Below are 71127 nucleotides of genomic sequence, written 5' to 3'. Positions count from 1 at the left end.
GTCTGTGGGGCTCACGTCTGTGGGGCTGGCCGGGCCGGAAGGCAACTCCAGCGGAGTCCGGGCCGCCGGGCCGAGTCCGAAGCTGCCGGGGCCAGAATCCTTGTCGGGGGCTCGGCTTTTATTCTTCCAGCTGACTGGATGAGGTCCAGCCTCAGACTGCAGGGTCGTCGGCTTTACTCAGTGTCTAAACGTTCATTACATCTGAAAAACACCTTCGTGACAACCTCTAGACGGGGCTGTGACCCCGCAGCGGGGCCCCAGAGCTCGGCCAGGTGGACACGCACAATTAACCACCACAGCACTGAAAAGCGAAGGCCAGTGCCCCCCTAAGGTGGGGATGTCGAGGAGTGGGGGCCACCCACTTACGTAGCGTTTTGCAGCCCCCCGCCCCCCAGTGCCGCACAAGGGCGTGCTGTGCTGGTAAAGCTGACATTTGAAGAGGCTGCGGTTTCATCTCTAACTGGCTGGCCCTGCGTCACCCTGCCCGACGGTGCTGGCTGCCACCCAGGCTGTGCAGGGAGCGTGGGGGGCCCGGGGCGGCAAGTGCGCCTCGTCTCAAATGTCACCATGATTTATAGACTGTATTTCCCAGGAAAAGTGCAAAGATTTATTTCCAGGAGACAGGCTGTTTGTAAACACACGGCTGTGTGTGTGGGCGAGTCCTCGGGGCTCATGCCTCCTGCCAGGAAGAGGGACATCAGGGACCTCAGGCCGCAGCAAACTGGGTGCGGCCTGCCCACCGCCGGACTCATGCGACGGTGGCTCCCGTCTCCAGCAGCCCAGTGGACCGGACCCGCTGTGCCTTATGCCACCTGCCTGGAGGAACCGTGAGCGGACGGCAGGAAGTGCTTCTACCAAGGAGACATAAACATTATAAATCTATATGCCCATAATAACTAGCTTAAAAATGTATAAAAGCAATTACTGGCACAAAACAAGAAGAAACCAAAAATTCTACAGTCTGGGAAACGATACCACCCCTCTGCCCGTTGGTGACAGCGGGCCGGAGGATCACCCCACGTGAAGCCAGGACTCGGGAGGGAAGGGGGAGCTGTGGGGCTGCAGCTCTCTCTCTGCTCTGCCAAGTCCATCCTCCAAGTCACCCTGGTCGCACTCCTGCCCCAGGCAGCAAACGAGGGCCACAGGGCAGCGGGCTGGCAGCTCCTCCACCCCAGAGGCATCCCCGGGAGCCCGCCCTTCCCACGACACCCCGCGTCCCCAGCAGCCACCTCCGGGAAGGGAGCCAGCGAGTGCTCACCTCGGGCTGCTGGAAGTTGCCTCCGCTGCCGAGGCAGAGGGAAGCGTGGGTTTGGGGCACGCGGCTGACACCTGCTGCCCGCCACAAGGCCCCGTGGGGTGAGGAGTCCACTCCGTGACCCCTGTCCCCAGGGCTTCTCACCTCTGCGCACCTGGCCGCCTGAATCCAGAGCCTCGGAGTTCGGACCCCACCCCCACACCTCGCAGGCTTTGGCCCAGCCTGCCTCCTTGTCCTTCCTGCTGGGGGACAGGCTCAGGCTATGAGTGTCCCCACAATGGAGAGGACCTTCACGTGGGTCTGAGGCTCCCGCAGGTCAGAGGGAGAGGACACAGCGAGACAGAGGGAGGTGGGGGGCCCGGAACAGCCCTGGGGGTGGGGACAGGGAAGCCGTGTGCCTGGGGCCCGGGGACGCAGCTCTGAGTTGAGCAGGGGACGTCGCGAGCCCTCCCCTCAGTGCCGCTTTGCGTCTGCTGGCTCCAGGCTCCGGGACACCTGCGAAGGTGTCGTCTGGACTTCACCAGGTGGGACGCTGCCCAGCAGGGTGTTCCCGCCCCAGGCCGTGTGCGCCAGCCCAGCAGGCAGCCGACGCTCCTCAGTCAGGGGGGGTGTGGGCTCTCCCGACCTTGGCGCACGAGCACAGACACACGCACACACGAACCACCTGTGCATGCACACGCAGCTCACACGACTGTGCATGGCTGCCCGCGCTCACACACACTCACGCACACTCATACATGCTCACACACGCAGGCTCCCCCACATGCTTGCACATGCACACACACTCACACACCAAGGCAAACACATGGGTTCACACACAGGCTTGTACACACACAGGCTCACACAGACCAGGGCACACTCCATGTTAGCACACACACAGATCCCCTCACATACACGCACACGCACACTCATACATGCTCACACATGCTTGCACACACATGCTCACGCACAGCCTTGCGCACAGGCTCACACCCACCCCGGGGCGCGCCTCCCGCTGCGCACGCGCCTGCCAGCCCCACGGCTCCGTCCGGTTCCTCCGGGCTTTCCCCGGTTCGGCTGCTCAGAGAGATTTTGTGAAGCCGGCTCGTCAGCCCGGCTCGGTTCCCACAGCAGTGACAGGCCGCGTCCTTGCGGCGGCCCCGACGTCTCTGCCAGGAAGAATTACGTGCCCTGCCCCTCCCTCGCGGGTCGGGCGGATCGCCACCCCCCCTCCAGAGCGAGGGCGTCATCTTTGATTTATGGGTCACATACCCCGGCCCCGAATGTGCCCAGAAGCTGGGGGATGTGATGAGTCACCGTATTTGGCAGCTCCCACATATATATTTTCCAGAACATTCCTGCTCATGCCCGTTATAATTGGAAGCTGTGTAATCGGTGCATTCAGCTGCCAGAAGACAGTGCGCCGCCCACGCTGACTGCCCACGCTGACCGCCCAGACTGGAAAGAGAGGTCTGGCCCGCGTTCCCGCAGCAGAGGGGGGCCGGGGGCGTGAGGGGGTGGGGAGGGGGTGTCAAAGGTCAGGGAGGGGTGTGGGTCGGGGAGGGCAGAGATTGGAACACAGACCCATTGTTCTGCCCACCACATGTGACTCTGATGCAGTCTCCAGGTGACTCTGATGCAGCGTCAGTGCCAGACGCAAGTGCTCTAAACTGCCAGCTCATCCAGAGGCACCCTGTCGCGTTTGAATACACAGGTGGCTCCAGCGTCCATCCCTGTGCCGTCAAGAGACAGAATGTTAACACACGAATGGGTTCACTGTGAATGAATGAATGAATGAATGAATGAGCTGATGATGAGCCTGCCAGGTCCCGTCTGGAGGCTGCGGGCTCGAGCTGCCCAGCTCACAGGAGCTAGCCTGCCCCGTGACCCCGCGTTCTGGACCGCTCGGGGTCAGCGCTGGAATGCTGGGCTGCTCAGAACGGCCCGGACCAGACTCGCCGGTCCCTGGGTCCTCAGCACGGAGCTCAGGGGGGCAGGGAGGCGTCACAAGGTCTGAGGGCAACACCGAGCCACCAGCTGCCCTTACGGAGTCTAGGAACAGGAACCCCAAAATGCTGGTGGTGATTCTCGATTTCATCTTCGGAGACATAAATGGAAGAGAAGATACATACGAGAGAAGGCACTTAACGGCGCGAGCCGCTTCCGGAAGGAGAAGCGCGCACGCGCCGCGGGGTTCGGGGGCCTCTTCTCCTGGAGCCTTATCATCCTTTGAGCTCCCCCCAAATGTGTTTCACGCCGGGTAACGGTTTTTCGTCATCTTCTCAGCCCATTGATGAGTCGCCTTCCCGGGGTTTGAGATGTTGGCTAACATGAGGGACAAAGTGATTCAGCACTGGGAGGACATTTCAAAGGAGGTGTGTTCGCGGCGTCCCCGTCACTGCGAGGCCTGGCTCAGGCACTCGGGCCGGAGCCCACACAGGAGGAGCCTGCCGTCGTTCATGCTGATGCTGGCTCTTTGGTCCTGCCTGCCTGTTTTTGGTATGGGGAATGGTGTGACGACCATTCAGCCACAGTGACAGCGTGGGGACAGGCTGGAGGGCGGGGGAGCCTGGAGGGGGCGGGGAGCCACGCCCGCGTGTCCTGGCTGAGGCTGGGGAGCGCTGAATCGCCGCTAGACTCCTAGGTCCCCGGACTTGTGCCCAGACCCTCTCCCTGCAAGGGGGGGAGAGTGATCCATCTCGTGCCAGTGAAGTGACAGGCTCGAGCTCTGCAGAATGGTCCGGAGAGTTCCGGAAGAGCAGTCCGGTCCTTGGCAGTGAGGCATCGAGGCTAGAGCCCTGGGGAATGGTCTAGAAGGCTCTGGAAGGGCAGATGGGTCCACAAAGCGCAACACTGCGTGGCCGCCGTGACTCAGATCGGGAGGGCCTGGCTGGGCCATGAGGACGCCTGGCGGGGCCTGGGCCACCGGTGAGAGGAGCGGTGTCGGGGCCGGCCTGGCTCCAGGGCCTTCCCCCAGGCGTGGGCAGGTGTGTCAGGGCTCACCTGCCGCTCAGACCAGCTCGCGCACGGGGGACGGCACGGGCAGCGAGCTTGCCACAGCGCTCTCTCCCAATCAACACGCAAACGAGTGGTTTGTGGCTAATGACCAAACAAAAAACAGGTCGACTTTCCGAAAGACCCTCTGCGGCAGCCCACAAAGCCCGGCCTCAGCCGGGGGTCCAAGACTCAGAACCAACACGTCAAGGTGAAGTTTGGCTTTGCGCTAGATTCTCGAGGACACTAAGCATGCACGCGTGTGCATTTTTAAGTTGTACAATGTCCAGCCGACCCCTTCTGGGCGAGAGCAAGGATGCAGTCATTTCCCTGGAGACATCCTGGCCGGGGGTCCCGTCCGCCGCCTTCAGGAGTTCGTGGAATCCGGGGGAACACCACCCATCAGCTCACCGAATTAAGACGAAGGGGCGGCTGTTAACAGGCTCAGACTTAAGGAGGAAAATGTGCGGTGGCACCGCGGGCAGCGACCTCCTGGGCTTCCACCTCTCCTCGGTCAAGGGCACTTGGGAGGAGTGTCGGGCGCAGGATCCGGTGTCCCAGAACGCGGGCCGAGCGAAGCAGCAGCACGCTGGCCTCTGGGCGCCACGGTTGGGGGGGCGCGGGGAGGAGCTGCAGCGGCTGCGTGGGGGGCCCTGGGGGGAGGGGTCTGGGGAGGGGCCCCGGGGGGCCCCTGGGGCGAAGCCGCCGCCCCTGCCGCTCGGACAGGGCACCAGGGCCCCGCAGGCGTCCGGAGCCGGCCCCCCAGGAATCCCTGGAGGTGCAGGGCGGCGCCGCCTCCCAAGCGTGCGGTTGCGTCTGGCTTCCCTGGCGGCTGCCCGCCGCCGGGCTTCTGGCGGAACAGATTGTGTTTGTGTTGCAGAGAAGAGACCGGGCTTCGGGCGGTCGCTGCCGCTCGGTAGGTTGAATCCCGCCCCCAGCCCCATCTGCCCAAGCAGGGGGCCTCGCATCCCCGGGTGCCGGCAGCCTGCAAGCTCACAGGCAGCTGGCCGAGCCACGGGGGGCGAAGGGAAATGGGGGGGGGAGGAGCCCCACCAGGGCACGGGAAAGTGCGAGGGTGGACAACACCGCAGGGGGGAACCGCGCGCTGAACACGGGCTCATCTCATCCTCACGTCCAGGGCGCGAGGGGGGAGGGGCCGCCGGGAACCGAGGGGCCTGGGCCCCGCCGCAGGGGCTGCGCTCCCGAGACGACCGGCCCGTGTGACTGCGGCAGCCCCCCCACCCCCGATTGTGAACCCCCTTTTCCCCTCGGGTTCCGTGGGCTGCCTCCTCCGGGGTGTCCTCTCATTTCTAGGGGTTTTCCTTCCGGGGTCCGTTCGACGCCTCCTCTTCCCCCGCCAAACCCTCAGCGTCCACGGTGTGCTGCAGTAAACGTCGCTTGGCCTCCATCTGGGTTCCTGGCGCAGAATCCCCGAGCCCCTCGGAATTCCCCGAGTCACCGGGCGTCTTCCGTCATTCGCGAGGGGCCCCTTCGGATCGCACCTGAGTTTATGCCAATCAGGGGGTGCAGGTGGGGTCCTGCTGGAGAGGCAGCTCCTAACCGGGTGCCCGTCAGAGTCCCCAGAGTGAGTTTCCTGACATGTCCCCGCTGCAAACCCCCTTGGCCACAGTCCCAAAGCGGGGGGCCGATGGCCCCCAGCTGTCCTCAGTAGCCCCCGTCCCCTGGTGACAAAGCACAAACCCAGGGACACTCACGAATGGCGAACTGTCCTCTGCCCCATCTCCAGAGGAACATATCGAGGGCTCAGACCGATTGCTGTAAACACCGTTTGAAACAAAACAAAACCAAAAACCATTAGGAGGCCCACGCGACCCTCATGGCGACCAGACAAAGGCATTACGAGAGAAGGAACGTGCAGACAGCACCTCTCAAGGACGCAGGTGCAAACGGCCTCAACAAAATATTGGCAAATCAAACCCAAGAAAGCGCAAAAGGAAGTACGCGACGGCCACGTGGGATCTGTCTCGGGTACACAAGGCTGCTTCAACATTTGAAAATCAATTCATCCCTTACATCTATGGACTAAGAAAGAAAAATCACATGATCAAGCCAAAAGATGCAGGAACAGCATTCGACAAAATCCAACGCCCGCTCCGTGATAAAAACTCTCAGTAAACTGAGAATAAGAGGAACCTTCTCTCCTGGATAAAGACTATCTCTAAGCGCCGTGCAGCACACACCACACCTAGCAGTGAGAAACTCGATGCTTTCCCACCAAGCCCAGGTGCGAGGCGGGAATGTCCACTCTCGCCACGCCTTTTCGACGCCATATCGGAAGTCCTCAGCAATGCGATCAGGCAAGAAAAACATAAAAGCTACACGGACCAGGACCGAATACATAAAACCCCCTTTGTCCACAGGTGACATTACTGTTTTTGTAGAAAATCAGAGAATTGACAAAAGAGTTCCTGGAACTAACGAGTGATTACAGCAGGGTTGTGAGATGCAAGGTCACTATGCAAAAAAGTTCATGGCTTCCCCCCATGCCAACAACGAACAAGTAGAATTTGACATCAAAAACATAATGCCATATGTACGAGCGCCTCTCAAAAAACAGATAGAACTCTAGCAAAATGCGTATGGAAAAAAATGCAACGGATAGGAAGACCCAATATCGACAAGATTTTAGTATTTCTCAACTTGACCTACAGATTCAATGCAATCTTAGTAAGAATTCCAGAAAGTTATTTTATGAATATCAACGAACTGATTCTAAAGTTTATATGGAGAAGGAAAAAGGAGACGCAGAAGAGCCAACGTAAGGCTGGAGGGGAACAAAGCCGTGGGCCGACCGCACCGAGCCATGAGGCCCGCCGCGAGGCTGCAGGGACCGAGGCGGTGTGGCGTGGATCAGACAGACACGCAGGTCCGCGAGCCAGAGCTGAGGGCCCGGAAGCGAAGCCGCGCGGTGCAGTCGGCTGACCTCTGGCAAAGATCAAGGGCGACGCGACGGCCGAGGCAGTCAGTCCCCTGGGCCCGCGCGCAAAGTAACAGTAACGGTAATGATACAGACACACGCCTTACCTCCTTCGCGAAAATCAACTCGAAATGAAGCTCAGAACTAAATGCAAAGTGCGAAATTTTGAAACTTCTAAAAGACGACATAGGAGAAAAATCTAGGTGATATTGGGTATGGTGATGCCTTTGCAGATAGCACTCCAAAGACGTGATTCATGAAGGAAATAACAGATATGTTGAGCTTCGGTGAAATTTAAAACTTCTCTGTGAAAGACAGAGTAACACTGAGAGCGTTAGAAGATAAGCCACAGACTCGGAGGAAATATTTGCAAAAGATGCGTTTGATAAAAGACCGTTATCCGAAATATACAGCAAAGGCTTCAAAAGCAGCCATAAGAAAACAAACACCTCAATTTTAAAATGGGCCAAAAGCCTTAACAGACTCCTCACCGAAGAAGATACACGGCTCGTAAAGAATCCTGTGAAAAGCTGCTCCACGTCGCACGTCATCAGGGAAATGTCAAGCGAAACAACAATGAGATACTGCTACCCACCTATAGGCGCGGGCAAAGTGCAGAGCCCTAGGGACACCGAATGCTGGCGAGACCTGGGGATGCTCACGCGCCGCTGGCGGGAAGGCGAATGCGGCGGCCACTCTGGAGGACGGCCGCTGGCCTTTTACGGGACTGCACGTGCTCTCACCATGCGGTCTGGCACCCCGGTCCTTGGTGTTTGCCTAGAGGAGCTGGACCCGTGTCTGCCCAGAAACCTGCACGCAAATGTTTACAACAGCTTTACCCACGAGCATCGAATCCTGGAAGCCACCAAGGTGTCCCTCAGTCGCGGAAGGATCACCTGGTGCATCCGGACAGTGAGATGGCATTCAGCATGGAAAAAGAAATGGGCTGTCAAGCCGTGCAACGCACGGAGGAACCCTGGGTGCCCGTGACTGAGCGAGAGGGCCAGCCCCGGAAGGCTGTGCGACGCCGCCTCCCCTGCGTCCCGGAAGGGATGACGCCGGAGACAGTCCGAGGCTCCACGGTGGCCGCAGGGCCAGGGGAGGGAGGAGCGGGTGGGGCACGGAGGACTCTGAGGGCGGGCGACTCCTCCGTGTGTCTCTGTCACCGTGGACACGTGCCGTTACGCATCTGTCCAAACCCACAGGACGTCCAGCACCAAGCGTGACCCTAATGGAAGCTGAGAACTCTGGGTGACAATGACGTGCCGACATAGGTTCATCGGTATGACAAGTGGCCCTCTCTGGTGGGGGGTGCTGGCGGCGGGGACAGCCGAGGGTGTGGGGGGAGGAGAGTGTGTCAGAAATCTCTGCATCTTCCTCTCGAGTTTCTTGTGAACTCAAAACTGTGCTAAAAAGTAGTTTGAAATGACACAAAAATTTTTTAAACCAAGCAGCTTCTGTGTGTGAGACATTGAGGGGCGGGCCGGAAGGGCGGTGGTGACCGGGACAGAGCACCCTGGCCGAGCACCGTGAGGGATGCTGTGACGAGCCATGCCCCGTGTCCGCCCGGTTCCCACCTGGTCTCGGGGGACCCTGCTGATTCTCCACATCACGGTTTGAGAGCCACCGCCCAAGCCGGGAGCCAGTGCCCCTCCCGACCCCTTTCCTGGGCACGGCATCGTCCCCCACACCCCCAACCTCAGCACGTTGGCCGCCCTGGGTCTCATCCTGCCGCTGCGGCAACCATCGTGTGATGGACAGCACTCCGTGGGTCCTGCCCCCGGCAAAGCGCTGGGCCTGGCCACAGGTGACGGAGGTGACGTGACCGTCACATGCATCTTGCAGGTCGACCCCCATGGCCCAGCGGGAGGCGTCCTCTTTCGTGGCACCTCAGTGGCGAGATGCGCCCTGGAGAGGGGTCAGCGCTGTGGGTCTCCCCCAGATGGCTTCCCGAAGGCGAGTCATCGGAAAGCAGCGTGTTTCCCCTACACCATGACGCGTTCTCTCGGAAACGCAGGCTGGCAGCGGACGTGTCCATATGCTCGCGCTCGCGGGGGCCAGGGCACCCTCCATCTGCGTGACGGCAGACGCAGCGAGGCTTCCCCACGACGGGGCTCGCGGAGGGCGGTTTCTCTGTCCTCGCTGCACGCAGCACCCAAGCCTTCTGCACGTCCGCTAACCAGGACGAGGGGGCCCGGTCAGTGCTGAGCTTGCGGCCCACGCCGTCCGGCTCCCGGCGGGAGTTTGCAGCACCGCGGGCTCCGGGCCTCCGTGAGGCTGCCCGCCGCGGACGGGCGCCGCCGGCAGCTCCAGGCGAGCAGCTCAGGGCCCGCCGGCAAGGAGCCCTGGCTGTGCGGCGGAGCGGACTGAATGCGGTTCTCGTGGGCCGCTGACTTATTTCAGCACCACTCTGAGGTTTAAAAAGGTCTGATAAATACTTAAAGTCAAAATGGTCCTGCGCATCCCCACGGAACCCTGGGTTTTGGGCAGCCTCCGCCGTGTCTGGGGGGCCCGGGAGAGGAGCCCTGAAGCCATGCACAAGCCAGGGGCCGCGCCCTCCCCTCCGGGACACCTGCCGCCACGTCTCCCGCTTTGTTACCTCGTGGGGAATAGAACAAATAATTTCGTGAAAGGCAATAAAATCGGACTGGGGGCCGTGAAACGGGACTGGCTCCAGGGGCCTGGTGGAATGTCAAAAGGACCCTCTCCCCAGTTGAGTACGACCGGGGGACCGGGCAGCTGGCCTGTCTTTACGAATGAGCCCCGCCCCACAGGGGAGCGCCCGGCAGGCCTGTAGGGGTCCCTCACTGCCCAGCAGTCCCCAGAGGCCACAGGGGATCCCCCTGAGGTCTGGGGCGTTTGCCCTCATCGCTCACGTTGGGGCGCAGCAAGGCCTAGAGTGCCAGCAGGCCTCGGGGCCTGTCTGCTCCCGGCCTGCTCCCTCTTGTCCAGCATCCAGCATGTGCTGCTCGGTCACCTCTTGTGTGTGTGACACATGCTGTTCAGGGTGGCCGGGGCTCTGAGTTATCATCAGTGTAGACACGACTCCCAAAGAAATGTCCTCGAGGTGCCGTACAGGCCGCGGGGCCCCAACACCGAAATCCAGGTCCTTGGACCCCTCAGCGGGCTGCGGAGGGGCCCAGGTGGGACCCTCTTTGTCCAGCGGGTGTTTGGTGAGGGCGTTTGGAGGGCCGAGCACTATTTCGGGTGCTGCTGAGGGAGCAGCAGGAAGCAAGGCAGACAGGCGCCCTGCCCTCGTGGGGCTGGCCGCCTGGAGGCGGACAGGCAGCGGAGTCGCGGCAGGTGAGTTAGAGAGCGCGCAGAGGCCGCCTGCACCGTTCAGACGTTACAGAAAAGCATCAGAGGGAGACCGCTGTGCACGAGCAGCGGAAACGATTTCTCGCACTTCCGGAGGCTGACGGTCTGCCATCAGGGCGCCAGCGTGCTCGGGCCTGGGGACAGCCATCTGCCCGGACGCAGTCAGCTGCTCGCCACGTCCCCACGTGGCAGAGAGATGGTCCCTGTGTGAGGACGCCGGTCCCCTTCACGAGGGTGCCACCGCTGTGGCCTGACCGTGTCCGACCACCGCCCCGCCTCCCAACACTGGCGCATTTGGATGCCGGTGACAGGAAGTGGGGTGGGGGGAGCAAACCGTCCGTTGCAAAGCTGTGTGTGGAAAGATGAAGCCTGACGAATTAGGAGGACCGAGGGGACGCCTCGCGGAGAAGGTGGCACCGTCGAAGGACTCGAAGGGCGAGAGGGGCCCCCGGGTGAGCGTCGGGCCAGTGCAAAGGCCCCGGGGGAGACGCGCCAGGAGTGCCCAAGGGAGGGCTGGCGAGGCTGCGTGAGGGCGGAGGTCGGGGGGGTGGGGAACGGACGTCGGGACTGGAGGGGCCTTGTACCTCTGTCCCACTCTGCCTTCCTGCCTGATCCAGACGGAGACGCCCAGGAGGGTTTGTGCCGGAGGTGGCATGTGACTTAGGACGGCTGCGGCTTTGAAGGGTCATGCTGGTGGCCGCGTTGAGATCGGATGACGGGACCAAGCAGGAGACTAGTCAGGGTCAGGACGCTATCTTGAGGGTCCGAGGGGCAGTGGTGGTCCCTGCGGCAGAGGCCGTCGGTGTTCCCACGCAGCCTGACCAGACTCGTCAGAGAGGGGCGCTGAGATGAGTTGGGGGTCGGGGCCAAGGGACCGGGAAGGGGGCCACTGGGAAACTGCCTCAGCAGACAAGCCGAGAGGCGCCACCCAGGGTCCCGTAGGACACTGCGGTGGCAACCTCGGGGGACAGTCGGAGACCTCAGGACACGTGAAGTCAAGAGTCACCAGCAGAGAGATGGCTTCGAAGCCCCGGGACCATGGGGGGCACGGCCCACGGCGAGGTCCAGGGTGCTCCGGGAAGGGGGCAGGGTGCTCAGAGCCCACATGCAGTGCCCGCTCGGGTCAGGCACAGGCTACGCGTCGTGGGCAGCAGCCCAAGAGGGGGACCCACCTTTACATCTCCGCCTCTCAGGACCGAGCACCACAGGGCGCCCGCCTTCCCGCCAACAGGCAGCGGGGCCAGGTGCCGGGTGGAGTGCGTCAGCCCCAGCAGCAAGAAGTGCCCGGGGACCAGCACGGGGCATTCATGGGGACAGTGCGAGGGCAGTCACTGGCCTGGACATTGACCAATAGACGTAGGTTTGATAATAATAATAATAACTATTGTTATTGTTCTCAGAGCATAAATAGTTCCCATCCCCAATAAAGGCCACGGTCCTTCTTTAGCTCCTCCATAAATCTCCAGTCTCAGCTCCCACTGCTGCCTTTGACCTTGATCCTCTCCCGGTGACTAAGTGTTAACGCCTCGCTGAGCAGAGCGCGCTGTCCCGTAGCTCCTGTCAACTGCAGTATTCCAGTCGGGCTGCAGAGCGGCTGGGGCGCGGCCCCCCACGCGCGCGCCCACCTGCCGGACGTGCGCGTGCTACCCGAACCCTTGGAAGCGACCGAGACGCCCACTGAGCGAGGAAGGACAGACTCCGTGGGCCACGGCCTCCGCTCGAGGTCCCGTTAGGAGGCGACAGGCCTGGGCCGCGGCCACCGCTGCAAAGCAGTTTCCTCGAGAACGACGCAGCATTAGACCACAGTGTGGCGGCCGCTGCCGCCACCACACTGCGGGTCCCCGGGCAACGGATGCGGCCTGACACCGCCGTGCGACAGAACCGCGGCGGCCGCTGCTGCAGAGGAGGTTCCGTCGCGAGAGGCGCGGTTTTATACCCACGATGCGGCAAAAGTGTGGAAGCTGCTGTCGCTGTCGCAAAGCAACTGCCCCAGAAACGGGCGCCACCTCGTGCCTGCAAGGTGACAGAGTGCTACGGCCAACTCGGCTGCCGAAAAGCAAGGTCCCTAAGAACAGACACGACCCGACATCCGAAATGGGGCAAAAGTAAGGCAACAGCAGTTTTGTGTAGCAATTTACATAAAAGAACAGGCTGCCCGTCACCCACAGTGCGACGAAATCGCAACCGCAGCTGCCGTAAAGCAAGTTCCCTAACGACAGACGCAATCTGACACCTGCGGCGCAGTAAAACTGCGACGGCCGCTGCTGTCGACCAAGTCATTTAACAAGGAATGTGGCCTGGCACCCACAGTGTGACAGAAGTACCACGGTCGCTCCATGAAGCAACATCTTTTACGGCAGACGCGACCCGATATTCGTGGTGCAGCAATAGTGCGACCGCTGCTGCCGTAAAGCAAGTTCCCTAGCAACACCACAATGCGGCTGCCGTAGAGCAAGTTTCCTAGCAACCGGCATCCCGTGAAGCCAGGAGCACACGCCCGCTGTCAACAGAGGGGGCATCACGCGGCGACGTGCCGCAAGGACCCCCGCAGCGCTGGATGCTGGTCGCAGTGGACATGCTTCCACCGTGACAGACTTCGAGCTTCCCACATGACCTCGGCGAGCTCGCAAAATTCCCGAAAATGTGCTGCTGTCTCTCCCCGGCCAGTACGGGCCAGCTCCAGGCCACCATGGGCTGGACGAAGGGCCTGGAGACATCGCGAGGCCGCCTGGTTAAGTGCAAAAACCAAGGCTGGGAGCTGGTCGCTCGACATGGTCCCCTCTGTGGACAGGCCCTTGGTGTCAATGAGCGTGTTCGCCTCGGCGACGTAGCTTGTTAGGGCAGCTCGGGACCCACGCTCAGGAGCACCTCCAGCAGCCATGACTTGCACCCGTCCTCCCTCCCAGCGGCCCTGAGGTTCCCGAGGGCGAGTGTGGGCAGGGCGGGCTGTTCCTGCCTGGGCGCCCTGAGCCGACCCCAGGCATGGCTCCAGGGCCTTCAGTGAGAGCCCAATGGGTCGAGCATGGAGTTCACCTGTCAAGCGCCCACCCGCCACAGATCCCATGGCTTCCCATTCGTGGGAACCCGGCCAGATCGCCCTGCACTGACCCAGCGTGGACAGGCACTCAGCTAGGCCACTTGGGTCACCCTGTCTGCACAGGGAGATGGCCCCACGAGGAAATTAGCAACAGGCTGGCTCCCTGACAGCCAGTAGGAAAGCTGTCCTGCCTCTCTCAGTGACCACCGCCCAGACAGCAGAAGTCCCAGAGGCCCACGCTGCCCGGAGTCTCTCGGAAGCTGTCCGGAGAACCCCAGTCCACAGAGACCCGGCCTCTCTCCTTGCTGGCTGCATGCTGAGGGGACGTGGGGCGGACAGGGGCAGAGGACACATCGATGGAAACATGACCTTCGCAGCTCGTACCCTGGGCCACTCCACTTTGTCATGTCCCTTCTGGACATTAAATCCAAAGAGTTCTGTCAACTAAAAGCGAAGCTTAGAACTGGGCAGAAAGCAGAGCAGGAGAGAGACTGCCGAGGACCAGAGCGGGATGCCGGTCCTCACGGCCGCAGAGCAAGGAAGAACCGTGACGGGGTCCTCAGTTTCTCCCTGGCCAGCGGGCTGTGGCGCTGGTGACAGTCTCCGCATTTCACAGCGTAGGGAGCCGGCGTCGGCGACCTGGGGCGACACAGCCTGATGCAGGATGAGGATGGGAACGGTGGTCTCGGGCTTTACATTTCATGCCCATTGCGATCATTTCCGTTTCATTCTCGCCCCGGCACCCAGCGCGGGGTTGGGGGAGAATCATGGTTTTAAAATGCCGGAAGATTTGAACTTTTTGGTTGGCTGTAGGTCAAGGCCCTAGGATGGCAATCAAGTAATCGGTGAGGATGCGCGTCCTCTCTGTCCTGACCCACTTCGCAGGAAGCGTCCAGCGACACTTGCTCCCACCCGCGACGCCAGACGCCAGCCCGTGCTGCGCGGTTGGCCCCCGCGTTCCGCGGCTCAGGCGTCCCAGCCGCAGGCGCGAGCACGCGGGGCGCAGAGGCGGAGACGCGTGGGCACGTGTCTGAATGCGCGCATGCGCTCCCGCCCAGGGCAGAGGCAAGCGCCCTCCTCTCGGAGCCACTGACCCATCAATCAGCGACACCCCAGAGGCCAGCTGCCGCTGGTTCCTGCAAACAGCCATCCTTCCTTCTAAGAACTGTTAGCATTATCCCGTGTCATGATTATTTTGACAGGGTAATTTGAAAGATAATTTACTGAATGCTTAGTCATATTTGTCAAGTAAACAATTGAAAACGGTCTGTTTCCTCTCGGTCACTGGGCGCGCGCGCCTGCAGCTTTCCGAACTCACGGCACACGGGGCGCGGTCGTGGTGTCGCTGGAACCCACGCTCGCGGGCGAAGAGGACCGCGAGGCCAGTGCTCAGCATCTCGCGCGAGCCTTGGAGAGAAGCCGAGGCCACCTCCCGTGGCGACGGCGACAAGGCGCGATGCGCGCGCCGCAGGGATGCGGCGACATAGACCAGGGCGGAGAGCGGGGCCTGCGTCCTCGCCAGGGAGCCCTGGCCGCCGCTGCGCACTGGCCGCACTGGCCGGCAGGAGGCGGGCGGCGGGTTATCCGCACTGGCTCCTCCCGCCCTCCGCGCTCCTCCCTCCCGACCCCGCCCGGGTCCGGCCGTTGTCCCATCAGCTCCAGGGACAGTGCCCCGCGACCTCCACGTCGCAGATGGGTGGCCACTTCTTGGCAGCACTTCTTGGCGGGTCCGCCCACGGGCCGTGCGATGTTCTCGCCTGGTTCCTGGGACTTCGCTCTCCCGTTTCTCACGCCCGTTCCCGGCGCGTCTCCCTTGGTCCCCTGTTCTCACGCAGATGCTAGGTCAGGGCACGCGTGGCCCGGCTCCTCCTCCTCTGTCCACACGTGCCCCCTCCACTGTCTCCCCAGCCCCGGCCCTAAGTGCCACCACTTGTTGACAACGTCCCATTGCCCCTCCCCCAGACTGGAGGCTCACGCACCCAACTCCCTACCTCCCACCCACGCGGACGTCCAGTGGGCGTCCACAAGCACAGCCCCAGACTGGCTCTGCCGCTCGGTGTCCCAGCCCCGTGCCCCAAGCCCTGCCTGTCCCGGGAGGGGGCCGCTCCATCAGCCCCGGTCAGAATCAGGTCCTCCGCCGGCGGCCCAGCCACAGGTTCCGAGGCTTCTGCCTTCGATGCTGGGGCAGAGGGAGAGCCCTGGCCCTCGCCTGGCTTCCGCAAAACTTCCAGCTAGACTCCTCCCCCACCCCAGCCCGTTCCCCACCCGCCTCTAGCCTGTTCTCAGCAGTGACGCCAAGGCCACCCGTTAAAACGCAGGTGGGTGAGCCTCTCCTCCGCTCAGAGCTCCCCCGCGCCTGCCTGTCACGTGGAGACAGCTGGTCCCCACGCCGCCCCCACCTCCCCCTGACCGGACACCTTGCCTTCGCTGGCCTCCTCACCTGCTCTCCTCCAGAAAACCTCTGCGCACACTGTCAACTTGGGGTTCTTGCAGTCGTTGCTCCCCAAGCCTGGAGCAGCCCCCCAGACACCCCACACCTGGAGCAGACCCCCAGATTCCTCACACCTGGAGCAGACCCCCAGATACCCCACAGCCCCCTCCGCTCCGTCCATCCTTTAAGTCTGTGCTCAGTGCCCCCTCAGGGGAGTCTTCTGTGACCCCCTCTTTAAAACCGCCATCCCCCTCAGCCCAGAGCTCCCCACCCCGGATGCTTAGTCTTCTCCATAGTCTTCTCCACTGTCCAGCAGAACACGTTCCATTTCCGGCTGCTCTTGTGTCTCAGCTACCCTCCCCCCCCAGATGCCAGCCCCGTGGGGACAGGATTCGACTTCCTGTTGCCCTCGGGGTCCCCTGTCTTGGCGCTGCCCGGCACACTGTGGGTGCCGCACACCTGTTTGCTGAGTGGCTGGTGAATGCAACAGGTGTTTGAAGCAAATGGCATTTTCGGAGAAGCCCTCGTGGCCAAGGTGGCTGAAGCAAAGGGCACTTCGGGGGGTCAACAGGGGGCGAGGAGAGAACCCGCTTGTGCCCGGAGCGGCCGGAGCGGTACCCCTACACCCCAGGGGGCCACGGGGCCCCCAAACGAGGGGCGCGGCGGGGTCGGACGGGTGCTGTAGGCGCCGCTGCGCACACCAAAGGTCAGAGACGCCCCGCCGCGGGGTCACGGGGAATGGGACGGAGGGGAGGGCGCCCCGCCCACACGAAGCCGGACTTCGCGCCCACTGGCCCACGCCCCCCTTCGCCTGTCCACTGCTCCCCGTTCTCCACTTCAGCTCTCGTCACGTTCAATCCTTGGGGACCCGCTGTCACTCTAATTCCCGTTCCTCGGGGTAAAAAGAGCTCTGCTCCGCAGAGATTTTATGTCCTCGCTTCCTGCAGCGACCGATGCCCCCCCACCCGGCCCCCACGGAGGACCGTTTCCCCCCGTCCTCCCCCGTCGGCTTCCCAGAGCGCGCTGGACCAACCTCGGCCCCGACGCAAGGGCGACCCGCTGCTGACTTCTGTCTCCTTGGCGGCCATGAGCTCGGCGGGGGCTTGGGGACGGCATCCCATTCGCCCCTCCCCCAGCGCCTCGCTCGGGCCCTGGCCCACGGGAGGGGACCAGTGGGTGTGTGCCGAGTTGCTGGCGTGGGTGGTCCCGGCATTACCCCAGTCGGCAGAGGTTTTACGTGTCTGCAATTTCCAGACGCGCCGCCCCAAGAGCAAAGGGTGGCATGGCCGTCCCCGGCCTCACGGGGGAGGCCGCTGCGCCCGCGGCGATGTATTCCAAGGGAAAGGGGAATGTGGGTTGCCCGGAAAATAAATGAAACGTATGCGAGAAATTAATGATATGAAAAATGGCTTATGAAAACAGCAAATAACTTCTATTGACCATATGCTGAGCAATTCTCTGCCTCCTAAATCATAATAAAGCATCGCTTGAAGCCTCGCCTCCCCCGCAGCCGGGGCCGGGGCCGGTGTTACGTGCCTGCTGCCCTGGTTCCGCCTTCCGCCAGCAGCACTTAGCTCCCCGGGGCCCAGGTCCGTCCCGCAGAGGGCGGGTAATGGCCACTCCTGCGCCGGGCTCAAGGGTTATTCTTCAGATGAGTCGAGCGGCACCTTCAATACGTTAAGTCGCCGTAGAGCTGCAAATTACAGTTTCGGACTCCACTGGTTCGGTATTTCAGAATTCAGAAGCAGAGCTACAACTCACTTAGCGGATGTTTGACAAAACTGACCCAAAAGCATAGACTCTGGGACGATTGTCGGGGCCCTCCTTCATCCAGCCACAAAAAAAAAAAAAAAATCGATTCCAAATCTTTGAAAGCAATCGTTTTGATGCAATGGGCTAATGACACGTGAGCCAAACCTAGAGAGCTCTCGTCGCCTTAGAGAACTGTCGATTTGCAATATCATACCTCATACCAACAAAGTTCTTACCTTAAAAAGTGACATTCTGGGCTCGTCCTGGATCCTGACCAGCCCCTCCAGACACAGGTCACCCACAGTTCTCCCAGCCCCGGGGGTCATGCTGCTGGTAGGGTCCCACGAGTCCAGAGCCTTCGCCCCCCAACGGCCCCCAGCCCCAGCCCCAGCCAGACCCACAGCTCCGAAGTCCGGCCCTCTGCTCTTCTGCTCCCTCATGGTGACCCACGACCCAACAGTGACTCACGACTGGACACCGCAGAACTGGCGGGCGAGTCGGGGGAGGGGCGGTTTGGGGCACGGGGGCGGGGGAGGGGGCTGCAAACAGTGTTGAGCGTGGCTCTGCCTTCCGCTGGGTGCCCGGGGGGCCCACGGGTGAGGTGGCACCTGCCTTACCTGCAGGTGACGCTGACTCTGCAAGACGAACGGGTCTCAGGGGAGGATCCCATTCTGTGCTGACGTTCACCCTCTCTCTCTCCTCGTCTCGGCCACTCCTGGCCCCGCGTGGCCCATCCCTCACCGGTAACTCTGGCGGCCTTCACGGCCACCGTGGTGGGTGTCTCCAGCCTGTTCCCGCTGAGAGACAACGACCTCACTCCCTGCGGGAAACCTCCAACCCCCACCTCACCCCCCAGCGGGAAGAGCTCAAGGCTCATAGCCTGACATCTGATTACCCGCCCCCCCATTTCTGCCTACCTGGCCGCACCTGTGGCCTCCTCTCCCTCCCCTCCCCCTGTGCCCCAAGCAGCGGCAAACGCACTGTGGGGGGCTGTCCCCAAGCTCTACCACAACCCGCCCCTAACATCTTCACACCATTTCCTCTCCCTGAAAGGCTCTTTCCCACTTCCTTCACTGGGCTAATTCGAACCCAACCCTAAAATATTCGGTTCAAACGTCACTTCCTTCGGGGAGACTTTTCCCATGTTTTCCCAGCAGCTTCGTTTGTTAAACGCTTCCGTTCACAAGCGCACGGGCAGGGTCGTCGCGTTGCCGTCTGTGACGGGAAGGAAACTGACCCCGGCGCCATCATTCGAGGACCGAGCAGGAAAGATCCTGGGGCTGCGCGGGGCGGACCGGCACGCAGCCGCTACAAAGACCGAGGCAGAGCGTTTCCCATCCTCACAAAGCCGCTCAGACAACACACAGCCACGGTCCAAATCGAGAAGAAAAGGAAACGCAGGATGCAATTCTGCCAGATGGGGTCTGGACCACAGAGAGAGAGGTTGTGCCAACGAATTTAAAACGTGGGTATTAGTGTGTGTGTGTGTGTGTCTCTCTCTTATATCTGTATTTATATTTGTATTTATTTCTATTTATATATGTAGGAGAAGTGCTCGTCACCACTTAGATTAATCACCATTATTCAACCAATAGTCGTCAATGGATGCTAAAACTAACGGACGGAAGTTTGAGAAGGAACAGCGTATTTACACGAACTCGAAGCATCTCTCCGCGAGATGCTCAGTGCACAGGGGAGGAGGAAGCGAGGGACGTCGCCCTGGCCGTGGTCCCGGCACGCCTCACGGGGCAGGTCCACGCCCTGTGCCTCCCAGTCGGAGGACACAACGTCCCCATCATCTATTTCTGCCCAAACTGCGCAACCTGAATTGAATCTTGAGGGAACGTCAGACAAATCGAAAACTGAGGGGCGCCACGAACACCGCGATCCACAAGTGCACGTCGTGGAAGATGCGGGCGCTCAGGGCGCGGCTCCCCGTCAGAGGGGCCTGCGGAGGGCGGCCGGGACCTGGGGGGCATTTTGCTGCGAAGACCGAGTTGGGACACTCGGGGACATCCGAGGAGAGTCCGCAGAGACGCTGCCCACGTGTTTCCGCCCTAAGTTCCTCACTTTTGCAGCCGCGGCCGCGAAAGCGGATCCCGCCGCTTCAAGGAAACGGGCGCAGAAGCGGTCGAGGGCACAGGGCTAGCGATCCACAACCGACGCCCAGGTATTTCGAGAACAGCACAAAGTGTCCGAAAGCCACGGTAACTACACCGCAGGAAAGAATTCTGAAATTTTCAAAATACGTGAAAATCTCCAGGACGAACAATAGATAAAACGCAAGAGAAAAGCGGCAGGGACAGCGCGGATCAGGAGGAACGAAGGGACGCCCCACGAAGGCGGGGCGCGAACTCGGCTCTGCTCACAGCGCGAGGAGACCGCAAAGTAAAAGTATCAACGTGAGCGGAAACGTGAACAGTGGCCGTTTTGCCATCTTGAGGAATTACTGTCGAACGCCCCAGATGTAATAATCGCACCAAACCTCTTAAAGACAGATTCTCAGGTACTTATGAAAGGAACGTGACGGAGCCGGGGCGCCCTTCACAGCCGCCCCCTAGGCCAGAGAGGGGCCGACTACTGGCGTCGGGTGATGGGCACGTGGAGGCTCCTTACGGGCCTTGTCCTGTTATGTGGCTTTGGGGATTCCCATAATGCGACACCCAAAAACGAATGCGGGCCGATGTGGACAGTGTGTGCAGCGCAGCCGTGACGGAGAGAGCGAAAACCACGCGCAAAGGGACTCCTTTTCTGTGGATGGACAGCTGGGTAGGTAAGTAGGTAGACAGACAGAGATAGATAGATAGAGAGAGAGATAGATAGAGAGAGAGAGAGAGAGATAGATAGAGAGATATATGGGTAGATAGATAGAGAGAGAGAGAGAGAGAGAGAGAGAGAGATATGGGTAGATAGATAGAGAGATAGATGGGTAGATAGATAGAGAGATAGATAGACAGAGAGAGAGAGAGAGAGAGAGAGATATGGGTAGATAGATAGAGAGATAGATGGGTAGATAGATAGAGAGATAGATAGATAGATAGAGAGATAGATAGACAGAGAGAGAGAGAGAGAGATAGATAGAGAGATATATGGGTAGATAGAGAGAGAGATAGATAGATAGATGATAGATAGATAGAGAGAGAGATAGATAGATAGATGATAGATAGATATAGATAGATGATAGATAGATAGATAGATACATAGATAGATAGATACATAGAGAGAGAGAGAGAGAGAGAGAGAGAGAGATAGGTAGATAGATAGAGAGAGAGAGAGACATGATAGATAGATGATAGGTAGGTAGGTAGGTAGGTAGGTAGGTAGGTAGATAGAGAGATAGATAGATAGATAGATAGATAGATAGATAGATAGATAGATAGAGAGATAGATGATAGATAGAAGTGGAGAGCTGAATGGATGGATGTGGATGTGTACTGTAAATCTTGAACTTGAATTATGCAGACTAAGTGGTGTCTAAATAGAGGCCTGCATGCTTGTGAGTGCACGGGAAGTTCCTGGAAGAGGATTTCTAGAGACCAGAGATGAGGGGAAAGGCGGTTTTGGGGGGCATGTCCTTCTGCACTATTGGTACTTTTGCCATGACAGGTGATAATTTAACAATTTTAAACCAATTTACATTTCAAAATAATGATAATATGTTTTAAACTGGAAAAGCTCGACTATGTCATCACGGTGCACTGATTAAATACATTAAATGGAAGCAGACAGCCGACCTCTCAGACTCAGCCATGCGAAGAATGATGCGAGTCTAGTTTAATTGTCACAGAGACGTGAAGCGAACAGAATGACGTGCTGCGAAGCGGCATGGATAACGAGGTCGCCAGATGAGCGCACACCTGGGCCCGCGCCTCCGAAGCGGCTGTTTGCAGGTCGGGGCTTAGGAACGGTCCCTCCTTTCTCTTCCCCTGCCTGTCATATCACCATGTTCCTCGGTGACCACAAACAAATCCCGAAATGAAAAACGAAAGCTCAGCACGATCTGCTGATGTATTATGCGCCCCCACCCCGGGCCCCCGGCCTCATCCCCTCTGAGAACAAGAATTATGTCCAAATGCCCCACACGGGGCACTGCGCCCAGCAGGAGAGGGCTTGGTGGCCGTTAGCCAATCGGTGCTGAACTGGTTCGTCCAGATCAGTGGAGTTTGGACACGTACGCGGGGTGACAGGCGTGTGCCACGTTCCTGATGAGCCGAGCCATCTGCCGCTTGGAGAACGCGCGCAGGCGTGCGGGTGGCTGTGCCGAGTTGGCGAGGTCAACGTGGCGGAGGCAGAGGCCGGCGGCGGCGGGGCGCAGGCTCGCGGAGAGGCACACGCCACGGAAACAGCTAGAACGGGAGGCGAGCGCCGGGTGGGAGGAGCCCGCGAGGCCGACTCTCCCTGCGACAGCTTGCGTGCCATTGGAGGTCATTAGCTAGCCAGCCGCGTGCACTGAGAAGCGACGGGATGCGCGCCCGGGCGCAGGCGCGGTGCCCACCGAGGCTGCGTCGTGCCGTCGGCTCTGTGACCGCCGCTCAAGTCACAGCGCACAGGCGGCTCGACACCGTTCTCCTCGGTTCGGGAGGCCAGCGTGCGCCACCGAGCTGTCCCCCCGCCGAGTTCCTCCTGCAGGCTCCGCGGAGGGGCCCTGGCTGGGGAGCGCAACGGCGCCCGCGTACACACGCGCAAAAGGATGCGTGCGAGCGGCTGGAGGAAACGCCCAGGTGCCACGGGGGAGAGACCGGGGGGCCGCGCTGGGGTCGGGGTCCCGGCCGAACCCAGCACCCAGCGTGGGTGACGGCTTCCCGGGGAGGCGGACGCGTGCGGGCAGCGGCGGGGGGAAGGGGAAGGCACCTGACCTCACATTTAAAAGGTAGGTTTTTATTTCTACAAAGAACAGACTTTAGGGAGAAAGACAGAGCTCGAGTGGACAGGAAATCCATTCGTTTATTAATTGCAAAATCGTATTCACGCTAGATATTAAAGCACGTGACAAAGCTGCAGTAATTAAGAGTGTGGCGTCGGCATCGGGACGGGAAAAAATAAAAACCGAGCAGAGACAGAAAAGGTGAGCGTGGACATGACGGTGAAGGCGGCGCTTCAAAACCGAGGAGGGGGACGGCTTCTTTCCATCAGTGCTGTTAGAATAATGAGCCATTGGGAGACCACCGAGTCGCAGCTCTCCCCGGCTCGGGTCAAAGTAGGTCCCAGCTGAATCTAAGATCTAAAATGTTTTTAAGAGCTTAATCTGGGAAGTGACGTTTGCTTTTGTAATCTGAGAAGCGATTCTAGTTTCATGATCGCTGGTGAGGGAAACAGATCAGTAATTCGACTCTGTGACAGTGAAACCGCCTGAGGACAACAAAGACCCTTAAGAAGGTTAAAAGGCAAACGAATTGGCAAAGTGTTGCTTTCTTAGTATTTCAAGAGCTCCAATGACCGATCATGACGAAGGAATCGCCCACAGAAAAGAGAGGGCCACAGATTTCAATACATGAAAATATACTGAGGCCACTGGACGTGGGACGATCATGGGGTGAAGCGAACAGGACAGGGCACGGGCATGGGACTCCTCGGGGTTCTAAGGCCCCCAGGTCCTGCAGCAGCACAGGTGTGGGCACAGGTGGGGGCACAGGTGCGCGCACTCTGGCGCCAGTTGTCACAAGGGGCTGGGGGTGCTCCCGCCCAGATTTCCGTGCTGAGCCCTGACCCCCAGGACCTCAGATGGGACCCAGTTTGGAGACAGGGTCGGTGCTGATGGAATTAGGTCCTAGTGGAATGCACGGGCCCAACCTTACACGACCGCGACCTCATGAAAAGGAGACATTTGAGCACAGAGGAACGCATACGGGGAGACAGCGGGGGCGGGGCGAGTGGAGGCGGAGACCCCAGGGTAGCGGGTAAAGGTCGCCAGCAGACACCCAGAGCCCGGCTGGGAAAGCCCTGCTCCGCCCCTCCTTGACCTGGACTGTGGCCTCCGGACCCTGAACGAGCAGAGTCTGTTGCTTAAGCCCCCGGCTTCGTTGCGCAGCCGGGAAGAGGCGCTAGGGGAGGGGGCTCAGTGCCCAGGTCGCGGGTGCAGCGTCCCTGGATTGGACAGCTTCCACGTCGCAGGCGCAGAGGGCCCCGCGGGCAGTCGGCGGGCTTCCGCAGGCCCCAGCGGTCTGGGGTCACCGGCCTGCCCGCTGCCCCTGGCCTCGGGTCCAGGAGGATCTCAGGAGGGCGCGGCTGCAGGGACCATCGCACGCACCGCAGAAACCCGGGGCGGGCCTCGACCCCATCCCCCGGCACTGGCCGCAGGGGTGGGGGCGCCGTCCTTCCCACGGCGGGCCCTGAGCTCCCTGCCAGCGCCCTGTCTCGGCGTCCCCACGGGAGTCGTGGAGGGCGCCCGGCGACCTCGGGCACTCGGTCCTACACCTCAGCACAGCCCCACCTGTCTCGCCCAGGCCCAGGCTCCGCCTCCGAGGGGGCTCCTCGTGGACGTGTGGCACCCTGGCCACCCTGCGGCCACTCCGCGATGAGCCCGCATCGGTGCTGTGTGAGGAGCCCGGTGGCACCCGCCCCAGCCGTCCCTGTCACCCGGGTGAGGGCCCAAACGCTGAGGACAGGGATAACCCCACCCATGAGTGCCGACCGAGCGCCCGGCCCACAGGCCCCCGCGCGTCCTGATTGCCGTCTGTGCCACCAGGTTTTGGAGCAGGTGGTTAGGCAGCCGTTGTCCCCGGGACAGCCGGTGGCCCGCCCCCGGCCCTCCCCTGGTTCATTGTAAAGACGCAATATTTACCCACATTTCACCTTCCAGAACAAAATCCAGGACCCTGGCTGTAACCGACATCCGTGTGGCCCACGCAGCTCGGCCCCGGGCCCGTCCCCGACCGAGGGCACCAGCTTCCTGACCCCGGGGCGTCATGCCCTGTCCCCCTCTATCAACTGTCTTTAGGTCTGTTACTGTTCACCGTGAGCTGCATTTACACCTATAAAAATAGACTGTGCTTTTTGAAATAGTTTAGGCTTTTTTCATTTCTCTTACATCGTGATGGTCACCCACGCCGTCGTGAGTCTTTGTTCATCTGTGTGGCTGCGGCGAGTCACAGCTTACTGCCCATCTTTCTTACGGATCGAAGTTTGGGCTGTTTCCAGGTTTTTCCTGTCAAGAGAACTACACTTGTCTCTCATTAAACCACGTAAAGTTTCTCTTACATCATATCTGAAAGTCAAATGTCTGGGTCAGATGGTCTATGAATATTCAAGCTATACATATACTTTCCTTATACACGTGGATTTCATACTACGATGCATACGTTTTATGAAATGATACTGTTTATAAATTTTGTATATTAAAGCTATCTCCCAATTCATAAATTACCTTTTCACTTTTTTAATGGCTTTTTGGATAGTCGAAGTCTTCAATCTCGATCTAGTCAAACTGATCAATCTTTTCTTTTGGAATCAAACATTTTTTAATTGAACAAGAAATCACTTTACCGCGAGTTGTAGAAAGTATTAGATTTATGTTTTGCAGGAAGGTTTAAGGTTTCATTTTCAAACTCTAAGTACTTAATCCGACTGGATTTGAATTTTCCGTAACGTCTTACGCGGAGACACGATTTTGCCTCCTTCCGTGTGGTTTAAGTGAATCCTTCTCGTGGCCCTGAGCTGACGCACCTTCGCTCGGTGCCCTCTATGTCCCCTGGCTGTGTGCTCGGTCCTCCAGGCCCCGGCAAGTCCGCTGCAAGACAGCGGCCGAGGGACAGCTGCAGCACGGTCACCTAACAAACAAGTCCTCGCTGTCCCGGCCGTTTCTGTTCTACAGAGTGTTTAGAATCATCTGGAAAGTGTTGCAAACCCCCCGTGGGGATGCGGTTCGGACTGCGGGGGGCTCTTTAGACCAGCCTGGGGATCGCTCAGCCTTCCTGCCGTGCCCACGGTGCCCTCCGCGTCCTGGACCCGCTTCGGTATCTCTCCTCCGGCCAAGTGACTCTCCCAGTGAAAGCCTCGAACACACTCTGCGCGATTCGCTTGCAAATCCTTGATTTTTGGAACTGTTGCGGTGGGGTCTCCTCCTCCATTATGCTGTGTGTATTATTATACTAAGCCGTCTTGCCAGGCACTCATTACCTCTGAAAATGCGTGCGTGTGTTCTTTTGGAATCTCTGTGGAAATGACAGAGTCATTGCAAATGACGACATTTGCAATGATGACATCTCCTCTCTGGGCCGGAGCCTCGCGCCTTTGCCTCATGGTTGCGTGTCGTCTCGGACTCTGATGCGATGCCAAGGAAAAGGGCGATGCCAAGTGCCTCCCTCTCTTTGCCAATTCTAAAGGCTGTTCCAATATTTCCCACCTAGGACGATGTTTGCCCTGGACTGGTAGACTCTTCTGTAGGTAAAGAAAAATCTCTATTTCTAATTTACTCAGAGTCTTTCAAATGAATAGCGGTCGAATTGTATCGATTGAATTTTCTGCATCTATTGGGAAAATATGTATTATTTCATTTGGTGATTTAATAAGTTACACGTATAGATTTCCCACGTTAAGTCGTTCGCGCCTAGCTTCGTTCCGGCTTGCTCGTGGTGTATCTATTTTACACACTGGTGGATTGGATATTGTCACATTTTATTTAGGACTTTTGAGATGTATTCGTGAGTGAAAGTTACCTGTTAATTTTATTTCCCTGTGGTGTCTTTGTCTGGTGCTAGTATCGGAGTTGTGGTGACGTCACGCGATAGCTTAGAATGTGTTCCCTTTTCCTTTCCCAACTTTAAACGCACTTGGGCTAATTAGTTTCATTTTTTTGTTTGTTTATTTGTTTTTGAAGGGAAGAATTTACGTAATTAAATATCTTTAATCATTATAGAAATGTTTCAGCTTTTTATTTTTTATTGAGTCGGTTCTGAAAAGTTACATCTTTCTAAGAATTTTTTCATTTCCTCAGAATATCAAAACTATTGGCACATAAGTGTTGACAGTATTCTCTTTTTTCTTTTTAATCTCTCTTTATCCGTACTCATTTCTCCCTTTTCATTGTAACATAGCTTATTTGTGTCTTCTCTCTTCTCTTGATAAGTCGTACAAGAACTCTATTTGATTCTTGTCCCCAAGAGGTGACTCCTGTACGTAGATTTCTCTATGGTATCGTTATTTTTCAGTGTCTCGATTTGTGCTCTTACTTCTCTTATCTCTTCCTACTTTTCTTTGCACCATTCAGTTCCTGTTGGTACTTCCTAACATGGACCCACAGCTCTCCCCTTCAGAAGCTTTCTCCTCCAGTACAAATATTGAAGGCTATAAAGTGCACTGAAAGAACTGTGCAATGTTTTATCATTCAATTGCAGGTAACTTTCATTCCACCGTGATTTCTTCTTTTTTCCATGAGTTATTTAACAGTGTATGTGTGTTTTAAACTTAATTATAACATCTGTGTAGAAAAGTGTATGAAATAAATGGCCTACAGCTCAATGAGTTATCACAAAGTTAAACAGACCTGACTCCCCACAACCACCCGAGTGAAGAAAAGGCTGCTAAGACCACCTGCGAGTCCCGTTGGCTCTGCCATAGGGACTTAAACTTTTTTCAGAAGGAATCATGACCCAACTTCTAATCTCACATTCGTGGTGACCAGTTTTGAACTTTGTAGAGATGGAAACACGCCGCCCATGTCCTCTGGGTCTGTTTTACCATCCATCATTATGTACGTAAGACCTGTATCTGTGGGGAAATGTGACAATCACTTATATATTTTTGCCGGTACATCATTTTTTGTCATGTGTACATTTCACCGTGTTTTTATCCATTCTGCAGCCCGTGAGCGTTTAGGTCATTTGCTATATTTCAGTACACATCTATATGTATTTCCGAGACTATATATATCTAAGAGCAGAAACTCTGGGCATAAACTGGTGTATTTGTACCAAACAGTTTTCTACAACGAGTCCTTCTGCATGAACTTCCCTAAGCATGTGCGAGGGTTCCAGCTCCCGCGACCTGGCCCGGACGCTTAGCATTTTTCATTCTCAAAAATTCGAACCCCTGTAGTGGGTCTGGGGTGTTAGCATGGTCGTTTTCCTCATAGTTCCTTGACGACAAATGACATTAAAGCTTTCTTTGATGTGAAGTGTCTTCTCCAGCCCGTCGTCCATTTTCGCATGGAGTTTTTATTTCCCCATTTGCGTGCGGTCGCGGGCTCGAGCCCTCCGTGGCCTGTTCTGCCGCCCGCCCTGCCTCTCTGAACGACTTCTCCGAGGGACCGGAACGTCCTAATTTGGGCGTCCGTGCGCTTTACCGGCCTTTTCCTTTTTCGATTAGTATTTTCGTGTCTAGTGCGAGAAACCTTTGTGTACGATGACATTTCCCTGTATTTTTTCCCCTCTGTAAACGTTAGTTTCACCACTCGAATTGCAGTGCACAGCAGCCCATGTGGTGTCCAGGGCGCGGTGCAGTTTCCCGCGCGGCTGTTTCGCACTCCGTCCCGCACTGTCCCGGGGTCCCGTGCCCGGAGTCGGGCCGTCCCTGGACCCCTGACCGTTCGTGGGGCTCCTCGTCTCTCCGCGCTGATGCCCCGGCGTCTGCTTTGCCTCCGCTTCATAGCGCACGTCGAGGATCGGTCTCTGTGCCTCGCACTCAATGTGGCCTTGGTTACCCCCCGTTCCGCAGGTTCCCACTTAACATCGTTGTAAACAGTTTGTTAAAGTCCTCGAAGAACGTGCTCCCGTGTGCGGAGGTAAGCGCACGCGCCGAGTGTCCTGGACGGTTCACGGTCCGAGCGGCGGACACGACGCGGCCGTCGGTGTGGCGGGGAGTCGCGCGCAGCGGGTCCCGCAAGAGGACGCGCGCTTCGCGGCGCCACCCGGTTTCCACGGTGCGCGCGCCACCGTCGCGGCGGATGCCACGCCGCCTCCGTGGAGGACGCTGGACAGAGATGCGGGAAGAGACTCGTGACACCGGCTCCCACTGGACGCTGGGCACCAGCCCGTGGAGGTGGCTCTCGGGGTGCCCAGGTGTTCCTGATTCTGCCTCGACAATGTCCCGTCTGTGTGGACAGCCACACGTTTACCCTGAGCTTTGGGTGCTCTCAGGAATGAATTTTAAATGACATTAAAAATGTTTTACTTTCTAATTTGCGTGGTATACGCGTCAGGCTGCTAAGTCGGGCCAGGCAGGTGAATTCATAATCAATGACTCATTGATACCGTATGACAGTCCAAGGGAAAATACTGTTCTCTAGAGTTCCAGGCTTAGGGAAATACAATTGATTTTTGTGTATTGACCTATTTCCAAAAACCTGGCCACATCCGCACATGGGTTCTAATGGCTCGTTTGTATTTTCTTTCCACTTCTTTACATACGTAATCATTTTGGCCTTAAATAATGATGGTTTTATTTTTTACTTCGCAATTTTTTGACATTCAGATTTTCTTACCATTTTTTGTTTGTTTGTTTCTGGTTAAAATTTCAAGTAAAATATTGACCAGAAGTGAATAATAGGCACTTCTGTCCCTTTCTGTGTGACTACAGCACTGAGGGTGATGTTTCCTGTAGGTTTTATAAAACATGCTTGTCTACATATTGAGAAATTAGCATGTTTCTATTCCTAGCGTTCCGATCTTTTTGTATGACTTTCGCGTAGAATGTTATCGCATGCTTTTGTTTTATCCACCGCCTCAGGCCGTTTTTCTCTTACTCCGTGCTTGTCGCACAGCACGTGGAATGATTTTGAAATCTTCACGGACCCGATGCTCCGGAACGCCGCCAGCGTGGGGCGCTGCGTTGTCCCCGACGCGGCTCGGGTCGCTGTGCTCCGCCTTGTTCGGAGCGTCCTGTCAGCCTCTTTCCTCTTAAAGGGCTGGTCAGGGCTTAGTATTAGGGTTACGCTGGCCTCATAACGTTTCTATTCTCGACAGTCTGACTAGGACGGGCCTTCGGGTACGTTTGTTTTCATACACTGCGCGAAGGGTTACTGGTACGTCTGGAATCTGTGACGGTGTCTTTCGCCAGTCCCGGAAGGCCTTCGGCCACATTGTTGCCTTCAGAAACTGCGCTCGGCCCATCGTCTTTCCCTCGGCTCACGGGGCGGAGCTTCCCTCTGCGCCTCATTTTTGGGTCATGGTCTCCTTAATTTTCCACGTTCCTCTCAGTACGTTAGATATTTTATTGAACCCGTCTTCCATTTCATTAATTTTCATTTAAGCTGTGTCTAAATTGCTGTGAAATATCTTTGAATTCTTCATTTTAGTTATTTTTGCAGTCCTGAAATTTTCATTTTAGTTTTTTAAATATTTTCACGTTTTCTGCCAGCATTCTCTTTGTATTTTAATTTATCGAAGGCACTAATCATAGTTATTTTAATTCATTTTGACCAAGCCAATAACTGGATTTCCCATGAGTCTGCTTTTATTTTCTTCTTCATGTCTAATTAATGTCTGTTTATCTTTGTTGAATGCTGGACATTGTACGTGAAACATCATGAATTTGTTTGAGCTTCCGGATGATGCCATTCTAAAGGGGTCTTACTTTTCATTTGGCAGGAAATTAAGGTGGGAGCAGAGCTCTTTAACCAATTAGAGGTCAAGATAAGTCAAGGTTGACCTTGAGTCCTTGCAAGGGCTAAGATTGTTTGTTTGTTTCCAATTTGCCCTGACTTCAAAGCAAAAAAAACTTAGGGGGTTCTTTGCATAGAAATCCTGGAATATTTACCAGAGCCACGTCTTTTTCTGAACCCAGGAATTCTCATTTTTGTCCCCAAAGTTCCAGGGGTCTGTAAAAACTTTGCTCAGTCTCTCAACCTTTTAGCCACAGCTAGCAAATCGGCAAATCCCTAGAAGGGAAAAACATTTCCAAATGTTTGGAATGGCTCTGTTCTCTCGGTTTCACTCCAGAAATCCTCTCCAGAGGTTTAGGCACCCGAGTCCGCCAGCCCTTCCCTCCGCTGCCTTGACCTAGTGTCTTGCCTTTTATCGATACTATGTTGTCATGATCTGTAGATTTATAGTAAGTATCGAAATCAGGTGGTAAGAGTCTTCCTGCTTTGTTCTTTTTTTCCCAGAATTATTTTGGATAGTCTACTTTTCTTGATTTTTTCATATAAACTTTAGAGTGAGCTTTTTAGAATATTTTATACATCTAAAATTGGTTTTCAAAAAAGGTGAGAAGGCAATTCAATGGAGAATGATAGTCATTTCAAAAAGCGATATCAGAATAAACTCCATCTGCAGAAAAATTAACCTTAGTTCATACCTCGCACCATATAGAAAAATTACCTAGAAGCGAATCATAGACCTAAAAACCTATAACTATTAAACATCTAGGAGGAAATAGAAGAAACTTTTTATGTTCCTGGATCAGAGAAACGGTTCTTAGATAGGACATGGGCAGCATAGATCATGAAAGAAAAAACCGATACCTTGGACTTCATCGAAATGGAAAAATTCTTCTTTTAAAAGCACTGCTGAGGACATGAACGGACAAGCCGGAAACCGGAAGAATGGATTTGTGTATGCTGAACAAATATCTAAAGCATTTGTAAAACTCAATGGTAAGGATATAAACGACTCAATTTTAAAAAGCAAAATGGACAAGAAATTTGAATAGACCCTTCACCAAAGAAGATACAGAGTTGTCAACTAAACACAGTGAGAAGATACTTAACAGCGTTTCGGAAAAGTAAACTAAAATCAAAATGATACGTAATGACACAACTCTAAGAATAGTTCAGTAAAATAAAATCTGTAAAAAAGAAAAAAACCGATAACATCAACTGCTGGCAAAGATGTGGAGCAGCTAGAATCCTCGTGATCGTGAAGTGGCACGGCCGCGTTTGAAAATGGCCGGACGATTCCTTTGAAGTCAAATACACGATTAGCACACACTCCGGCAATCCCACTCCCAGGCGCTTATCCATCTGGTCACACGGACCTGCGAATGTGAACCGTTTACAGAAGCTTTATTTACAGCAGCAAAAAGGCTGTAAGCAAATGTCCGCCACCTGATGAATGGACAAACAAATCGTGGCCCCTCCCTACGATGGAATGGCCAGCTGAGCAATAGAAGGACCAAAGGACCACGAATTTCAATAATGCGGATGGATTCCAAGTGCATTATGCCAAGTCAAAAAAGGCCAGACACAAAAGGCTGCAAAATGTACGGTTCTATTTGCATAAACAACTAGGAAAGGTGACACCACGGAGCAGTAGGCAGATCGCTGGTTGCCAGGGAGACTGGATGGGGAGAGGGGCTCGGCTCTTAAGACACAGAAGAGGACTTTTGGAAGAGAACGGAAGCATTCTTTATCTTGATTCAGGAAGAAACTGCACGACCATGTGCATTTGTCAAAATTCACAGAACTGCACATTTAACAAGAGTGAGTTTTACTTTTATATAAATTATAACTCGATAAGCCAAATGTTTAAAGGTACTTAGCCATCTCCCTTTAATACACTTCTTTCCTTATCTGCTCTTGTCATTGTCTCTCGTGCTCATGATCCGAGTTGAAGAATTCATCTTCTGTGAGAGCTTTTTGCCCAGACACACTTAATTATTGTTCTGTGTTCTTGCAACAAATGGAGAACGCCATTCTCGACGAGCATTTACCTGACAGGGCACTGGCCAGTGGTGCGGTCCCCGGCCCCACCTCTCTGAGGGGCCAATTATGAATTCTAACTGGTCTTGGGGGGCGCCCGGCTTCCATCCCTGTATGACCAGGTACCCAGTTGTTCCGTCCCCGCCTGACCTTCACCCGGTGTTTATGACAGGTGGTCGGCTTCTGGCTTTATTTATCACCCCTAGTTTCCTTCCTGCTTATTGACCTAATCAGGTTTTATAGATTTCCTTGACTTCATTTTCTAGTAAAGTGTACATGCTCAGAATCTCGTTTGTGAAATGTTATTTATCATTTCATTCATTTTAAAGTGTGTTGCATCTTAAAAATACTTTATCCGTCATTATCATTAAGATGCTCGTATATCTTCAAGTTTTCTCATATTCATTCTTGTACACTGGTTTTCCCTCCGGTGGTATTTATTTGTGTTTCATTCTTTTGGTTGTTTACGGTTGCTGAAGTTTATCAATTTTCTTGTTTTCATTACAGGGAATAAGTTCTTGAATACAGTTACCAACTTTTCTATTTTCTACATCACTTCATTTCCACTTTAATCCTATTGTTTAATAATTTCCCTGCTTCTGTAACCCTGTTTTTCTGCGGTCCTCTATGTTTTAATTAAAAGTCGCAGCGGCTCGCTAGCGGAGGCGGCTGTAGCGGTCGCCGACCGGCACGCCTGCCTTTGGATGGTCGCTTCCCACACTGACTCTGGTCTCTGCCGCGCAATCTGCTTTGGCTGCTGGGTCAACAACAAACGGGACACAAGCAGAGACCTGGACGGTCCTCCTGTCCTGGGGTGTGCTCTCCTTGCTGCCCCTGGAAGCCTAGGACCACCATGTGAGCAAGCCCAGGCCCGCTTGCTGGAGGGAGGTCACGTGCTGAACCAATGTGTCTAGGCCAACAGCTGGCCAACCACCAGGAAGTAATGAAGGCAATCGTAGACCAGCTGGCCTCCCCACCAGCCGACCACAGACACGTGCAAGAGCCCAGCAGAGACCAGTCACACCGACCCAGGTCAGAGGGGTGACCCAGCCCGTCCACAGAGCCCCATGTGATGGTTGACTTAAGTCGCTAAGTTTTGGGGTGGTTTACTATGCACCCAAAGCTAACGAATATAATTGTTATATATGTAATGTTGTTTTCTGGTAAAGCGATTTCTGGTTGTGAGTTTTCCTTTGAAGATTATTCTGGCTGAATATGCTCTAAGTTTGGGTAAACAACATTCAAGCTAGTCTGTAATAGAAAAATTGCTTCTTTTTTTTCCTTCCTTCCTTCCTTCCTTCCTTCCTTCCCCTTTCTCTCTCTCTCTCTCTCTCTCTCTCTCTCTCTCTCTCTCTCTCTCTCTCTCTTTCTCTCTCTGTCTCTCTGTCTCTCTCTTGCTCTCTCTCTCCTTTTTTCTTTTTGCTAATAGTGAGTTAATAGAACACTTAGAGTCCACTTTTCCTTAGTTTAAAATGTTTAGCTTTCTGGCCTTGTAGTTTGCAAAAGTAACTACACAGTTTCTGCCTTTTGTCATAGCCCGTGGGTTTCTTTAGGGCTTCACGGTTCAGGTTTTTTAGTGTCCCAGCAGTTCTGGACAGGGATAGATGTTCTCTACGAGAGCCACATTTCAGCGGCCGATGCCCTTGCAGCCACCTTTCCTGGAATGCGCGCTCCACGAAGACAGGACAGTTGTCCCTTTCGCCTGGCCGCTCCTGGCCTGTGACTGTTCCTGCCACATAGTGGGCACTAACTGATATTGATCTGGTGAGTGATGAGCAAACGGGCCTAAGGCGCGGTGTCAGTTAGATCCCGTATTGCCTCGCGGGGATTCGTCATTCGGGACCCGCGACGATCTGTCCCACTGATGCGTTGAAAGTGAACCGTGCTGGTCACTTCGCTCCCTGGCGCTGCTGCCACCCCCCGCGTGGGTCCCGGCTTCTCCCTTTTGCCTGTTTCTTTGTCATCCGCTGTCCCGGGTCCCGTGTCTGTGAGGCTGGCTGAGATTCTGCAGACCCAGCTCGCCTGGTGAGGCACCGTGAGGACCCCTCCGCGTGTTAACACCGGAAGTCCTTTCCTGACCTGCGGTCGCCCCTCCTGGCAGAGACAGCCAGGGGCCCGCCCAGTCCCCGCCTGCCCAGGCGATGTCCAGCGAGGTTACTGAGCGGCCGGGAGCGTCCGCCTGCGGGGCGCCTGCGTGTGTCGCCCCATTTCCTGGCTCCCCGCGAGGTACCCGCCCGGCGGAGGCGGGGGACAGGCCGGCCTCCTGCATCTGCATTGCTCCAGCTCCCTCGGGGCCCCCCAGTCACCGTGGGTCTGCGGACAAGCAGAGGAGGCCGCCCGGCTCCCGCTCTGAGACATCGGCCTGGGCCAGGCTGTCACTCGCTCCCCTTCGGCCACCGCTTCCCACGCACGGTCCCCTGGGCGAGTCCCTGCACAGGGCAGGACGGACTGGAGGACCTGGAACCCGGGCCGTCCGGTCACACCAGGCAAACCCGTCCAGACACCTGCCGAGCGCCTGGCAGAGCGTCAAACGGGGCGGACGAGGACTCAAGCCCCGCGGGGCCGCCGCTCCCGGGGGGTCAGGTGCCTCCTACATCCGGATTGACACACACTGCTTTCCTTTATCCCTGTGACTCACACATGTTGCTGGCTGTGCCTCGTGCTGGACTTGACACATCGGCGCGCTCTACCTCATTAACGAGCTGTCGCTTCAGGGTACAAAACTCATCTCCCACGTCTCCCGTCGTCGCCTGCATTCTGCGTCCTGAGGCCTCGTCCCCACACGCACAGGCGGCTCTCACGCTGGTCCCCTGCACGCTGTCCCCAGCCGGAAACGCCCGCCCTCGCGCCTCCTCCTTCCTCTGCCGACAGGGGCGTCCCCGGGCCGCTGCGCAGGGGCCGGCTCACGGCATCCAGGGCTTATGTCAACAGAGCTATTAGTGTCATTACGTGCAGGCGAAGCAAGTCGGGGACAGAGCAGTTTGGGAAATTGCCTGAGGTCGAGCAGCATGCTGGAGGCGGAGTCCGGATTCGCAAAAGGGAGCCCCCTTCTCTCCCAGGATGGAGGGGCGGGCCTCGCCCTCCGTCCCCGCCCTGTGCCACCCAATCCCGAACGTCCCCTCCTGGTCCAGGGTCCCCAGAGACGCAGTGGCAATGCCCCGGCCTCCCGCGCTGCAGGGCCCGAGTCAGCACCGGCCGGGCCCCTCCGAGGGACTCGGGAAGGCTGTGTCCGGAGCGCGTGCCGGCCCGTCAGGGCAGTTCGCGGGCGCTCTGCCCCCGCACCCCGGGGCCCACATGTCTACACACGCTCTTCCCAACGGCAGACACAGCGGAGCGTGGCAGAGACAGACACACCGTGAGAGTTACCGCGTAGACACTCAGCCCGCGTCTGTGCCCCGAGCAGAAGCCCGTCTACACTCCGGCGCTTCTACAGCTTTTACGAGGAGAAGCGAGAACTCGGTCTGTTTGACTGGTAATTGAAAATCGTCACCTGCTGTTCCCAGGACCCCGCACGATGACGCGAGGCTGCTTCACCTCTCAGCGGCGTCAGGAGCGTGAGCCGCCTGGGTCCGCGCTCCGCCGCCCAGAGGCCCCGGCCCGCCGGGAGAACTGCGCGGGCTGCAGAGCAGGAATTCAGTTAAAATTCGCATTTCGCACTGCTTTGCTCCCTGACCCCTGCTTCCTGAAGAGTCGCTGGACCACACCGGAACACAGGAGCAGGGCCGGAGGCGCGACAGGGCTGGGCGCGGCATGGACATCCTACCCGCCCCCCCCCCCCCGGAGGGCTGTCCCAGCCTCGGCCACACGTGGACCCCTCGGCTTGAGCCCGGGGCACATGGGGCAGTGCCGGGGGCTCCGCCACGCCCGCAGTGGCCCGCACTGGGGCTCACGCTGCCTGTCCTTGCCCCCACCCTCCAGGACTCTCCTTTGGGGTCCAAGGGCAGCTTGGTCCCCTGCGAAACGCGGTCCTTCCACGAGAGGAGTTGCGATCATTAATCAGCCGAGCTTAGTGGGGGCCCCGATACTGGGACCCAGGAAGGTAGCGGTGAACTACAGGGAGCCCTTCTAATGCTGCTGGGGTGACAGCGGGGGGTGGGTGCTGCCTGGAGACGAGGGTGGCCCACCCCATGCATTGCCAGGCGAAACCGTCCACCTGCCCCGTGACGGCACAGCCGAGGGCGGCGTAAGCGGAATCACGCAGGGACCGGCTCCTTTCCGACGGCGTCGCGCCCTGGCGATGCCTCCGCGCGTGCCGGTGTCCGAGTCCCTTCCTTTTTCACTGCCAAGTCGTATTTCGTTGTAGGCATGCGCTCGGGTTTGCTTATCCCCTCGCCAGCTAAAGGCCCCTCGGCTTGCTTCCATTCTGGATGACTGTGAACGAAGCCGCCGGAGACGGCGCCTCCAGCGGGAGCTTTCCCTTCTCCGCAGTGACCACCCGGGAACGAGGCCGCCGGCCATGGAAAATGTGCGTCTAACCTTATAGGCAACTCCAAACCGTCCACCAGAGCCCCCCTGCGTTCCATTCTGCCACCCCCAGAGCCCCTCTGCGTTCCATTCTGCCACCCCGCCGGCGAACGGAGGTTCCGGCTGCTCCCGTCCTCACCGGCACTTGGTGGAGTCAGATTTTCGACGGCAGCGTGGGTGGTGGGCGCGCGGAGGCGTCGCCCCGGGGTTAGCGCGCGGTCCCCTGATCGCGTTGGGCATCTTCTCATGCGCTCGCTCACCATCGGGATAGCTCCTTTGGGGAAGCGTCTGTTCGAATCTTACACTCTCTCTTCCCCCATTGGGCTCGTCCTACCTGTCGAGTTTTGCAAGTCCTTCGCGTGTTCTAGACGCAAGTTTTACCTGATGCGTGACTTGCAAATACTTCCTCCCAGTCTACGGCTTCATCTTCCATCATCTCCACAGGGTCTTCCAAAGAGCAAGAGCTTTTAGTTTAGACGGCACCCCTTTTTTTTCTTTTATGGATTATGCTTTTGGAATCCGTTGCCTAACAGGTCACAAATATTTAGTTCTAATTTTATACATTAAAAATTTTAGACATTTACTTTTATATTTAGAACTTGGACCCTTTTGTATCTCCTAAGAGGTGTAAAGTTTAATTCCAGATTCTTTTTTTTTTTTTTTTTTTTTTGCATAAGAATGTCCGATTGTTCAGGCCCCAGATGCTGAAAAGATAAGTCTTTCTCCTCTGCACATTTGTCGAGAGTCCGTGAGGCGTCGTTCTGCGGGTCTGCTTCTCTGCCTTCTGTTCTGTTCCTGGGGTCCATCTGTTCATCCCTGTGCCAAAGCTCACTGCCTGAGTCCTGTAGCTTTACCACGCGTCTTCAAATCAGGTAAAGTGGTTCCTCCCAATTGATCCTACTCTTTAAAAGTTGTTTTAGCTATCCTAGTTCCTTTGGCTTCCCATAATGTATTTTTAAATCAGTTTGTCTATGCCCACAAAAAAATATCTGCTAGGATTTTTATTGCAATTGCATCAAGTGTATAAGTCCATTTGGAAATGATTTAAATCCCAGTAATATCGAGCCTCCCCATCCATGAGTATGGTATCTCTCCCCATGTACTCAGGTCTTCTGTGATTTCTCGCATCCGCTATTTGTTATTTCTGCATACTAATCCTCTACACGTTTTGTTAGATTTCTAGCTTAGCATTTCATTACATAGGGAACTGTTTTAAGCGATATCATGTCTATTAATTTGGATCTCTATTCATTACTAGTATATAAAAATACGATTAAATTTTTGTGTTGACCTTGTATCTTGCATCCTTACAAAACTCACTTATTTTAGAAACATTTTTATATGTTGCATTTTCATATTTGTTCAGTTCAAAATATTTTCTAATTTTCCATAAAACGTCCTCTATTATTTAGAGGTATGTTGTTGAAACATCCAATGTTGGAAGATTTACCAGCTATCTTTCTCTTACCAATTTCTGATTTAATTTCATTTGTTCAGGGAACATACTTTGCATAATTTCAATGCTTTTAAACTTATTAAGATTTATGATCCATAAAATAGCCTATTTTGGCCAACATTCCATGTACACTTGAAATTCTCCTGATATTGGTTGAAACACTATGCAAATGTCATCTGCGTCCTTTGATTGATGGTGTTCTTCAGCCTTCCAGATCCTGGATGCTTTTCTGTCTACTTGTGTCATCAACCGCTGGCAAAGGAAGCATTAACGTCACAAATACAGTTGGCAATTTGTTCATTTCCCCTTAAGGCCTTTCAGGTTTCGCTTTATGTGTTTTGAAGCTCTGTTTCTTATGACTGCTGTAACTCGGTAGCAGATTGGCCCTGTTGTTACTGTGTAATCCTCTTCTTCATCCCTGATCATTTTCTTTGCTCAGAAGTCCGTGTGGCCTGGAATTAATACCATCGTTCCAGGTTTCTTTGGATTGGGGTGTACATGGTATATCTTTACACATGCTTTACTGTCAACTCATCTAATTTATATTACTCAACATGGGTTTTTGAAATGGCATATCATTGTGTCATTTTTTTAAATTCTAATATTTTCTAACTTTTAAAAATATATAATTTACTAATTCTACTAATTTTTATTTTCTAATTCATGGTGTAATTTTTTTAAAATTCTAATAACCTCTAACTTTGAAAAAATATATAATTTACCGATTATACTAGTTTTTATTTTCTAATTCATCTGTTTTTATAACATTATTGAAAAATTTGAAACACCGTAAGATTCAACCATATAAAGTACACAGTCATTTGTTTGGTTTTGGTATATTCACAGAGTATGTAACCATCACAGCAATCTAATTTTAGACTATTTTCATCATTCCAAAAAGAACCTCTGTACTCATTACTGTCATTCTCTATTCCCCTCAATCCAGATCCAGGCCCCCATTAATTTACTTTCTGACTCTATGAATTTCACCTACAATAGTTGGTTTTCATGAATGACTTCTAATCTCTGTCTTTTCATTTATTTGAGTCTATTTTTCATTGGTAGGTTTATACTACATTCTCTATTTTTCTTTCTTATTTCCCATTTTCTGGTTATTTTAAAAAAATTTTAGTATTTCACTTTCTTTTATCTACTGAATTCTTACTGTATCTTTTGTGTGGGTTTATCTTAGTGCTTGTTGTAGGAATTATAATATACATATTTAACTACCTGTAGTCCATGTAAATGTAATATTTTTCCACTTGAAGTGGGATATATAAATCTGAGCAGCACACAGGCTCCTTTCCCTCCCTTGAAGTTGTATCATTCATACGTATTGCATCCGCGACCATTGAGAATCCCATTAGACAATTAGATTGTTTTTAATGGTCTCACTTATTTTTAAAAGTTTAAGAGGCAAATCGTCTGTTTACCCAAATATTCACTATTTTCTTTGTTTTTCCTTCATCCTCAAAGCTTCAAATTTCCCTGTTATAATTTTCCTTATTTCTGAAAACCTTCCTTCAGCATCTCTATTAGAATAGATCTGTTGGCAATAAATTCTCTTAGTATTCTTTTATCTGTCTTTTCTCACCTGTGTTCTTAAAAGGTATATTATGCCAAAAATTGAATTCTATGTTGGCAGGGTTTTTTTTTTGTTTTTCTTTCAGTGTTTTAAAAATTTACGTCAGTTCCTTCTGGCCTTGTTGGTTTCTTATGAGAAATCTTCGATAGTTTGACTCATTGCTTCCTTGGGGGGTACTGGGTGTCTTTCCCTGGCTATCTTTATTTTGTTGTTGGTGACCATAGTTTTCAGCAATTTGATTACTGTATGTCTAGTTGAGGATTTATTTGAGTTTATCTTCTTGAGGTTCTTGAATCTATAAGTTTATGTCTTTCCCCAAATTTGGGCAGTTTTCCGCCAATATTTTTTCAAATACCTTTTATGCACCATGTTTTCTCTTCTCTGTTCCTGGGACTTTGGTGACGTATGTTAGACCTTTTGTTGTTATCTTACAAGTCGTGAGGTTCTGTTCATTTTTTTCTCAAAGCGTTTTCTCACTGACTAGATAGATAGTTTCTATTGACTTATTTTCCAGTTCACTGACTCTATTCTATCATCTGCAATCTGCGATTGACTTCATTTGTGAAATTTTCTATTTCGGTTATCATATCCTTCAGCTCTAAAGCTTCCATTTGGTTCTTCTTTATATCTTCTATTTCTATGTGGAAAAATTCTGTCTTTCCACTTGTTTCTAGAGTGTTTGCTCTTACTTTTTAGAGCACCGTTTTTAAAATAGTTTTCTAACAATGTCAACATCCGTGCCCTCTCAGCATTGATGTCTATTAATTGACTTTTACCTTACACGTTGGCTTTTTCCTGGTGGTTTGTATACCAGTTGACTTGGGAGTGTGTCTTGGACATTTTGAGTATTATGTGGTACTTAGCAGAGGGACAACCTGGTTATGCTCAGAATGAAGGCTGGTGCCCCTTCTGCGGGCCGTGTGTCCAGTGTCGGGTCAGTTTCAAAGCCTTTATTCATATCTGTCCATCAGCGTGTGTGTCGCCAAAGGCCAGTCTGGGACTCATGGGCCATAGTTCAGTTCTCGAAGTCTGCGCTGCGCTCGTCAAGGTCAGATCCGCGCGTGCACAATTGGAGTTTGCCTGAGAGCTCGTTCTCCGATGCATAGGGCAACCGTCTTGGCTTCCTTTCCCTTTGTGCCCATGGCAACACCTTCTGGCTCTCTGGGGCTTTTTTTGGCAGCCTTCAAGCCAGAAACTCGAGATGCCATTTTTCCGCCCTGCCGTTTATGTTCCTTGACTGCATTTGGGTCTGGACTGAGGAAAAAACAGTAGGAACGCTCCCAGAATGACGGCTAGTCGGAGGGAAGAGCCCCCTCCTTTCGCGTTGGAGGTGCCCGCCCCCTCACTTTTGCTGCGTCCTCGTCGGGTTGCCCGGGGGTCAAAGGGAACAACGAAGCAGTGGATTCCCCCCCCCCCACCCGCCTCCGAGCCTCTGGCGTCTCCTTGCTCATCCAGCAGGCCAAAGAGCCAAGACTTCTCGAGGCCCCATCTGTCTGTCCCTGGTCCTCAGTCCAGGCTCCATGCTTCAAGGTCAGGCTGGGGAAACCAGAGGAAAACGACATGGGAAGCTCGCGCCCCCGCCTGCGTGCCCCGCGCCCTGCTGCGGGCGCCTCGCCCAGGCCCTCACACAGGCTCTGTCCAGGCGTGACATTCGTATTCAGGAGAAGACAAGACGGGATGCACTTGACACTTCCTGCTCAACATTGGAGCTCAAATTATATTCTAATCTTCTTAACAGCCCTGCGGTGAAGTACTCATTATCTCCATGTGCAAATAAGGAGGCCGAGGCCAGGTTTAGTTACATAATTGGCCCAGGAGCACACGGCAAAAGCGAGTGGGGTCCCGAGCCAGGTCTGTGTGGCTTCGAATCCTGTGCTTTGTCTCCGAGGCCACATCCTGGAAAGCTACGTGAGGAGGGGCGCGATGCCTGGGAGCGGGGAGCTCGCGCCCTGCACCCCGCTCAGGCCCTCGCTGTCTGGGGGACCCCCGAATCGCAATCTGTCATTCATGCTCAATTTCACCACCTGTAAAAGGGCCCGAGAGAAGTCCCTCCAGGCATTCTCTCTGGCACTTTGGGTCACACATGGCATGGGTTTCTCTTTGACCGCGTTATCCCAAAGGCCATTTGTAAAAGCTCCTGGTTGCTAGGGGTAACCCTGGCAGCTAGGCTGAATCGCCAGGGTTATGCTTCCCAACACAGCACCCCCACCTCCGGGCTGTCTTGGGGCTTTGCTGCTGGGGAGGGGTGGATGGATGGATGGATGGATGGATGGATAGAAATAACATTTCTACTAATGTTAATAGAAAATCGATGATAACTATCTCGCATGGGTGGAATCCTGTGGTCACACACACACCTCCATGGCGACAACCGACCTTGTCCCTGTGGCCACACAGACTGCGAGACGCATCTTTGGCTCTCGAAGAGCGGGGAGGCTGGGGCTGCAGAAGGACGTGGAGCAGAGACCCCCGAGTCGTGGCTGGTGTGGGAGGGGCTCAGCGTGTGGGCCCCGGGTCTTTGCACAACTCTGCGCCCCAGCAGCACCCGCCGCCCGCACGAGGCCTGCTCCGTTTTCCGGATGTTCTCTAAGAAGTGGGGTTCAAGCCCCACCTGCCTCTGCTGATGCCCCAGTGTTTCTCACCCCTGCCCTTGCCCCGAGCCCTCTGCCCCGAGTGCCAGGCCAGGTGCCGACCCAGTCACTGGCTGTCCCCGAAAGGCTCAGCTCTCAGACACTTCCTCCTTTGAAGCCGTCCCCTCCGCCGGCACCTTCTTCTTCCCAAGGCCTGTCCTTGGTTTACTCAGAGCAGGCAAAGCAACCCTGGCCCTTGTCCCAAGCCCCCCAGCGCCCAGGGGCCCAAGAGCCTGGTGCCGTGAGATCCGGCACCTCCGGCCTGTCCGGGCCTGGTCCCTGCTGCTCCCCCCAGCCCCCTGTCAGCAGAGCGTGCCGGGGCTTCCGAGGGAGCAATTTTCTGCTGCTGAGCTCCAGGCAGGCAGGAAGCTTTGTGCTGCGCAAATGGGGTTGTTCTGGGTCACAGCTCAGAAGGAATAAAGGACTCTGATGGCACTGCAGAGCGCAGTGGCTGCGGGCCAGGGTCAGGCGCTGGCCCAGTGCGATAGCCGGGCCGGGCCTGGGAGCTCGTCTGTCAGCGGCTGATAAGGGGCCACCTGGGGACGGAGGAGGCTGCAGCCAGGCCCGCCCGCCACTAAGTGGCTGTGTGACCTTAATCAGGCCCTCTGCCTCTCTGCGCCCCGCCTCCCCTCTACAAATGATGGCAGCCTCCTGCCCACGGCTTCCTGTCTCGGGGCGGGTGAGGCTCACCCGGAGCGAGCATCTGTTTTCATGTAACTTCGCAGTCTGTCATCTGCTTGTCTTCGTGGCGTGTGAGTGCGGGAGGGGCCTCGGACAGCCGAGCTCAGGACGTGCCCGCTGCTTTCCTCATTGGTCCACTTCACCCCTGGTGAGTCCAAGGCCCAGGTGGGGCACCAGCGGGGGGCTGGGGCTCCCCAAGCTGGGCAGATAGATCCTCAGGCCCTAACAGAAAGCGGCCTGGACTTTGCTACTTCCAGAAGCTTCTGGGTATTTGAGTCAGGGCCAGGCACCCTGTGGCCTTTAAGGTCAGTACCAACAACTCTGCCTCGCCAAGACCCCCCTTCCCCGTCCACTCTCCCCACCCCCTTCACATTGTAATAAAAACATTATTTACCAGGCACATTAAAACCAGCGAGACGGGCTTTATCTGAGACTATTGCAACAGGGAGAGAGACAGGGTCCAACACTGGGTGCGACAAGGAGCCTCCTCAGACAGTGGGGGTAGGGGCCCTCGCTCGGCGGGCCCCACAGGGCTCCAAGGGAAGAGAGGACTGGGTCCAGAATTCCGGGGGCTTCTGTGCGTTGAGCGGCTCTGCTGGGCTTCGGGGTCTGCGTTCGGCTGTGCTCCCCGGACCGTCTCGCCTCGCTCGGCCCTTGCCCGGACACCGCGGAGCCGGGCCCCTCCAGCCTCTGGTATTCATGTGATTTCACCTTGACAGACCCGCCCATGCGTTCGCCCGTTCGGCAAACACCTGGCTGAGCAGCTGGTCCGGAGTCAGGCTGGGCGCTGAGGGCGGGCGCAGGGGAGGGAGGCAGGCAAGGTCCGCCCGCAGAGCTGAGCTCCGCCGCACCCCCTTTCCTGTCTTTCGGCTCCACCAAGTGGGTGCCGGAGCCTGGATGGAGAGCAGAGGCTCAGAGTAGTCAATGATGGAAAACGAAACTTGAACAAGGTTCATCCAACATGCATCCGGGTTCAGCCACACTCACTTCTTCCTGCAGACCGGCCCCCTCGGGGGCTCAGCCGGAGAACCAGGGCCTCTGTGTGTCCCCAGGAGCCACCCCTGTCCCTGGAACCATCAGCCCCCAAGGCGCGAAGTGAAGGAACAGCGTCCACCCCCATTCCCCACGATTCCTGTCTGGTCCGCGAGTTCATCCACGCAGCGCACGCGCCCAGCCACACGCGCACGGCGGCTTCCGGCGGCGCAGGCGGGGGTGTCTGCAGGGTGGCGAGGCTGCGGGGGCACGGCTCTGCCTCGGTCATCCATTCAGGGTGCGTTTGTTGCGTCTCCCATGTGAGCGCAACAATCGAGTCCCCGTGGTCACGGGGCTGACACTGGGCGGGAGGGGACGAGACTCGGGCAGCTGCACAGGTGATCTGGAAGGTCCTCTCAGAGACGGGGCCGGGCGACGCTCGGGAAACAGGCGATTCGAATGCACAAACGAAAGGAACTGACAGGCAGGGCGCGTGCTCCGTGGCACTCAGGACGCGCCTCCCTCCGCTCCCAGGGCCCCGCGCGCATGCGCCCTCCTCCCCACCGGGCGCGGGAGGGAACTGAGGCAGGATGCGCGTCTGCAGCAGCTCCGCCCCGCACGCATCACGAGCCACAATGCGAGCTGCGTGGGCAGCTCGATGTCCCCCCCCGTCCCCCCGCAGCCGCACAGGGAATGGCGAAGGCGTCGGCCGAGGCTAGGAAGCCTCTCGGCATGTCCCGGGAGCAGGAGAAAGGGCATCGCGGAGACAGAAGGTGTCAGGACCCAGGAGAGGACTGCGGTGAGGATGAAGAGCAGCCCCAGGAGCCCGCAGGAGGAGCAGCGGCCAGTGGGGGCGGGACGCGCGCGGTGGGGGACGCGCATGCGCACGCACGCGCCCAGGTGCCGCCCGCAGACGCCGCCTCCGCGAGGCCGTGGCGGGAGCGTCCAGCCTCGTCCTGGATTCCCCGCCCCGGCTCCTGGAGCCCAGCAAGGCAGGCGCCCCTCTGCGGAGGGGAACCCCCCGTACCCCGACCTGCAGGAGCAAGATGCGGGGGGAGCGGCGCTTCCTGTCTGGGGCCGGCTGGCCAGAATTACCTCGTTTCAACTGGTGCGGAAGAAAGCGGAGCAAAAGAGAAGCCTCGACGCAGAAATCGTTGCTCCCACCCGGGGCTGCCAGCGGGGCTCGCGCTGCCTGGCGTGCGCCCCCGTTTCTGCTCATCTTGGCGCTTAATAAATGTGACATTGTTGGTTTCCATAGAAACCGCCACATTTTTTTAGCCTCTCCAGGGTGATGACGCAGTCGGCCATCAGGTCCGCCAGAGTCCATCACCTGCTCCGAGTTTATTTAAAAGCGGTTACATCTTGGCGGCCTGGCCACCTCCACCTACCTGCAAGCGAGCCTGTAAACCCACACGGCCACCGGCCCTCAGGGCCCATGCGATGTGCGGTGGCCCTCAGGGCCCATGGGATGTGGCCTCCTGATCTTGGCAACAGTCACCCTGGAGACAGAAGGCGCCCCGCCCAGTCAGGCGACCTGGGTGTGGAGCCACGGCGAGACTCAGCCGTCTTCCTTACACAGCTCTGTGGCCCACGGTCATGGGGCCACATGGGGCCAATAAAGAGGCACCGTGCAGAGCACGGTTCACTGGAAGGTTCCAGAGAAAAGGGTCAGCCACTGAGTTGGCCCACGGATCTCCATACAGCATCAGAGGCAGTGTAGACAGAACCAGGGACGCGGGCACGAAAGAGCCAGACGAGTCCCTGAGCCTACGGAGTGAACATCGGGTGGGCGGGACCAGCCATCGGTCACCACTCTGTCCATCCACCTTCACTCCCTGGGGCTCCAATTGGTCACCTGGGGCGTGGACGCAGTGATGACCCCCGGGGGCGGGTTATTACAGTAAGGTCCGTGCGAGAACTCTGAATCGCGGAGAGGAAGGGGCGGCCCCCGCGTCCGCGGATGGAGGCGCAGACAGAACGCGTGACGCGGACAGACGCGTGGCACGTGCGCACGGTGGAACGCTGGCCACAGAAAAGAGAAGCTGACACAGGAAGGCCGCGCGGACCTTGAGGCCGCCGCGGTGCGTGCAACGCCCAGTCCCTAAGGGACAAACGCTGGACGGCTCCACCTCCACGGGCCCGGGCCCGGGCCATTTGGTGGAGGTGGGAAGGGGGAGGAGGGGGGAGGCGTGGCGGGAAGGGGTGGGCGGAGCTCCAGGTCGGGAAGATGGAAAGCTCTGGAACTGGATGGTGGCAATGGCCACACAACACCGCGGGTGTGGCTAATGCCACTGAACTGCACACTTAGAAATGCTTAAAGTGGTCCATTTGACTTTGCATGTTTTAACACAATCTGAAGAAACTTCAAACGTGTTTCGAGGTTTTTCTAAGTGAGGAATATTTATTCACAGCATTATTATTACTTCCGAGATGGCGTCTAATGTAAGGCCACCCGGTGGGAGAGTCACACGTAGATGCAGTAACGACAGATTTCGTGAAGGGCTGGGAAGGACCCGCGAAACGGCGCTGAGACATCCCCCGGCAGTGGGGTGTCCGGGCTCGGGGGTCAGCGAAGGCGGGGCGGGGAGGCTGTCCGCGGAGGCACACGTTGCCGGCGGTCAGGACGGGGCTAAGTGTCCACTTTAGAGTGAGCCCGAGGAGAAGCGACTGAGAACGACGGCACGTTCAAATCAACTGAGGAAAAACGAAGTCAAATGACCTAACTCAATGCGACTGATTCATTCACATCCCGATTTTACGGTGAGAAGACCGAGGCCCAGGATAAGGATCGGAGGGGACGCACAGCCTCAAACGCGGGACAACGCCAGACAGATTGGGAACGAGTGAACTCACTGTTCTACTTCAGGAGCTGAAAGAGAAGAGTGAGCTCAAGCGGGGGGGCAGAGAGGAAGCAAAGGCGGTAATGAGCTCAGCTCAGGAACGGGGAGCACGGTTAGACTAGAAAGGAGAGCAGAGCCGGGAGCTGGCTCACTGGGAAGTCAGCGACGTAGACACACCTCCTGCAAGGTGGCTGGGAGAGGCGGGGACAGAGACAGAGACAGACAGAGACAGAGAGAGAGAAAGACAGAGACAGAGAGACAGAGAGACAGAGACAGACAGACAGAGACAGACAGAGAGACAGAGAGAGAGACAGAGAGAAAGAGAGAGACAGAGAGAGACAGAGACAGACAGAGAGACAGAGAGAGACAGAGACACAGAGAGAGAGAGAGACAGAGAGACAGAGACAGAGAGACAGAGACAGACAGACAGAGACAGACAGACAGAGACAGACAGACAGAGAGACAGAGAGAGACAGAGAGAGACAGAGACAGAGAGAGACAGAGACAGAGACAGAGACAGAGAGACAGAGACAGAGACAGAGAGAGAAAGACAGAGGCCAAGCAGGTGGAAACTGGCGACATGGGCCTCCCGTGGAGCATCGGTTGGAACAACCACTTTGCAGACCAAGTCGTCAATCACAAAGGTGACGACATCTGTATCTTATGACATAGAAATTGCTCCTCTGGGTAAATATACAAAAGAAAGTCCACATGTGCTCACAAGGAGGCTTGCGTAGGATGATGGTTGATTATATAGGGAAAAAAAAAAAGAGGATGCAAAGTAAACGTTTCCCAAAAAGAACAAATAAGCACATCGTGGCTGTGTCCACAGAGGGACACCCAACGGCAGGTGACCGACCCAGGGGAGCGTGCATCCACCTCGGATCAGCCTCAGCATGAACATCGGAGGGGTGCGGAAGATACGACAGCCGATGAATAGGACACGGGCAACAAAAACATGAAACAATAATCCAGGAAAAGCCGCTTCCATTAGGACCAGTGAAGAATTGGCATTTATAACACACAATGATCTGCGAACTGGTACGAAAGACTCAGAGCGCCAGGAGCGAGACGCACACGGAGCGCGAAGGCACACTTCGCAGAGGACGAAGTCTTCGTCGGTCAGTAAAAGCGCAGAGGCGGGCCACTCCCCCAGCAACCAGGGAAATGGAGCTTAAACCACGATGGACGACACCGTACGCGCCCCGGGGTCCAGCCGCGCTGAGGGGGGCAGCGGGGGGCAGCGACGGCGGGGACCTCCGAGCAGTCGGCGGGGGACAAGCCACCACAGTCCCCTGGGGGACAGCCGCACAGGAGCCTTGGAGGCCAGAGAAGGCGTGTGCTGTGCGGGTGAGGTGTCCGAGACGAGGTGCCCACCCGCTCGGCCGGTCACACCGATGTCCCCCGAAGCACCGTTTTGCTGCCAGAAAATTAACCCTACATGTCCATCACCAAAGAAACAGATAAACGCACTGTATCCCGTTGTTTAGTGGCACGTGATGAAGCGGTTACGATGAATTCTAGATCTCAGAATAACAGCAAGAAAACCAAGAAGCCAATAAAATAGGGAGACGTCTCTGCAGATTTCAAGCCTGAAAACGGCACCGTGATTGCTATGTGCGGGTAATAAAATGCTGATTGAGGAATACGCGTGAACGTCACGGCGACGACGGGTTCTAGAGAGCGCCGGAGAGCCACGGAAAAGGCGCGCCGGGACTCCGTTCCTATGGAACGGCCCACTCGCCTCTTGCAAGAGCGGCGTCTGCAGGGCACTTACAGATCACGAATATTCACTCGTTCCAGCTGGAGGGGACGCGGTGTTGGTGACACGATTTACTCTCTGTTCCTTCTGTATTTGAGAGAGAGAGAGAGAGAGACAGAGACAGAGAGAGGGGGGGGGGTACCAGGCAGTGACGTTCATCGAAACAGCTGGACAGCAGGCGGGACCAGGAGGAACGGAGGAGAGGCCAGAGACAGACACCTCAGGACAGGGTCCGTGGTCCGAGTGGCAGGCAAAGGGCCGGGGGCCGCGGGGCTCCGGGAGCAGCTGCCAGCTGACTCCCCCTTCGCCCCGCTCGCCGATTACATGTCTCGGGCGCCTGGGCAGTGGGGCCGGAACCGGAGGCCAGTGGAAACGGAGCCAAATTTCCTTCTGAGCTCGGCATGGGGGCCCCTCCCAGGCACATCGCCCAGGGGGGGCACCTAAGGGTGACTGAAGATGGATCCATTCTACTGTTTTACGGCACAAAAATAAAAAATGGTGTCCCCACAAAAGCACAACAAATGACCTTTAGAAGCGAGCGGCAAGTGTCTCATGGGGAAGGAGCTGCTGAGTCGCGCACGGGCAGAGGGCAGAGGGACACGGGGTGGTCTGGGGGGGTGGGGCATTCCCGAGGAGAAGGACATAGCCCCTGGGCACACCCCCCCCCCCCCCCCCGCGCACTGGCTGCCCCCCTCCCTGGGGACACTGGCTGGTCACACAGCCGGGAGCGGTGACATCTCGGGACAGGGTGCGGGCTCACGGCGGGTAAGTGGCCCCTTTTCAAATGCCCGCTCCTGTGCTGTGGCTGTTGAGCCCGGAAACCAGGGTTCGCATAAAGTCTCCGGGCACGGCCGGAACCCGGACCCCGCCCCGGCGCACGGGGGTCCGGGAGACTCCCCCCGCCCCCCGCCGTCCCTTCGCCTCGGAGAGGACCCTCGCGGGCGCCGGGCCCTGTCCCTGGCCTCCGCTGGCCAGCCGCGGACAGAGCCAGCCCCGGCGGGGCGGCCCCTGTGTGCCCGGAGACGATGCTGCTCAGGGGACTCGGGCGAGACAGCCACAGCCCCCTCCGGGGAGACCGATGGACAGACAGCGCAAGGAACAGGGCGCGGCGCCCCCCTGGCCGCTGCAGGTCCCCAGGGAAGGACTGTGCCCCCACGCGCAGGGGTCGGGGATGGAGGGGCTGAGTGAGGGGTAAGATCCGGGCCTGGGTAGGGGTGGGGGTGCTCCCCTCCTGTCCTGGACCCAGCTGGCTGTCGCGGCCTCGCCCTAGGGTCCCCCGGGGAGGGGTCACGTCTTCGTCTTGGCCACCTCACTCCCAGCGAGGTGCGGAGTCCGGAGCGGGTGGCTGGCCCTCCAGACACAGGGCGATGGGGAGGCCCCACCACGCAGGCGCAGGAGGAGGGGCTGGGGCGGGGCCCCGTCTGGGAGTGGGGTGAGCAGGGGAGGGGCCGCCCGCTTCTCCAGAGGGTCCCCTCTCCCGGGCCTGGGGGAGCAGCCAGGGGAGTCACTGCTCTCCGAGATGAAAGCCGGTGTGCGCCGGCCGCGGGAGCGCTCGGAACCCGCGTCCTCTCGGCGGGGCCGTCCTCTGGGCTCCATCTGCGGAGCCGATGTTTGCTCCTCCGCTAAGCACTTCTCAGGGACAAACAACGGGGCATCGATCGCGGGTGCCCCTCGCCACGCGTCTGTGTGCTCTCCTCTCTGCCCATCGATGACGCCATCGGAATCGGATTTATATACTCAAATTATCTTCCCATATCTGTGTTTCCAATAGCGAAGCCAGTGGGCAGGCGGAAGGGGTCGTAAGTCCTGAGGGCGCTGGCCCAGCGCTGGGCGCTGCCCACGCTGCCCCCCAACCCCTCCCGCCCCCCCCATAGGACAACCCCCCTGCACACACCACGCCCGGTGCGGAAGCCCGGCCAGGAGTAAGCTCACGTCCTCAGAGCACCTACTGCGTGCCAGGGTGGGCGGTGAGCCCCCTCGCCTTTCTTGGGTTCTGGGTCTTCCTCCCAGAACTGGAGGGGGCTCCAAAGTCCATGGGGGTGGGGGCACTGGCTGTCGCAGCCATCGAGGGCTGGGGGTCTTCAGTTCCGGTGGCCACGCGCCACCCCGTGGCCCAAGGAGCAGCGGGCAGGAGTGAGGGGAGTGGGGGGTACCGGGTCCTCCATGCAGGTGGTCAGGGAAGGCCTGCCACGGTGGATTTGAGCTCTCCTTGAGACAAATGAAATCTTCCTTTCATTCTCTCTGTCTCTTCTCCCTCGCTCCGTAACCCCCTTCTTTCCCTCCTTCCCCTCCTTCCTCCCTCTCTTCTCTGTCTCGTTGGAAATCCAGCTGCAGGAGAGGTGCAAAGGATTCTGGGAACACAAGCAGGAAGGGCTAGGCTAATTCTGACTAGGGTGTGAAGGTGTAAGGGGAGAGGGTTAGGGATGGTTTCACCAAGAAAGAGCCAAGTAACCAGACACAGAGGGAAGAGCAGGCCCTGGGGAGCCTGGGAAGCAAGAACCGACCTGGGCACAGGTGGGGACATGGGCTGGAGCAGCTCCTGCGAAGGTGGGTCCGAGGCCGGGCACGGGGAGCTCAGACACCATGCAGCCCTGTCTGACAGCTGAGCCACGGCCACAGAGCAGGCTCGCAGGGGAGAACCGGGGGGTCCACCTGCCACGGGGGCGTGGGTCGGTCGGCCCTGGCTAAGCCCTCGGGTCGCAGCCAGAGGGCTCCTGGGTGGGCTCAGCACACCTGCTCTGACCAGGCGGGACCCCGACCTGTCTACACCGGGGTTCCCTCCTTTCAGCACACGTGCTGTGTCCAATTAATTCCATGACTCAGCCAGGCTGCCCACTCGCTGCAGAGCCCATGGCCTCATGCCCCAACCCAAGGACGGAGCTGGGGTCCCAGCCACCTGTCGGGGACACCGCCGGAAAGGAGCACAGCGAGCCATCGGCTTCCGGGGGACGGGGGGAGCTGCAAGGCTGTTCTAACACTTCCTTGCAGAGCTGCCTTGCCAAAGACAGTGAGTAAATAAATAAACGAGCGAGCGAGCCGAGGCCAGGTCTCCCGCTGGCCCTCTGCCGCGGACCGAAATGGATTGTTTTCTCTGCCCTGTGCCCAGTATCGGCGCTTACGGAGAGGCACACATACGAAGGTGGGCGTGTGACGCGGGCCAGGCCGGCTCTCTCCAGAAGCATCTGTCTTGCCTTGGCCGGGCTCGGCAGGAGACCGCTGGGCCTTTTTAGAAGCTGCGAGGCATTTTTCTTCCCTGAAACGAGGGCCTGGCCTGTGAATCTCGGAATCTCCGGTGGCCGCCTAGGCTGTCGGCAAGTGTCCTTCCAGGCCAGGTCTGCCCCAGGGGACTTGCTGGTGCTCATGCCCCCAGCTGGGGGGCCCGTGTGCAGAATCCTCACACCTGGGGTGAGTACTCCCCACCGTGTTTTCGGGGGCTGCGGGTAGCAATCCCGGAGGGCAGGACAGGTTCTCTGGGGCCTCTGAGCGAGGATGGGGAGACTCTGGCTCCCGGCCAACCCCCCACCCCCAGCCGCACCCCAGCTCCACAGAGGCACCATGAGCTATGTGCAGAGTCAAGGTCAAAGCCAACTCCTGGCTTATTTGGGACACAGGACAATTTTAACAAACGAAAGATACACGTGGTTCCACCAGGTCCGAGAGTCCATTCAAAAGCGGGACGAGCCATTGGGGCCCCTGGGTCGACCAGCAGGAACCCCACTGGGGTCCTTTCCTCTCACCCACTGACGGTCCCAAGAAGCGAGGTCTCGTTTTATACACAGTGGAAACGAAACTCAGAGGCCTGGGACGACCCGCCCAAGCCAAGCTCGCCTGCCAGGGACAGCCTGAGCTGGGTGTGACCCGGACGAGTCTCCCGATAGCCCCCGCCCGGTCGGGACAGACAGCCCCCAGGCCAGACCAACAGCCGCCAGGCTGGACCTCGGCAGAGGAGCTGCCGGAAGCGTGCTTGCCACGTGTGAGCTCACCACCCCGTCCAGCCCTCCTGGGCCCTCCAGGGAGCAGCAGGCTGCGCTCAGAGAGGCTCGCCAGGCACCCAGGGACACACAGCAGGGGAGGGAGGGCAGGAGACCCCGCTCACCCGCCTTCTGTCCAGGGCCTCCCCTCCCCCACCCCAAGGCAGCCGTCTGCGTGTTAAAAGGGCTGCAGGTAATACACACCACGATTAGCAATTAGCGTGGCCTCACTCCATGCACAGGACACTGGACAGAGCCGGAAGGGGAATCACAATTAAATCGGGACGATGTGGCAGGTTGAGAATAGTGTACGAGGTAAACAGAAAGAAATTTCTAGTATTCCATTCTGGGATACTGAGCAATGCTCTTACGCTGTTTGCACTGTAAAGCATGATTGAGCTGCTCCTGAAATGTAAAGTACGGAAGATGGACATAATTAAAAATGATCGATTCCATATTTTTCCCAAACCTCAGGGTGAAAAGCCAAACAGGTCGCGATGGAAAATGCCAGCGCTGGAGTGACTGGAGCTGAGACGATCTTTGTCACACACACGCGCAACACCGGCAGGGGTGACGACACCCAGCGGCGGACGTGGTGGCTCGCACAGTCGGAGTCATGACATTCGCACAGTGGGAGTGCCGACGCACGCACACGGGGGTGGTGGCGCACACGCGCGTGCACACACACACTCGCCGCGGGAGTGGCCACACACACGACAGTGGCGTAACAGATGATATTCTCAGGACTGACTCAGACAATAGGTTGCAAGACCTACTAGGCGCCGGGCGTGGGGTCCTGACGGCGGCATAGTAAAGCACCACGCTGTCAGCTTCCGCCCCCAGGGGCTCACCGCCTGGAGGAGCCAGGCACTGACGGCACCCATGACGGGAGACAGGGTGACCCTGGGGCTGCTGGGGTGGAGAGGAGACAGGGGGTCCAATGCCTTCCTGCAGTCTGCTAGGTGGCAGACCGGCCGGCACAGAAGGCCCGGGAAGTCCTGCCGGGGCCGTGGCGGGCGGTTCCACGCGGGCGGTGGCAGGCGGAGAGCAGACCTCCATGGTGGATGGTGGGCGGTGGGCGGTGGGCGGGGAAGGGCCCGCCCCGCGGGGTCAAGACTGTGGCGGGGCTTCGCCGGACGCCCCAGGCCGGAGGTCGCAGCGGGGAGGACCGCACCGGTGGGCGGCCGGCCGGCCTTTCTCCTGAGATGAAGGCCACCTCCTACCTTGCGAGCCGTTGTCCGCTGGCCAGGGCTGGAAGGGCAGGGGGTGTGGCTGCAAGAGGCAAGCTCCTCGGAGCGCCAAGCGCGGGAAGGCGGCACCTTGGTGCGCGGAGGCGGCCGGGCAGAGACGCCGAGGAGCGGGGAAGCCAGCGCTTCTGGCGGGGGCGCCCTCGTCCCCGGCAGGGGTGCTGGTACGTGCCGCCGTCTCCGCAGCGCCACGCCACCGTAGGTGAGCCTGGCTCCCGCCTTAAGGGCTCTGTCTCTGCCTGCTGCAGGGAAGAGCCCCCAGGGCACATATGCATGCGCACACCCATTCACACACGTGCATATACATGCGCATGCCCACACACATGCTCTCATGCCCACGCGTGCATGCATGCATGCACATACCCATGGTTACACATGCATGCACACAGGTACAAAAACATGCACACGCATATGCGCACATACATGCACAGCCATACCTGCATGCGTACACCCACTCTCATACATGCATGCATGTACACCTGTATGTGAACACCAACACGGTCATGCACACATCTGCATGCGCGCAGCCATTCACACGTGTGCATGCACGCATGTGCACACGCACGCATGTATGTGCACACCCCACATGCATGCACTCAGGCACCACGCATGCGCGCACACATGCACACATGCATACACACATGGGAGCACTCTGAAGTGGACACTAGGTGGGGAGACCTCGGCTGCGCCCGGCTGACCACCTTTAGACTCAGCCTCATCACCCCCGGCGCCCCGCACAGCTCTGCTCAGCCGCTCACGGTCTGAACCGCCCTGGGGCCGCGGACCCACGCGGCCGCCTCTGCGCATGCGTTCGGTGAGATCCGTCTCCAGCGGTGTCCGCAGCTGGCGCTGGACGCGGCCGTGGGAGAACGCGTGGCGTGGAGCTGGGTGGCCGCTCGGGGCTGGCCCTCCGGCCCTCCCCTCGCGTCAGCACGGGGCCCTCGCGGGCCAGGCCCGGGCCATCTCAGAGCGCGAGGCCTCGCGCACTGGCCACAGGAAGGCCTCGCCCGGCAGGTCGCCGTCCCCCCGTGGGGCAGGCGAGTCCAGCCGCGCGGAAGCCGCGGAGGCTTCTCATGTTGGAATTAGAGCCACGACGACAGAGCGGCTCACACCTAGAATCCATCTGCATAGTAATTGAATTTTTCCAATTTTTATTTAGAGTTGCCAGAGTCAGAGCTGGGAACGCGAAGGCCGACTCCCGTTTCCCCTCGGCTCAGCGCTAATTTGTTCCACCGCGTTTTCATTTACAAGTCAGAGTTAACGAGTTGCGTGTGCTCAGCTCCGGCTCGGTCCTCCCTCCGCCCTGCGCTCCAGATCCCCCGCCCATGCCCATCCCCGGCGTCCGCCCTAGGGCCCCCAGAGAGGGGACGCCCGGCCAGCAGCCTCTACCTGGGCGCTCATGGACAGGCTGGAGTAAAATACAGGAAGCATTTAATAGGTTAATTAAGATAGAAAAAGAGAAGCCTCCTTCGAAATGTATCAGTAGTAATAATAATAACAGAAACTAAGACTTAGTGAGTGCCTTCGTGGGCAGACGCACCCAGCACTCTGTAGCATTTAAAACAACCCCACCCATGAGAAGGCCCTATTAGCCCCCCCATAAGGGGAGGGCACTGTGGCCCCAGAGGTGACGTCACTGCCCGTGGCCACAGAGCACCAAGTGTCCCGGTGGGCTGGCGTCTATGTCTGCCCAGAGCCAGCCTCTGTCTCTCAGACTCCGAAGACCATTTGCCCAAAGTCTCCACTGTGGGCGTCCAGGGGGGTTGGCCCATGGCAGACCCACCAGAAACTTCTAGGGGCGTCCACAAGCCAGCCGCCTTCTGGGCGAGGAGCTCGCGGCCCCTCCGGCTGCCTGGTCTGCTAACCTACACCCGTCGTCATGTTGAATGCTGAACAGATGCATGGCCTCTGAAGAGAGAATCTGCATTTTTCAAGAGATCGGATGAGGGAAATCAGAAAATTAGTAACTACAGGTGGGAGGGAGACAGGCATCTCCCGAAAACGTCAGCGCTCCACCGAGCCTGGGGCTCCCCGGAGCCCCTCCCCCACGTTCGCACCCCCAAGCCTTGCCCCACGCCGGGTCCCCGCCAGCAATGCCCTTCCCCTCCCCTGCCTGTGTCCGCCCGACAAACACCCAGAGTCTGTCATGGCACGGGTCAAAGTGCCACCTCCTCCGGGGAGCCTTCCCGGGCCCGCCCTCCCCCGCACCTCCTAACCTTCCCGTGCTCCCCTCCATCGCAGCGCTGAACAAACGGGCCTGTAATTGCCCATCTGCATGCTCCTGACCCATGGCACTGCCAGCTGCCCCCGTAGGGGCCGGGCCTTGCTCTGGTTCCCATGGGAACAAGGGTAAGAGAGCCCCAGGCCATCCCCTAAAATGTGCACTCACACTGGCTCCCTCAGGAGAGAAAACCCCTTCTCCACACATGGCATGTTCTCCGCCCCTCCCAGCTCCTGCACAAACCCATTCCGCCAACGCCTGAGTGACAGATAAAGCAGAAGGCGCAGAATCCTGACAGAGAGAAGCAATCGTCGTCCCCTGCTGGTCCCCTCCCACCTTCTCCTTTTAAACGCTCGTTCATTCAGTCAATTGACAAATTCCTGCTGCGCAGCTCCGCGCTCCAGGTGCTGTTTCGGGCACCAAGGAGTGACGGTCAATCAGAGGCCAGCGGTCCCTGCCCTCACGGGGTTTAAGCTTCAGTGAGCAGATAAACAAGGAAATAAGCAGAAAGAGCGGACCCGGACAGCCCCCAAACCCTCCTCTACAGATGGGGAGACAGGCGGCGCGAAGTCATTGTTTAAAGTTACGAATGCAGTCAAGATTAAAAGAAAAGGAAGCAGAGACTGGAAATGGAGTGGGAACTCGAGTCTGGATCGCAGCGGGGGATCTGACCAGATCCAAGCCCAGCAGCCAGGGTCTCAGGCTTTCGTGCCCGTCCTGGGCAGAAAACGTGGTCTCGGGGTGAGGCAGGACACCGAAATGAGACCCCTGCGTCAGGAAAGATCCAAGACGGGCAAGTCCACCCTGAAATGCGGAGAAGATGCCAACCAGCACGGAGGGAGCAAACGAGAGGGGCTGTGTCGGGCCCTGGCTCTGGGTGGGGGAAAAAGGGAGCTCATGGAAATTAAACACGTGAGCCTTGGCCATATACGGGTATGGGGTCTGAAGGTACACGATCAACGAGGAACCGAAGTCTCAAATGAACAAAGGTCCCAGACTGGCGAAAACCTGAGGTCCCTCCTCAGAATCAAGGAAAGAAAGAAAACATATATCTGGAGACTCACACCCACCACCCAAAGTCCATGAGACTCCCACAGTAAAAACAAAAACGACTCACAAGGAAGACAAATTCACAATAAAAAAAAAAAAAATTACAAGCCACGTGTGTAATGAACCCACCAGGAGCGACTTCCAGCAGACCCCACAAAACGAAAACGTCGTGCCCATTTTAGCCAGCGTTTCCTAGCCTATGCGACGTGACCAACAAGCCCCAGATCCCGGCGGCTTACAAAAACAAAGGTTTGGCCTCGCTCGGGTTGGATATCAGATGCCGGGGCTGCGGTGGGCTTTCGCGCTTACCCCGTGTGTCTTCATCCCGAAATCCAGTCTGAATGAACAGCCGCCATTTGAGATACGCTCTCACGGAAGGAGGGAAAGCGTGAGGAGGCCAAGCTACACGGCGGTTCTCAAGGGTACTGCTAACATGCGGCAGCTCTTTCTTACATTAGTTCTGACCCAGGCGGGGTGGGTCGTACCTCTTCTCACAGGGGGGCGCTGCAAATCACTCGGCCACAGCATGTAGGGGGGCCCCCTTATCAATGGCAGAGAATAATTTGGGACAGCAGCCCAAAGACCTGAAATGTCACAGCTTTGTGAAACCATAATGTCATCATGTTTACAATAACTGAGGACATAAAATCAGGAATAGAAACCACATGGAAAAAAAAAGTGAGTCTCAAAAGAACGAGCAGATTTGAAGAAGAGCCACATAGGATATTTTCAGAAAGAAAAGTACAATCATTTAAATTGAAAAGTCAGTTAATCATTCAAGTGGTAGAGGAAAGCAGCCAAAAGGAGAATTAATGAACTGGAAGACGGAATGAGGAAATAGCCGAGAAATGCCGCCCAGAGAGGAGGAAGATATAAAAATATGATTAGGAGGCTACAGAAAACTGAGACTAAACTAACATGATTCTGACACGGGTCCAATTTGAATTCCAGATGCCGAGCGTAAAGAGAAGGAGCCAGATGGTAATTTCCAGAACTGAAGGAAGACCTGAATTCTCAAGCTGAAGATGTTCACTGAGCGATAAACAGGAAAATTAGAAATAAATGCACACCTGGACCCCACACCAGGCAATGTGAACAAAAGCAACAAAGTACTGTCAAAGCAACCAAACAGAAAATACAGGAGTCGGGGTGGAGGGCTGGGGCGGGGGGCAGGGGCGTAGCAGGGGAGCTGACGGTTTCTCATCAACAGTGACTTTGGCTGGAAAACAGCAGTAGCTTCAAAACTCCTGAAGGAGAATGACCTTGAGCCTGGAATTCTCTACCAGACTAAGCCAGCGAAGACTCTTTGAACCTGCTGAATCCTGGCGAAGTTTTTGTTCTAGCGCTTTGACTGGGAACAAAACAGCTCCCTGCATGTTAATTGCTGCCATTACAAAGTGCTCAAAAGAAGTCTGTTGCATTAACATATCCACATGGCTTGAGGCTAGTTTTATCTGTGGCCACATTAACCAGGGTAGAGTAAGTAGGGCGAGGGAGGTGATGGTCCTGATTGAGCAGCTGTTTCCATGGACTGTGTGTTCTGGTCGGAACCCGTGCATCAGTTGGAGATAACCTTGAGTCGAGTATTGATTTTCTTTGTGTCTATTTACAACATTCCTTCTCTTCCATCCCCAGAATGATTAAGGAAATCTCCAGACCGCCGTCCCCCTGGTTCACAGATTGTAGACAGGGAACCAGCTCCTGCTTTACAGAAATGAGGTGCCGGCCTAGGAACTGGGAATGGAATGTCTGGGTCCCCGCTGTTGGAGTGATCCCCCCGGCCACTGCTGAGCCCCCCACCCCCGTTCGGCCCTGGGTCAGGTGTTGTTTTCTATAAAGCTGAAGGAATTGCGCTTGAAAAGGCATCGGAAGCGCATTTACAGCACGTCCATGAGCCTGCAGCAGGACGTGCTGCTCGTGAGGAAATAAATGAGATTCCTGTGGCGACGTGCGCTGTGCCGTCTGCGAGCGCCGGGCAGGCCGTGGAGAGTGACGAGAGGGGGCCCCGGACGACCGCGAGCGCGGCTGTGGCGGGGGGCGGGGGTGGGGGGCAGAGCAGGAGGGGACGCCGCCCGGCCCGGCCGTCCTGCGCGGTTCTGCAGCGGCCCGGCGGGCAGGCGTGCAGCGCGGCCACCAGCGAGCGTGGTGACGGCCGCCGCGCCCCGCCTTCGCGCGCCAGGGAGGACCCCAGCCTCCACCGAGAGGCCATGTCCTACCGGGCCACTGAATACGAGCGACGCGCAGTTCCCGCTCTCAGGGGCTTACGATCTCGAGGGACGACGAGGGACACATGTCATCCCCATCAGATGCTCCGTTACCTGCCATGGACTCGAGTCTGTCCCTGGGTGGGCGCGGCGGGCAAGCAGAGAGGGGCTCCCGGCCTCGGACCACGCACAGCGCGCGAGCCGGGGCTGGCCGGCGAGGCCCCAGGGAGAACGCGGGCTCTCCGCGTGTCCCGGACCCACGACAGAGGGGCGCAGACGCCTCTGGTAGGAGGCAGGCGGGGGCTTCCCCGACCTCCGTGAAGACACGGGCAGACTCCCCGAGGGTCCTAGCGAACCACGGACCGACCGGGTCCGAGGGACGCATGAAAGCTATCGGCGCAAAGGCGCGAGCCGCGCTCACTGTGGGCAGCTGAGGGGAACCGCGGGGGGGATTTTGATGACGAGCAAGTTTCACCTCCTAGGCGACTTCGGAACCAAACTCCATACAAGACGCGGCTCCCCTGTAAACAAGGGATCGCGTCTGGCGGGATGCACGCCCAGACGGCGGGACGCCGGAGGGTAGGAAGAAATGTAGAGGGTGACGGTCTCCGTCTGGGGTTTTCAGGAGAGACTTCAGGCAGAGCGCGAGGAGGAACACGGCCTGGAAGCTGAAAAGGCGCCTTCAGGTGCCGACGTGGGGCAGAAGCTGCCGGAGGCGCAGGGCAGGCGTGGAGGGCACAGGCGGGAAGCAGCGTGGGCGGGTGGGGACCGCAGGGGACGTGGCGTGTGCGGGACAGAAAATGTGCGAAGGATGACGCGGAGGCCGACAGCCCCCTTTGACGGCTTGCCGAGTGGCCGCGGCCGCCCTCCGAGGCGCACGGGAAGGAGACGCCCTGAGCAGGACAGTGATGTGATCAGGTTTGCGTTTCCCAGAAGTCCCTCATGGCTGCCTGGTGAAGAAAACTCCTGAAGGGGTGGAACTAGGAGCAGAGAAAACCATCCGCAGGTGTGAGGGCTGGAGGCGGACACGCTGGAGTCCAGAACAGCTCGGGGACGCCCTGGGGGCGGGCGGGGAGGGGACAGGCGTGGGGGGTGGGGAGGGGACAGTGGGGGCGGGTGGGGAGGGGACAGTGGGGGTGGGTGGGGAGGGGACAGTGGGAGTGGGCGGGGAGGGGACAGATGTGGGGTGGGGAGGTGACAGGCGTCGGCTCACCCACCGCATGGGAAAGTGACTGAGGGCAGAGAGGGACAGAGGACCCTCGGTGCCTGGCTCAGATGTCTGGCTGCTCGTGCGGCCGCCAATCAGCTGACAGGCACCCTACGCCCTCACTGCTATAGCCATCACAATGGTCACTGCTTAAGCGGCTGTGGTTTATTATTAGTTCTTTAATGTCCGTCTCTGTCCCTGGCTCCCCCAGGGCTGGAACCGCAGTGTGACGTCCTCTCGCTATGCCTAGCAGCAAGGAGACAAGCCCGTGGCGTGGGCCGGGCACGCAGTACACACCTGTGCAGTGAGCGAACGAGATTCGCTCAGTCAGGAAGGATGCTGCCGGGTTTGGGGTTTGACCTTAAACCATACGGCCACCCTGCGACCGAAACGCGCCGTCTGGTAACAGGAGGACGTGGAGCACGGTTGGCTGCAGCCCGGCGAGGCAGGCGTGGGCCCGTCCTCTGCGGCAGGTCGCCACGGCCCGCAGGAAGCGGGGCCGGTGCGGGCCACGTTCCAGGCGGTGGCGGGGAGGGAGGCGGACGCTGCTCACCATTCGGGGCCCTGGGGGCCCTTCGGGCGGCGCCTGCCTCCCTGCCCTCTGCACCCGCGCTTCCCGGGGCTATGGCTGGCCATCCATCGATGCCGAAGGTCAGGGACCGAAAACAAGGGCGGACGCGACAGAACGAACGTGGGAAGAAGGAGCCACAGGCAGTGATCATCGACCAAGGGCGACCGCTCCCTAGAACTTTTCACTGAACCTGCAAGAGCGGGTCTTTAAACGTGTGCGTTACTCATCCCCTTTCGTCATGAGGACTCCGGCGTTGTGGGGCCTCCTCCCGGGCTCGGGCCCACGTCCAAGCGATTCCAAGCCGCGGTCACCTCCCCGTGCGGCAGGCACAGGCATGAAGGGCCGCGAGAAGCTCGTCGCGTCCCTGCCCGAGGGGGTCAGTGTAGCTCCCAGGCTGCTCCTGTCCGCCATGGAAGACGATGACTTCACTTCCGCTGCCAAAGCCACAGGAGCCAAAGGAATGAGTCCAAGGCCAGCAACGCCACGAGAGACGACGCAGGCCAGAGCACAGGGGTGCCCGAGAGGGGGGACCAAGGGAAGGGGACAGAGAACGAGCGGGCAGGGGAGTAGGGGGCGCACCACGGGACATGTCCTCACAGACGCCAAGGGCGCAGAAGAAAAAGTGGGGAGTGGGCGGTGCCAAATGCTACTGGATCCGTCTTCAAAGGCCTTTTCTGTCCTCTGCTCACCTCCGGCATCCTCTCAGTTAGCGATGCACCCCCTTTTCACAGCCCCATGCTGACCTACGCCCTGGCCGGTCAGTCAGTCCAGACTAACAAAGGTGGGTTAACTAGTTGGTTGAATTATTGGCTGTTTTGGGGCTTGTTGATTTGTTTTGGGTTGGTTGGTTTGTGTTTGGTGGGGTTGATTGGTTGGTTTTGAGCTGGCTGGTACATTTTTGGTTGGTTGGTTGGTTGGTTTGTGGTTGGTTGGTGGGTTGGTCTTTGGTTGGTGGGTGGGTTGGTAGATTGGTCTTGAGTTGGTTGGTTTGTGGTTGGTTGGTTGGTTGGTTGGTTTGTGGTTGGTTGGTGGGTTGGCTGGTGAACGGATGGATGGGTGGGCGGGTGGGTGGTCGATCAGCTGCTTTCATCTGTACATGAAAAAATTTTGGTCCTCATATCCAACAGGAAACTTCCTCCCCACACCAGTGAGTGGGTCCGAATTCAGCACTTACAGTGGAAACATATTGCATACAAATTGAATTTATACCGCTTCGGCTCTATTTTCTCGGTGTAAAAGAGGAAGGAAATAAAAGAACTTAAGTAGTGCATGCGGTGTTTCTGTCCCGCCTTCCCGCTGGACGAGTGAGCAAGACACAGGAGAGGAAGCGCTCTGTCTGATTTACACACGTCTCTCGCAGGACGAGCCGCCCGGCTGCGCGCGAGGCCAGTGTGTGGACATGGCGCCTCAACTCGAAGCGGCCCCCGAACACCAGCCCGTGACTTCTGCTCTCAGCCACGGAGCGGTGCGCGGGAGAGAGCGCCGTGAGCTTGGGGAGGACGCGCGAGGACGTTCACAGGCGCTCCGAGGAATCATCCAAAGCGAGCTGCCTCCCCCGGGACTTCTGCCATCGCTGAGAGATGAAATCCCACTCGAGGAGGTCCCTGGCGGCCACGCGCGATTAGCGCTCTTCCCCCGGGCATTTACGGAGCGCGTGTGGCGTGTGGGAAGCGGCGTGCGTGCGCCCCGCAAAGGCCTCCCTGGTTTTCCCAGAGAGGCGCATCCTCACAGCGGGAGCCGAATGATCCAGAGGGACTGCCTGCTTCGTTCATTCATCTGGAGAGACAGGGGGTACCGCGTCCCTTCTGAGCCTGGAGGAGACCGCGCTCACAGCAGGAGACGGGCGTATTCCCAGCAGCTGCAAACCCCGGGTTAGGCCCTGACGCGCACGTTTCTGGGCTCGGCTCTGGGACAGTCACTTCGATGGCTTAGGTCTGGTACGTTTGACAAACATCGTCCCCACGTCTTGAAAGCCAGGCATTATATTTGTAGGAGAAGCCGTCTGACTCTGAAGTGACATTTAAACACAGGTGACGGAGAGCAGCAGACATCCCCAGTGTCCTTCGCAGCAGGGTCCCCGAGGCGCTCGCCCAGGCCTGCGGTGCAGACGCCCAGGGGCCACCGCGCGGGCGGGTGCGCGAAGCGGCGCCTCGCGTTTGCGCGCCGCACTCAGTGGCACAGACGCAGCCGGAGGCCCGAGTGCAGGAGTGAACGTCAGCGCGGGGCCGGTGGAAATGCCTCTCGCAGCGGGGGACGGTCTGGAGACGAACGCGACCCCGTTTAACTGATTACCAGAGTTGACTGTCCGTTAGTGAGACGCGCTGGAAAGAAGGCACGGGCCGTGCGGCCGACGGGGGACCGGCCAGAACCAGGCGGGGCTCTCAGACAAGGGGTTCGCGGGCTCTCAGGCCACGGGGGGGCTCAGAGCCAGCGCTGGGTGGCGGGGCGGGGGGTGGGGAGGTCCCTGTGGCGCCACCGGCCCCGCTGGGATGGAGCCCCAGGGCCGAGCGTGAAACGCGGCCCCTGACTGCGGATGCGGACGCAGCGGTGGGTCCGGCGGGCGCCCTTCCCCCACGCCCCTCCCCCCAGACGGGGCGCCCCCCCACACACAGGACCTCCGCCTGCGTCGGTGGGGGGGTGGCGGTGGGTAAGGGGCTGCACGGGGAAGGCAGAGCTGGCGGAACTCGCGTGTCACACCCAGGGGCTCGCACGGCCGCCCCGCCGCCCCGCGCCCTGCCAGAGCCGCGGAGCCGGGGATGGGCCTGTTTGTTGTAAGCACCTCGCCGGCGGCTGCGGCTCATCGCAGCCGCCCGAGAAGCAGCTCATCCCCCTGCACGAGCCAATTCTGTGCTGAAGACTCGGCTGCTACCGGGCCTGGCCCCTACGAGCGCGGACGGGGACACCGCTGCCCCTCCCCCCGGGGGCTGACCAGCCAGGATCCACTCCCGGGGGAGCCCCGGATGGGCGCGATTACTCCAGCGTGGGAGCGTGCCTCGATTCACCCATCTGCGCCCCACCCAGCGGCACAGCCCTGCGCAGGGACCTCCCACCTGGGGATGGCGCGGCAGGCGCGTTGCACGGCGGCTCCCAGCGTGGGAGGCGGCGGCCCCTGCGTCCTGCAGCCGAGGTCTGGACACCGCAGCCCTCGCGGTCACGCCTTCCAGAACCCGCCCAGACGCGGCACCTGCCTTTTGCGGCCTCTGGCTTCCTCCAGGAAATGGAGGTGATGACGGTTCTACCTTGTGGCACCGTTGGGTGGGGTGATGGCAAGGCACTCAGCACCCAGCACCCAGCACCCAGAACTCATTCCACTCAAAAACCAGGGCCTTTGCTGTGGCCTGTCCTTGGCTTCCTTCACTGGAACAGGAGCACCTTCCCAAGGCAAGTGGCATCCTCAGTGTTGAATAACCGGAAAGGCTCCTGTCCCCAGGGGAGTCAGCTGCCTGGGTCGTTTCCAGCGTGACGGGATCACAGGAAAGAAGAGACGTTGGCCTCAAGGGTGGAACTGGCTGGGCTGACCATGCCTCGCGTTGGCCGGAGTGTGCCCTCTTCATGTGTTGGGGGGGGTAGGAGGTGGGCGGGGCCCACACTGGAAGGGCGGTCACGATTTGGGAAGGCAGGGTGGTCCCAGGGGAGGGGCCCAGCACCAACGAGGAGGGGCCCACCTGTCTCCATGTGAAGAAGCAACTGTGTGGGGAGCTTCCAGCTGTGCAGTGGACCTGCCGAGGGACAGGCGGTGGTCCAGGGGTCAGCACAGGGCCTGGGAGGGCACCGGCCACCGAGGACAGGCCAGCAGGGAGGGCAGGAAAGGCCGCCTGCAGGGGAGCAGCCAGGGCCAGGCCCCAGGGCGGGACTGCGAGCGAGCCACGCGGGGGAGAGGACGTCCTCCCGGTGACCGGATGCGGCAGAGAAGTCACGAAGCCACTTCGGGAAAGGCGGGCTCCCGCAGGCACTGGCCTCCCACTCAGACGCTGCCCCGGGAGATGGGTGAGGAGACGATTCACAGAAACCAGGGCGGGACTGCGAGCCGCCAGGAGGCCGGAGCTGGGCGGCAGCGGCAGGCCCGGCTCCAGGTGGGCTGGGCGGCGGGCGCTGGGCGCTAGGCCTCCAGAGGGAGCAGGAGGGACTGGGCTGGACCGCAGCCGGAGGCGGGAGGACTCCGCCTCCTGCTCCTGCCGCCACCTCCCGCCAGAGCTTCCCGTGGCTGCGTGGACTGGGGGGCTGCCTGACAGCCCGGCAGCTTCCAGCCGGCCAGACTTCCATCACACGGCGGGGGCGGGGGGGGGGCGGGGGGGGGGGGGGGGGCAGCGGCCGTCGCGGGCTGACGAACAGCTCATTCCCAGGCCGTGCTCCGCTCAGCATATGCAGCTGTGCTCAGCACACGTGGACATCACCCCTAGACCCACGGCTCAAGCCAGGAACCCTCAGGCCCAGCTGCACGCACCGCTTGGCCCAGAATCCAGGGCTCTCGCGGCTCATGTCTGTGTGACTCGCGTCCACAGGAAGGGCCTGCGTGTGGCACCTGCCTCTCAGCCTCTCAGAGACCCGGGAGCGGGGAGGAGCCACCTGTGTCCCAGCACTAAGAGGATGGGGCCCGAGATGCCCTCGGGGCCTTTCCCAGACGTCACGCCCGACGAGTGCGCCCCAGCTGCCTGGCACCCCTCCAGCCGTGCCCTGCGTCACTGTGCCCTGCTGGGCTGGGCTGGGGACCTCGCCTGGTGCAGAGCGTGGGGTCAGGTCCCGGCCACCTGTCCCCCGTTTGCATCTTGCCTCTCTGCACAAAGTCCTCATTCGGCCCAGGGTCCAGGCGCAGCCACTCGGGCTCGTGCCTGCCAGGCCCCCACCCCGGCCCAGATTCTCTTACTCTTTGACAGTCACCCTGGGGGTGGGGGGTGGAGGAGGGAGGTGCTGCGGGGACCCGGCCTCCACCGTCAGACTGTGGGTGGCCACGGGCCAGCTCTCCCTTTGCTGCCTCTGTGTCCCAGGAGCAGGGCGCTGTGGCCCAGCCTGCCTTGGGGACCAGTCCCACAGTTGCTGAGCGTAACCTGAACCACAGGTGTCTTCAAAATGCCTCTCCCCGTCCCCCGGGACCGGTGAGCGGCCTCAGAGCCCTGTGCGATCTGTGGGGCGCAGAGCTCACCCCAAGCACAGGGCACCAGCCTCTGTCCTGCACAGTGCTCTGGCGGGAAGTACAGCCCTGTGGCCCGGCTGCCCCAAGGCCAAGCATGGCCTTGCGGTGGGGGAGGGGCGGGGGTGGGGCCTCTAAATGGCGGCAGCTGACACCAGTCTCGGTGGCCTCAGTTAAGGGCCTGCAGAGTGGCTGGGAGCCAGAGAACATGATCGAACAGCCGGCAGCCTGACCCCGAAGGCCCAGCGGGCATGGGACAGGCACCTCGGCTGGGCCCGGGCCCCGGAAAGGGCCGGTCCTGGCTCGCACGGCGGTTGACCCGTGTGCTGTGAGCACCGCTGGGCGAGTGGCCACAGCTCAGCCTGCATCCACCACCACCGGGCAGGGCAGGGTACAGACGCTGAATCGAAACCAGAACACAAAGCATTTCCGATACGGCTGGCTGCACCGGGCCACCTCGCAGGGTCCCAGCCCAGGCACCGCCTCCCCTCTGAGAATGACACCCCAGCGTGGCCTCCCGCACAGCCCCAGGGTGGGGTGGGGGGATGTGCCAAGGTTAGAGGACGCGGCCCGGCCTCGGGGCCAGACACCGCACCCACCAATTCCGGAGGCAGAGTCAGCGAAAAGCTGCCCCAGACAGTCCATCCAATTATTCAAATCCCAGCCTCTCCGCTTGCTGTGAAGATTGGACAGGATTGGACATTTATTAGCTAACTGAATGGCTGTAATAAGATAGCGAATCCAAAGGAGCAGAAAATTAAATGTTCTTGAGTTATCTTATTGAAATTTCCCTTCTATGGCTTTTATTGGAGGCGACAGCGCCAGCATTCCAAACACGCATTTTAAGAGACTTCTTTCCGGGGCTGCCCCGCGGACGCGGACGCTGTCGACGCGCATGCAGCCGTCAGTGGGACCAGCCCGGGTGGGCTCCTGCGCGGCCCTGGCGGCTCCCCGTCCCCCGCGGGCCCCGGGGGTCCGGAGCAAACAAACAGCACGTCCCGCGAAGGCTTCGCTGACGCAGACACGCACCTCACTGGGCGAGCGGGCTCTGTCCGCCCTGAATTCTGATCACTGATTATCACAAGGAGATGGGCCGAGTCCATCCGCGAGGCAGGAAGGCTCCGCACCGCGGAGCCGCGGGCGGCTCTCAGGCTGGGCGGCCTTCCAGAGCACCCCGCTCTCCCCGCATGCTGCTCCGCACCACGCTGCTCGCCCCTGCAGGCAGCGCAGTCTTGGGGGGGGGGGAGTCAGGGGGTGGCGCTGTCGGCTCCCGAGACAGAAAGAGGGGACCAGGGAGTGGGGTGCCAGGGACCTTCGTGCCCTGCAGCCAAGGGTGGGGGGTGGGAGCAGAGACTCCTGCGCAGGACCCACAGGCCCTGCCTGGCTTCCTACCCCCGGGCCGACCTTTCTAGAAAATTCAGCCCTGTCCTTTTGTCTCTGCTGCAGACTGTGTGGGGCTACGGGTAACAGTGTGATTCAGGCTCAGGTCTTAATCTGTCCAGGTGGCCGAGCGGTGACATGGAGGACGATGCCTCAGGAAGAAGAGGGAACTGTTACCCACGGCTCCCCAGAAACGAGATGCATGCCCCCCAGGGCCACTGGGGGAGCAGAGGTCCCTCAGGAGACAGCAGAGCATGAGGAAGTCTCGGCCTGGGCTCTGTGGGGGTCCCCGTGGGGAGGAGGGGCGAGGCGTGGTGTCCAGGTTTCACAGGTGAGGGGCAGAAGCTCAGCCAAGTCACTGGTTTTCGGGGCTCCACCAGCCGCAGCTCATCTGAAACCTGGGTCTGCTGCCTGGGCGCCCAGCAGCGGCTCCCCTCCGACTGAGACGCACCTGCCCTCACCGAGGGACTCGAATCCCGCCGGGGTGATATGACACCTTCCGCTTTGTCGAAGATGGAAGAGAATTCAGAGGGGAGTCCGGATGAGGAAGGAGGGAGGGGCTGAGCCTCGGGGGGTAGCATAGCGAGCTCCTGGCTTTCAGCGTGTAGACATGCTAACAAAAACGCCTGCAAATGCATACACATAAAGCTTCCAGGCTTTCTTCCACGGAGAGGACCTGATCGCGGGGTCATCCCAGCAGCAAGGAGCGCACTGCACGCCGAAGCCCAGTCTGCACGCCATTCTCCACGGAAGGGACCAGGGGCCGTGGGGAAACGGTTGACTCCAGGGCCAGGAAATCATACGTTGAGGCAGAAATCCGTCAATGGGCCAGAATGTAAGGAAGTGTTCATAAAACAACAGGGACACATTGGAAAGACGTGGAAATGACTTCTGCCACCGGAGGCCGAATTCATACATTCCCCCCAAAGCAACCCTCCCAGACTGGATAACATACAGGAAACAATGGTTGACGAGACTCGAGACGTCAGACAACAAATGAGAGTGACGGTGGGAGACAGAAAAACGGATGCGGGGCCCTAAGATGGTCCCAGCTTCCAGCTTCCAGGCCCCGGTTCTGGAGGGCGAACCTGGGCACAGCCTAGACGCTCCCCGAGTGGAGGACCCAGAGCAGAGAGCCCGGGTTTCGAGGCGGCCTGAGTTCATTAGCAGCGTGTCAGAGGAGAGAGGCGCACAGGGGGATTCCAGAGGTTTGCAGAGGGGCCCCCCAATATTCAGCTGAAGACTCAACGGCATGTGAATGTGAGGAAGTGATCTAAGGATAGAGGAAGAGCACACACACGCATGCATGCACTCGCACGCACACACATGCACGCATGCACACACTCACACACGCATGCACACACTCACACACACAAGCACACACGCACACATGTGCACACACACACACACGCACATGCACACGACTGGGAGTGGTGCCTGCCCCGGGAGCCAGAATGGAAAATCCCTCCTTTTACCGGACCTTGAGTTGGTATTAGGAAGAGCCTTGTCTGAGTGGTGGAGAATCATCAGCTCTGGACTGAGCGCTGCTCAAATTCTCATGTAATGAATCTTAACATCAAGACACGAAAGGGTCAAACGGTTTCAAGTATCTCCACTGCCGCCCAGAAGGAAAGCCCAAGGATATTTCTAGGAATGCAAATATCTAGGTTGAAATAAGGTAAAATCCATAATGGTTGTCATTCAAGCAAAAATTACCAGGCATGCAAAGAAGGAAATATGACCCAGGATGAAGAAAGAATCAATTGAAACTAACCCCAGACTGACACAGACAATAAAATTAGCAGAGAAGCACATTAAAACAGCGATTATGACTACATTCCATATGCTCAAGAAAGATGGAAAACGAAATGTCTCAAATGGAATATCTGGGGATGAAACTACCAAATGCAAGATGAAAAATACACTGGTTAAGATTAAAGGCAGAAGGAAGGATTAGTAAACCTGACAACATAGCATTAGAAAGTATGCGAAATAAAACACAGGGGAAAGAGGATTTTTAGAAAATGAACAGAGCATTAGGAGCTCTGAGACAGCTTCAATCATCCTCCTATATGTGTAAATTAGGCGCCCGAAGAAGAGGATGTTGGGGGAGGGAAAAAGAAAGAAAAAATGTTTGAAGAAATATTCCAAATTGGATGATAATTATAAACCCGCAGATCCAAGAAGCTCTATGAACCCCAAGCAGAAGAAAGATGAAGAAAACAACCAGAAGTCTCATCACGATCAATTTACTCCAAACCAGCATTAAACAGAAAATCTTGAAAGCAGCCGGAGAGAAGGGATAAGTTATGTGCAAAGACAGAAAGATGAGCATGAGAGCAAATCTCTCCTCGGAAAGGACGCAAGTGAGAGATGTTATGTCAAAAACAATGGAAGAAATGAACACTCAGCTCTCATTACGCGCGCACACACACACACACACACACACACACACGATGGTGCAAGAAGACAGAGGAGCATCGTTTTCAAAGCAGTGAAACGAGAAACCTGCCAACCCAGGATTCTATACCCACCTAGTGTGGCATTAATACTCTTACTGCTTCTCTTCAAAATTTTACTGAAGACAGTAGCCAGTAAAATAAGGTAAGTAAAAGAAACAAAAGCCCCTCCCTCCATTTAGAAAAGATATAAACCATCTTCGTTCACAGACAACATGATTGTCTGTACAGAAAACTGGATAAAATGTGCAAAAATAAAAACCTAGTAGAATTGATAAATATGTTTGGCAAGGTTACAGGACGTAGGATCAAAACGTGAAAGTCAATTGTATGTCTGTATATGAATAACAAACAATCACATTTTGAAATTAAAAAAAATAACATTGATAATAGAATAAAAATATAAAATACTTAAGGAGAAGTTTGACAAAATATATGAAATATATGTAAACTGAAAACTATAAAACAGCACCAAGAGAAATTAAAGAAGACAAATAAATACAGTTATACCATGTTCACTCATTGAAAGACTCAGTATTGTTAAGATATGTCCCAAATTGATCTAGAGATTAAAAACAATACCAATTTAAAAAAAATAAAACAGGTTTTTTTTCGTAGAAGTACACAAACTGATCTAAAATTTTTGTGGAAATGCAAAGGACCTAGAATAACTATGCAAAACAGTAATAAAGCAAGACATCTAGAGTTTCTTGATTTCAAGACTTATGGCAAAGCTACTCTAATGAAGATAATGTGGTATTGACAAATAGATTAACAAAAAGTTAGGCCAATAGATTAACGGAACAGAACAGAATCCAGAAATAGAGCCACACATGTGTGTGCCACAGATGTTCCATAAACATGTAAAGGCAATTCAGTAAAGGAGGGATAATCTTTTTCACAAATGGTGCTAGAAAAAACAGGTGTGCATATGCAAAGAAATGTACTTCAAGCCACAGGTGACCATACACAAAAATTAACTCAATGTACAATTAGAAACTATAAAGCATCCAGAAGGAAAAA

This window comes from Rousettus aegyptiacus, unplaced genomic scaffold (genome assembly GCF_014176215.1).
Source record: "Rousettus aegyptiacus isolate mRouAeg1 unplaced genomic scaffold, mRouAeg1.p scaffold_m13_p_2, whole genome shotgun sequence".
NCBI classification, from domain to species: Eukaryota; Metazoa; Chordata; class Mammalia; order Chiroptera; family Pteropodidae; genus Rousettus; species Rousettus aegyptiacus.
The sequence above is the reverse complement of the archived record's forward strand: the minus strand, read 5'-3'. Positions refer to the sequence as shown.